Source organism: Maylandia zebra, linkage group LG13 (genome assembly GCF_041146795.1).
Source record: "Maylandia zebra isolate NMK-2024a linkage group LG13, Mzebra_GT3a, whole genome shotgun sequence".
NCBI classification, from domain to species: Eukaryota; Metazoa; Chordata; class Actinopteri; order Cichliformes; family Cichlidae; genus Maylandia; species Maylandia zebra.
Window position 1 is genome coordinate 14,716,311 of NC_135179.1, and position 72,089 is coordinate 14,788,399.

The 72,089-nt window shown below is 40.8% G+C and overlaps 1 protein-coding gene across 2 annotated transcripts; it reads left to right on the top strand.

Moving 5' to 3' along the window:
• The first annotated feature begins 3,715 nt into the window (after nucleotides 1-3,715).
• On the top strand, nucleotides 3,716-30,470 carry LOC101480295 (receptor-type tyrosine-protein phosphatase epsilon). 2 transcript variants are annotated; one of them, XM_004551530.4, is made up of 21 exons: nucleotides 3,716-4,089; nucleotides 9,973-10,204; nucleotides 18,851-18,922; nucleotides 20,174-20,270; nucleotides 20,683-20,756; nucleotides 21,176-21,312; nucleotides 21,465-21,555; nucleotides 21,713-21,789; nucleotides 21,875-21,911; nucleotides 21,995-22,092; nucleotides 22,668-22,787; nucleotides 24,179-24,342; nucleotides 25,035-25,170; nucleotides 25,356-25,505; nucleotides 25,969-26,062; nucleotides 26,434-26,510; nucleotides 26,649-26,783; nucleotides 27,008-27,133; nucleotides 27,312-27,463; nucleotides 28,380-28,515; nucleotides 28,613-30,470. In XM_004551530.4, the coding sequence occupies exons 3-21, from the start codon at nucleotides 18,856-18,858 to the stop codon at nucleotides 28,685-28,687; spliced, it is 2,043 nt and encodes a 680-aa protein (XP_004551587.1). In that variant the 5' UTR covers nucleotides 3,716-4,089; nucleotides 9,973-10,204; nucleotides 18,851-18,855; the 3' UTR covers nucleotides 28,688-30,470. The 2 variants fall into 2 exon arrangements, with proteins under 2 accessions (XP_004551587.1, XP_076747725.1); XM_076891610.1 differs by having other exon boundaries at nucleotides 9,973-10,147.
• The last annotated feature ends 41,619 nt before the right edge of the window (nucleotides 30,471-72,089 follow it).

Consider the following 72,089-nt stretch of genomic DNA (forward strand, 5'->3'; position numbering starts at 1 on the left):
TCACACTGTGCGACGAGCATCGTGAGGATACGTTAAATTACTGGCTATGATTGGCTGTAATGTAACAAATGACTCTGTGAGGAACTGTTCTTAAATCCTGTTTCGAAACAACTTATTCTCCCATGAAGTCCAGCAGCAGCAGCAGTACATCTGAGTAAGTATACCTCGGTGAGAACTCAGGAGCTATTAAAACAGCGTGTAGTGTTACACCTCAAGGTCGTGTGTAGCAGTGGGTGAGGAGGATTACAGGCCTAATGGACACTGCTCAAGTTTAATGAAGAGTCCTGATGAGGAAACAGATTGGTCTCTATCAACTGTTCAGGCGCTGCCATTTCCATTTTCATGGGTGCCCAGATGCTTCACGTGGGCGAGGGATGTTACAGCTGACTGCTGATCCCTGTGGACTAAATCTGTTGTTCAAACACATACACAGCGTGTGCATTTATGTGTTTGATTTTTACAGTAGTCGAGGCCAAAACTAATCCATTTCAGATACGTTGGCGAGTTTATCCTGAATTGTCTCGCTGACTTCTTTGATCCTGATCTGGGTTTCACAGCTCTATCATGTCTGGAAGTTGTGGATCATTCAGAAACACGATGTACTGAAAATAGGTTACAGACTTTACTGTATGTCAGGCAGCCATACACACATATGAAGCTTATATGAAGACTAATTTAAAAAAAAGAAAAAGAAACGGTTAGAACTTCTAGCCTGTGAAGAAGAAAAAAAATATCTGATGCAGCTTTTTTGCAGTCTGCAGAGCAGCTGGGAATGTGAATTGGATTGTGGTTGAGTCCATGATACTTAATCATTTTCTTATCAGTGGTTGCTGTCAGCGCCCAGCTAAGGAATGACCCCAAAAGAAAAAGGAGAAATGAAGGACGGAGGGCGCCTTATGTTAGCCTGTCTTCTTCCTTGAGCTCAGCAACACACCTGCCTGTTGACACTGGTGCTTTATTCCACCTGAAATCCCCTCCTGATATTCACTCTGTGAAGGTTAATGGGGGATAAAGCATTTTGTCATAAAGCTCACAGCAGCACCTTTTCTCTTGCTCTGGCATTAGACCCAACAGGCAGGACAGAAAGAAAAATTTATATCACTGCCAGCAGTCACTAGTGAACAACTTGTCACGATGGCCTATTTCAGAAAAATATGCCCGCTAGTGCCAAGCTGCAGATGTTTCAAGTACAAGGACACCGCTTAAGATGTGCAGCTTGGATTTGCCACGGACTGCAAGCAGCATTCCTGTGTTAGGCATGAATGAACGAAATCAACACTGTAACTGAACAATCTAAAGAAATAAAAAGAAACCGTGATGTTAAAGGCTTAAAGTCATGATGTGAAGAAATCGGTTCTTCCCATGGGATGAAAAGAAGTGATGAAGGTCAGGCTGAGGTGTTTTTCGGGACAGAAGTCTATTTGACATGCAGGCGGAAAACATTTTCCTCCCTAAAGGTCTCTTGAGCCTTGAGGAAGTAAATGTACATACAGCATAGTGTCTCATTGTCCACTGGCAAAATGACCTTCGCTAAAAGCCTCGGTCCTGTTCACTGTGAAGGTGCAAACTTTTAGTGATACACCAAACATTTGTCATTGGTTAAAACTTAATGAGAATGAGACAAATAAATTATTTTAAAGTAGCTATATTTAAAGGATCAGTCTTCCTTTTTTTACAAAAAGAAGTGGTTTAAGTGTTTCTTCTGTGGCAACTAACATCTGGGCGCACAATCCTCATATTTCACACACAGTTCAGCTTGGTTATTGAGCACAGAGCATGACAGCTGGTTCGCTTTCTTTTACTTTCTGTGGAGCGAACCAAAAATATATTATTGTGTGATTAAGTAAATCTGAGTGAATGGGTCATTGTTGCATACACACACAAGCCTTAATGACTCACTAAGCACGGCTCAGCATTAGCAGTGCTCGATGCAGAATTTATAGAGCAACACTGCCCCCAGCTGAATGTGTCATGTGCAACTGGTGTTCAACACATTTCAAAAGGATGGCTGTTGTTTAAATGACACACATATATTAAAAATGCCTTTAAGATGATAATGCATAAAGAACATGAAATGAGAGCTTCTTCAATTCTTTGCAACTTTTGAACTGTCATGATTATTTCAAAAACAGAGTTGCTACTTATTCTCAGTTCAGAAGCTACATTATGTTTGCAAATCCTTCAGAAGTAAATGAGTCAGAATTACACAGCAGTTGAATCTTTTTCATTATATGTAATATGTATGTATGAAGTGCATTATTATTAATTATAGATTTTGCCATCTGTGTTGCAAAATGCTTAGTTATAGATTTTTATGTAAACACTAAAGGGTCTTTTTTTATACTGTGCCCACTTTTATAAAGAGAAGTTGTATATTATATTACATATTTTTCTGCAGGCATCCACCCAGAACACTGTTAATTGTCTCAATCCAAGTGAACGTGTCTGTGGCCATTTCCACTTTGGAGGTATGAAGTATGACTGAGTCTAAATGCAGCGAGTGGAATCGTTTTCAGTGAAATGAACAAAACTAAAATTACGTTTATATAAAACTGGAAAGCACGAGCTAATTTTCTGGAGACACAGATTTTATAACAGGTCTGCAACATAGCTTTCATGTTTGTGAGCCAGTCTAAAGTGTTATTGTCAGCCCTCAGTTGACTGTCTACAAGTCTTATTAACACATCAAATGCAGCTTTAAAACCGACAGACAAAGCTCAAAACAAAGATACTCCATAATCATTTATTATTTATCCCACAGCATTAACACATTTATTGACAAAATTCATTTTCCATAGCTTAAGACTTATTATTGTATTAACTGATATACCTTCCACAAGAGGTCAGCAAAGCTGCCCATTTATATTAAATGTTTTCACGTTATGATGCCACGGAGGATTATTCCATTAGAATATCTTTAAGAGGCACATTTTTGTCACAACTAATTCTTATAATGTAGATTTTGTTGATCTTGTTTACACATGCGTATGTATGCGTATACATATTTATGTATACATGTATATGCACGTATGTGTGTATATATGTATGTCTACATATTGGTTTGTTTGTTTTATATGTACAAAAGGTCATTATCATCACCATAATATTCAACAGCCTCTGCATACTTAAAATTTACCTTCAAATCTACGGGTATGAAAGACACTTTACCCAGACGCCCTTCAAATTTTTACCTTGGAGCTCATGAGTCATAATGACTCCCATGCAAATGCCACTTGCTGTGCAGGACTTAATGTTAACGCAATGTGACTGCAAACATTTTCTGAGCAACAGTGGGCTGAAGACAAAGACATATACATTAGGGATGATTCATGCAATATTAATTTGTACACTAACATCTACTTGTAAATACCATGCCCAGTGTACACATAAACCCAATATGATGCATTATTCATGAGTGTTCCATTACTTTATACACAAAACTGAAATAAAGTGTTGGATGACTTGCTAATATGAGAGAAAAACTAAGATGTATAAACTTTTTGTCAGAAATTCGTCGTATCTATAGCATCATATAGCCGAGGTTAATATGTGAAAACATTATAAAGTTAAATAAGGTCACTTCTGAACTCCTAATGTAAAACCCTCAGAAGAATACTAAAGGAAGGCTTTTTGAGCATTCTTTTGAGCAAACATCAACCTAAGATGCCAGCCGTAAAACGTACCATAAGGAAGGAGACAAACTAAGGCCGGCTGAGCATTTATATGCAAAGGCCTGCCCTTTATCCCTCAGTGATGCAGGAATGTGAAGGATGCTGAGCGTCCACCTGATACTGCTCTGCGCCCGGGGGAGGGTCTCCAGTCTCCACTCTGGCTGCCATAATACGGCTCAGCGCATGTAGACAGGCAGGAGGGGGAAGCACATCCTCAGAGAGGTCTGCTGGAAACATGATCATCAGGGGAACCTAAACGCATTCTTCGGATCCTGTCAGATGATTCCACAACTGAGTGCGTTTTGTGCTTTTCTCCAAACGACATAAGCAGAGACCGGCGTCCGGACGAACCGTGCAGAACGACACAAGCCGATATCAGCCGCCGCTACGTGTGAGGCGAGGTCACCGCAGTACCGCGGTAAGATACGCTGAAAAACACAGCGAAACCAGACAGGCTTATTATTATTATTATTTTTAATTCCGTTTGCGTATTTATGCGTAAACACCGACTGTTTACCCTCGGTTATTAAGCAAAGCTTTCCAGCTGCTCCCGGTTGTCAGCGTAGCTTGCGTGCATCCCACTGCCCGTGTGTATCACACTGTCCATCAAGCAAAAATCATAAAAAGCATCTGCAAGAGCAGCAATCCAGAGAGTGGATTGCAGGTCACGGAGACTGGACATTATATTTCTTCGTCATTCCTGGACATTGGCAACATGGACTACAGTAAATGTGGGTTAGTGGAGCAATGCCATGCACCCTGCTACCACCAGGATGCCCCATGTGATTTATATATATTTATAAAATAATTGCTTTTATATTCATTATACGGCGATCTGCATTTTTTTAATCATTTATTTAGATATTTTACGTATAGGTAATTCTTCAGTCACAGTTTTTGTACTTGCAGCAGCTCCCTGCTCTAGACAGAAAATATATATATAAAGGGATGAGTACACATGCAGTAGTAGGCAGGCCTCTAAGCTCCTTTGCAGTTGCACATCATGCTGTAGCTTGATCTGTTTTTGCTATATCGTGTGAGAAGAGAGTAATGTGTCAATTAATTTGTATGTGGCTGTTTTGATGAAAGGACATGCTGTGCTCTGATTTTGAGTTTAAAAAATAACAGTTTAGAAATTAAATAGCTGGTTTTGCTAATTGTGAGCTAATATGAAAATGCTGCAGTAGGAATCAAGAACAAGTGAGCACAGTACGGGCAGGGAGCTTCTATGTAGCTGGTGAAGATGTTTGGATGGTACTATTTAAATGGGTGAATGAGAGAATGGGGTCTCTATAATTGCATTAAGGAACTCTGATTCAAACGCCTTGTGTTCAAACATGAATTATAAATGCCCCTCATTCACCATAACCTCATTCACAATAACCTAACCTCCTGTTCCATCCCTGATTAAATGGGCCAGTAAAAGCTAATGGGAATTTTGGTATTACCTCACATTCCCCATCTGTTGGGTGAGTATCAAGCTACTTAGCCCACATCTTTTTCACCTTGGGAATACACGAGCTATAGTTAGACACATGTTAATAAAAAAAAAGTTAATTTGCAGATGATGACTTTTCAGTATCCTAAGGTAAGAATGGTAGATTCTGGCCTTTTTAAAACAGGTTTGCATAGCTGAAAGTAATGGCCAATGTTAAGTGTTTTGCATGGATGGATGAAACGGATGCCTGGTTATAAAGCTGAACATTAACTGAAGTGGTGAACACTGATATGGCAACTGTATGTGTAGAAAACATGTTATTGTTGAGTGAATATTACAACATCATCCACTTTTCTGTTATTGTTTGCCCAAAGTGACATCCTTGAGGACCAATTCAGTGGTTGCCATATGCTCTCTCAGATGGAATTTGTAAAACCTAATTTGGGGTTTCGCTGGTGTCATGTGATGTGAGACAAGTGCTGAACACCATTGGTGAAGAAAAATAGAGAAAAAGTCTGGAGGGACATAAGGCTAATACATAACAATATATGCACTTTGTTTATTTTAAAATCCTACATACATATGCTATTTAAAGGTGGGCACATATGTCCCCTAAAGTTGATTGTACTTGGTTTGTATCCATAGTTTACAGACTGTCCCATTGTTACACCTTGAGCAGAACATTTTCACCATCTTGGTCATCAAGGGGTAGTCCTGACGACTAAGAAACTGAACAACACTACATGCTTGTATGTTAATGAGTTGGTTATCATACTGAAGAATGCCTTTCTTTAGTCACTTTTTTGGACTTTAGCAATTATAATTTACAAAAACAAACAAACAAAAAAACCCATCATGTTGGATACATTAAGACTTGAAACTAACAGCCAGTTCAAAAGTTCTCCCAGGAAAGCTTTAGCTGAGGTCATAGATTAAAGAAGCTGAGGTTGCTAACCATTGGAAATGATATCATATTTAAGGTACTGTATCAATCTATTATATACAATCTATTATATATTAATGTAGAGAAAACCTGTGATTCATGCAGATATATATATCTATAGTGAAACCAGTGAGGATTTGTGCAAAGCAACCCTTCTATGTTGCCTTACTTAAGTCCAACTTCGTTTTATCTGGCGCTTGTGCAGCTGCTTTATTGTTCTCTTATCGAAATGGGCTAACCTTGCTGTTGACATTATATTTTATACTGATAAAAGAAGCTTATATTTCATTCTATGGATTGCATGTGTGCACTTAGCACTATGAGATGCTTTTTGGACCAATTGGATGCAAGAGACCTCATAACCTCATAAACCATTACAGTTGTGTGTAGATGACCGCACCTTCTTCAGTCATGATTATGATGAAGTGTGTCGAATGACAGTGACTGTCATTCTTACATATGCACTTAAGGCACACCTATACACGTTTATTTATTAAGAAGTCTACATCTTGACAGACCATTTTTAAAACAAAGAAGCCTGCTCAAATTTATCTCATCACTCAAGTCTGTTTTTTGTTTATAGAATTGATATAATCACAGAGTCTGTTTCAAGCTCGGCTACTTGCCATGCTCACTCAGGGTTTCTTAAGTAAACCATGATTTGAGGTGCAGCTTGCTGTGAGAAGAGGAAGTGCTAGCCTTGTCAGTCTGTCTGTTAGTGGGGGAAGAAAGCCATTTTTCACTTTAATGAGACACTGCACTTAAACACAAAGATTCTTTCAGGCAACTCTCATGGTGACGGAGTCAGAGAATACACCTGCATCAAGCAAATCTAAAGAGAGCCATATTAATTAGATGAGCAGTTTGGTGGGTCAAAATGAAGCTGAAAACGAAATAAAACAATGTGTCTAGCAATATGTACCGCACGCTCTAAGTTGAGCTTTAAGTATATGATAGCCTAAAGCAGTTTTGCTCTCTTTGCTCACACTTTATGCCACTTGTAGTGGACTCCAGTAAAATAAGCTAACTCGTTATCCTTGGCTGAGCAGCAGAAGAACGAGTGGCGATGCTGTAATTGCAGTGATTATCATCGCTTGTCCCTGGTTTTACCTATAGTGTGCCCTAGAAGTGTCACTTTCAGTGTCCTCAAACTGCAGGCTGGAGATTACTCTGCTCATTCTCTCATATGGGTGTATAAAAATAACATTTAAAATAATATTAATTGCTAATTTCAAAGCACTGGTGTTTGAGGCTCAGGCCATACTGACATGCTCAATGAGCAAGTCGTTAAAGGTTTATGGTTAGTGTGAGCAGAGAGGTTATGAAAAGCCTCAAACTCGCTATGCTTTAAATAAACACATAGGAGGCATTCTAACATCCTTTTTCTCTTGCTGCAAAATCAGCGTTTTGTCTTGTCGTCCTGGCAGTTTTTCAGTGGGCAGCCCCACACACAAATGAAATCAAATTTGCAAACAGACAGGCCGTGTGATCTGCGTGAAATCAAATTTTCCAACCGACAACTAGCAAAATACAACCTCAGCTGGCTCTCCACACTAAGCATTATGAATGAAGGTGCCTGCAGACATTATATGCTCTCCGAAGACCTACTTTAAACATGAAATCAAGGAGTCATCATAACAGGGAACCGCATGAGCCTCAGATATCAAAGCCATCAATTTTGTATTAATGGCTTAGGAAAGCAGGATTTGAATAGCATGATCATTTAAAATCGAGAGCATGTGAAAAGCACCCATCATTTTTGAATGGGGATTATAAATATTTTCATCACAGTATAATACTACTACTAGTACTACTACTAATAATAATGATGATAATGATAATAATGAACAGATTATTTACTTCAAAACTGCTTAGCTACGGTTCCCAGGGTTGCCTGTTGTGGTATGAATTAATGATTGAATCACACAGTGCTGGGTGATGATGCACTCACATCAAATTTTAATGACGTGCATGTTTCCTCTGTTAGTCAATGGACAGGGCGGCACAGAAAGTGCTTTTGCCTGGAATAAACTGCATGCTCTGAGCATGTCTCGCTTTTCTTTGGACTGAATGTTCAGGGCTGAAAGGACCAAAATACTAAGGCTGAAAAGTTGAAAATGATTGTCTAACTATCTCCGAAGAGACCTTTAAACACATGAAATACAGTATGAATAACTTAGCACATTTCATACATTTTTTATACCTATTATAATTTAACTCAGCCTTTTTAACATTCATAATAATATATTACATTGTGAAAAACCCAACATAATTCTTTAGCGTGTATAACTTCAGTATAACACATTACCTATTTTTATCCATCATTAATATCTTTTTTTTTTTTTTTTTTTTTACCACTGCTTAATAACTACACTTTTCTTAAACCCTCTGAAACAGTATTTTTTATAGATAGACAGCTGGGATTTCTACCAGAAAGCCCCAAGGAGCTCAGCTTCGAGTGTGTTAACCAGGCAGGATAAAATCAAATCTACTAACTGGTTTAAAGTGGCAAAAACATATTACCTGAAATGATCTGTCAGTCTCATTTTAGCTGTATTGTCACCGAATGTCTCCAGAATTGAACTTCTTCTGGAAATGCCAGCCAACAAAATACAGATTTAGGAGTGCTATAAGGACACAGTCTTCTAATTGACATATTATTTACATTTGCCAGTTCTTTCTTTTTAGTAATAAAAATCTTTTTAATTTGTCCCAGTGTTTATAGATTTAAAAGTCTGTCCATTTGGGACTTTAAAACAATATAGCACATAATTGTTTTAGTGGCATATATAAGGCCTATAGAGCCTTTAAGAAGCACACGCACAAATTTAATATCCTTGGTGGGAAATTAATAAGTTCACTGCAATGACAAACCTGTCAGCTAAAATACTGTTAAGTTACTTTGTGACACTATCTTGTTCGGGAAGTGGTTAATTTGGTATCTGTGTTCCTTGAAAAAACAGAAAAACTATGGTGTTTTTCTTGAAGATCTTCCATCTTTATAGACATGCAGTTCAAAACCATTACTGATTACCAAAGTCTCAGATACAAAGGCGTTGCAGTTCTCAGGTCAAAATGCCAGCAGCTGTAAAGCACTTGGAAAACTTGCTCCTACTTCAAGGGGTAAAAGAGGTGTTTTCCAAACCTTGTTCATTTATTTTCCTCACCGCAGCTCAGACGGACTGAGTGAGCTTATCCAGCTGGATAAGGTGACTAATTCATCTCTTCTCCTTGTGCTCTATTAAGCTGCGTTACAGTGGCAAGTGTTAACAATATGCCTTTGTGTCTCACACCTGTGGGCAGTGCAATACCGGTAAAGTAGGAGTGAGTGCGCAAAAAGGCCATGTTTTCTTTCTCTGACTTCAAGACAATAGAATATCATCACTTTTATATCTTTGTGAAAACAGTAAAGAAATAATTCCAACACATTTTGTGTGGTGGTTATTATTGTGTAGGCACATCTGTGGACGGGTACAAGGCCGTGTGTGGTGACAACTTTATTGGACAGTCCTGTTTGTAACCAACACCTTGTTGGAATTGAAGAAGATATGTTTGGTCAGAGATCATTAACGTCTTAACAGTTTTGGCTTGCAGTAGGATGTTATAGAAGAGAGGACTATACAGTATATGAATGCTGGGCATGCACAGTAAAGAGAGCTGCAGATACACGTACTCATTCAGCTGATTAAATGCAATGCATATTCATTTTCTCTGGCGTATTTTACAGATGCAAACCCTACTCATTAACCCTGCCTTTTATTTTGCACTCGTGCATTTCTCATGTGTTTGAGTCATCTGTAAAACATGAGTCATAGAAAAGCTACATTCATTATTGCTTCAGAATATAATACAGTACATACTGCATAACAGTAGGATGGTTAATACGTGTCTAACTATTGTATTTTTGCTTTTTTTTCCAGGTTTTCTCTTGTGATTTGATCCAAAGCTGAGAGTAACCTCAGGCACTGCCAACGACCTCTGTGATCTCTTGATTCAACACTATTATCGGTGTCTTAAATGATGTGTAGGAGAAGGACTGGGTAGAAAACCCCCATAAAGTCAACAGAGAAAAGGAAAAGGAACTAGGATCACATGGTTGGTATGGACTGACGAGTCAGCTGAAAGCAGATCAGTGTGGCTTTGCTTGGAAGTGTAAGTCTTTTATTGCATCTGACCACAGAGCAGGTCAATTATCTTTTAGAGGATCAATTACAATTCAATTCATTAATAGGAAATAATGAAATGATGACTGTGTCCTCTTTGTAGATGAGACTAATTTAATTTCAAATTGTTTCTCCAAATTGATTCTTTCAGTCATTACTATGCAACAGGCAGGGATTTGAGCTGTAAACATGGTTTAAACATTGAGATAAAGATACAATAGGATTCCCACTGTTAGGTTAAACGTCTTTCTGATAAAAAAAAAAAAAAGCTGTTGTAATATGATGTTTCATAAAATCTGTGACAGGTGTATTTTGAAAAGTTGCATTTAAAGATATGGCAGTGATTTCCCCAAACCTGTGAAGCATCATTCTTTTTACTACCTCTGTATAGTAAGGATGTCTTCCATTATGATTGTTATCTGTGAACCCAGAATCTTGACATTTATCTCCTGCAGCTCAACTCCTCTCCTCCCTCTTCTCATCTCATCTCTTCTTTCATGTCTCCTGCCTCTCTGCTGTCACACTTTACTGACATGTGTTTGTGCTCTCATTCCATCCTTTTCCTTGGCGCTTGACAACGGAAGTGGTGGCTGTTTCTGGTATTCGTTTCTTTCTTTTTTTTGCACTGCCTTTGTTCTTCTGTTCCCTGGAAACCAAAAAAATCTTTTTATCCTTTTTATCCTTTCATGCTGAGCACACAATGTGAATCTGTCTTGGAATCTTTATCGATCTGAGGAAACTGAGACACAATTGGATGTAGCTATCTATTTGGATTTTTTTGTTTTTGTTTATGAACAGTTTTTATATTTCTTTTTTTTTTAAAGTTAAGTTTGCAGTAAATACTATCCATATTCTTTAAATGCTGTGTTGGGCACATATATATAGTCATGCACTGCTCTTCTCTAGCACTGCATCTGGCAAACAGCCATAGATGCCCTCTACACAGTGTCATTGATGGAACATGTTGAATAATTTACAAATGCATGCATTTTTCAAAGCAGTAGTGTTTTCAGTAGCAGTAAGCTTTCAGCAGGGTCAGCTCGGTGTACCTGCTATTTGTTAACCAGACATACATACTGCGTAGTTGTAATATAGAGTGTCAACTGTAGTTAAAAAGTAAATAACCCCAATGAAATAGAAGAAAGTGCTATACTTTGTAAGTGTCCAGAGGCAATGTTGATCTGAATGTCATTTGGGGTGAATAATGCTTAAACGAACCATTTATGAGTGAAATGCCCCAACGTCCTTGACATCAAATACATTTTAGACATTCACATTTTCTTTCATAGTACTAATTACAAATGCCAGCATGCTAGCTATCCTCCAAATGGCAGACTATACATTACAGTTGGTTTTAATTGGATCAGTTGGAGGCATTTGGAGAGTGCATTGGGAGGCAATGTAAAGGCACTTGCTGTCATTGGTTATTATGTAGTTAACTATATTTGATTAAATACCTTGAAACCTGTCACAGTATAGCATGTGTAGAGCCCAAATGCAGGAAATGAAGTCAAATGGTATAAAAGAAAAGGGCGGCTTGTGTTGGCTGTTAAAGTGCCAAAACTAAACTAAGACAAAAGTGGGATCAAAGTAGGAAATGAGGGAGACCTCAGCGAAGATTAATGGATGTAAGGAAGGAGGAAATGCAGAGGTTTGCTGTGACTGATGAAGATGTTAGGGATAGGGTGAAATAGAGGGAGATGATCTGCTGTGGCGAGCCTGAAAGAGAGCTGCAGATATGTTAATGCTGTCATTTTGGTCATGTTATAGCATGCTGATGTAAGTACAGTCACAGAGGCTTTAGGCTGTTAGCCTTTAACCACACAGTGGCTAGGCAGGTGGTCATGGTAAACTACACAGTAAACTGCATTTACATGAAAAATCAGTTTATCTGCATGCATTTGACATCGACAGTGTGCTGCTGAAATGGACGGCACAGAAATCAAGTGAAAGGAAAGTCGAGTGTTGACTTTACTAAAGAAAAGAAAAGCTGTATGAGCAGAAACAGATGTGTTTGACTAACCGATTTATGCAGATACTGAATCAGGGTTGAGTAGCACATACTGCATGTGCAACAATAGACATGGTTGACGTCAGCAAATTTAAATAGTAGCATTGTATTAAAGACTGTCTGTTAAAACCTGCTGTAAATGCCAGCTCATGTTGAATAGATTACACAGAAATAAACAGCTGAAATCTATTGTTTGTTTCATACTAGTGTATATATGAGAGTATATATACTAAAGTAACAGAGCAAAAACAGTGACCACAGAGGAAGTGCATGAATGAAATGTTCAGTTTCCGTGTGAACACTCAGAAACTGACTTAAAAGATTTGAGAGATACAAGTGGCCTCACAAGTCAGTCTAATTTGTATGTATCTTTTCTCCTTTTCTCTCCTTTTTTCTGTAGACTCACTCTCCCATAATTATGAATAGCAGCACAGCATCACATTATGGAAACAGGATGACTCAAATAATCTAAAAATCATTATGCTTGCATGAATGGGCATTACAGTTGACAGATATTACAATTTGGGTCTGGGTCAGGACAAATCAATATATAATAATAAAAAAAAAAAATATATATATATATATATATATATATATACATATATATATATATATATATATATATATATATATGTATATGTATATGTGAGGACTTGGGGTGAAACCCTCCATGCATGGTAAGGAGCTTTCTTGTCTTTATGTCAGTGGCTTCTATCTCCTCCTTTGGCCAGCCTATTACCCCAGCAGGGTACCTGATCACGGGCAGGGCGTACGTGTTGATGGCCCGGATCTTGTTCTTACCATTCAGCTGACTCCTCAGGACTTGCCTGACCCTCTGCAGGTACTTGGTGGTTGCAGCCTTTCTAGCGGCCTCTTCATGGTTCCCATTTGCCTGCGGGATCCCCAGGTACTTGTAACTGTCCTCTATGTCTGCAATGTTGCCTTCTGGTAGTTCAATCCCCTCAGTTCTGACTACCTTCCCTCTCTTTGATACCATCCGACTACACTTCTCCAGTCCGAACGACATTACAATGTCATTGCTGTATAGCCTGGTAGTGTGGATCAGTGAATCGATGTCTCGTTCACTCTTGGCATACAGCTTGATGTCATCCATGTACAGGAGGTGGCTGACAACTGCTCCGTTCCGTAGTCGGTATCCGTAGCCAGTCTTGTTAATGATCTCACTGAGGGGGTTCAGGCCTATGCAGAACAGCAGTGGGGACAGAGCATCTCCTTGGTAGATCCCGCACTTGATGGTGACTTGTGCTATGGGCTTGGAGTTGGCCTCTAGTGTTGTACGCCACATCCCCATTGATAGATATATATATATATATATATATATATATATATATATATATATATATATATATATATATATATATATTAGGGGTGCAACGATACACAAAATTCACGGTTCGGTTCGGTTCGATACTTTGGTGTCACGGTTCGATATTTTTTCGATACAAAAAAATGTTCATGCATTTTTAATTTGTCACTTATTAAAATTATAAATATATATTTTAACTCAAAAGTACAGTTTTTAAATTTAACCCTAACCCTTGTGCGTGTTTTTTATTTTGACAGCGAATGCGCACCTGCGGACCACTTATGTGCAGCCCTGGTTATTTAGCTCGTCATATCGCAGCCACAGAAATTCTTTTGTCCATGAAACCATGAAGCTGCACTTTCTTTTTGCCTTATAGTCTGATTTGTCATAACTTCTCCGTTTTGTGGTAAGCTTTTCTTTGGCTGTCACTTCTTCACCCTGACCTGTCTTATTTGGCTCAGCAGAACTGAAATGCTTTTACACGCGCACTCACATAAGCTCAGCGATTCTCTGCGCGATCAACCTCTCACATGTTTAAGCTTGCTGCGGGAGATTTCACTTGTCATGTTTGCATAGTAAGCTAACGATTAATAAGACGATGTCAGAGGAATTGGTGCACAAATTATCATCACTCACAGATCAGTACTGTCGCTCTCTATACACAGTTCGCACGATTGCAAAGTGAAAGCAAAAAAACAAGGGCAAATTCAAACGCGACTTCAATATGTCACATATTGACAGTGGCTCACCGATGCCAATGACATAATTACCCAGCTACATTTCTGAAAGAATGCAAAAGCATTGACATATATTTTTCCTACAATAGCCCGACGGGCAGGGCAGAGATAGATTTTGGTAGCCCGACTGAAAAAATCGCTAGCTCCGGGACGTCGGGCTAGCGATATTGCAAGCCCTGTATCTGATTGAGGAATCACTCATCTTTGGAAAAGAGAGTTTATTACAGAGAAATGGCTCTTTCCAAAATAAAAGCTATACTATCCGCTTCTTCTGGGCTATATTCTCAGCAGCATAAGGAGAATCATGTGCTAACAGCTGTCTAAATGACTCGGCTAAAGTTAGTAGCATGCTTGCTTTTTTTTGTCTGCTTCCACTTGTCTTTGCACTAGGATGATGTCGGCGTAAATGTGCAGTCATATTCGTTGTGTTCCCACTAGTGCTTTCAGGTTAATCTCGTTGAAATGACCTTAACGCCACAACACGGCAAATCTCCGTTAACGAGCTACCGCCGATCGCTCTGTGCATGGGGCTAGACGGCCAACACGTTAACGAGCTAACTGCGCTAACAGACTAGTTCACACCAATGTAATTGAGCATTGCATGGCACATCCAACATACTGTTTTACTTTAGTCCATGACTCGCTTACCTTCAGGGTCATACGTCACATGAAAACCAAAATAATTCCAAACGCCAGATCTGAATGAGGGTGGGGGAGGTGCCCTGCGCTCTTCCTTCTGACTATGCTGTCTGTGTTGAGCGCTCAGTGGATCTGCGCTGGACAGTGCAGCCTAGGCGGAGTAGTCGAACACAGATTCACTGAGCGCTCAACACAGACAGCATCGTCAGAAGGAAAATTGATAAAATAAATTACAAATGTTGTATTGTTCGATACATATGCGTACCGAACCGAAAGCACTGTATCGAACGGTTCAATATCGATACGAATATCGTTGCACCCCTAATATATATATATATATCTATATATATATATATATAGATATATATAGATATATATATATAGATAGATAGATAGATAGATAGATAGATAGATAGATAGATAGATAGATCTTTGTCCTGCTTATCTGAGTCTGGGTCACAGACCCAGCAGTTTAAACAGAGAATCCCAGGCCTCCCTCTCCCAAGGCTACCTACTTCAGCTCATCTGGGTGCGATCCTGAGGCATTCCCAAGGTAACCGAGAGATATAATCTCACTTAGAAGGCACCTGGGAGACATTCTGGAGGAGGAGTACCACCTCCACTGTTAACCCGTTCAGAATGACCGAGCTCCTTATCCTATCACTAGAACTGAGCCCAGACGCCCTTCGGAGGTCGTTCATTTCTGGAACCTCAGTCCTATAGTCACAGCTTGTGGCCGTAGCTGAATCGCCACCTTGGGGAGGTTTTTTACCCTAGTGACCCCAGGAGCTGTGTCGCTTGGGGCAATTTGCTCCTGATAGGCTCTCCCACGGCAGATTGTTCCTGGGTGAGGGGCCAGAAGAAGACAAATTCAGTGAACCCCCATGTAAAGAAAGCAAATAAAGTGAGCAAGTTACCCTGTTCATGAGAGGACCACAAGAGCCCCACCCCAGAGCCATGCCTAGGAAATGTGGACTATCATAAATAATTTTGAAGTTGCTGTATCTATCTACAGAAATCGATAGAAATAAGAAAATCAGATTTTTGTAAAACCTTCATATTATTTTATTCTCTCTGATCTGTGAATATAATAAATTATTTACAAAAAGGTGTTTAACTGACGTCAGATGGTAAGCCTCGAGATGTGATGCTCTGCTTTATTTAAAATATGTTAAATTCTTCACCAGCATTTGCTCAAATAAACAGCAACAATAGGGAACATATTTGTGGTGGCTTCATACAGCTGTTGTTTTATTTAAGAAGACATTGCCTGGCCACATCTGTGAGGATAAATACAAAACTAATTAAGAGTGAAGACAATCATTTTGATAACAGAACTAGGAAATTCTCTTACCCAGGTTAGCAACATTTTTTCTTGCTTTATTTTGTGTTTTCTTTGTTTTATTGTTGGAAATAGATCTTTTAGGATATCATAACTCTAGGAGGGGAGTGATTTGAAGTTTATACTGCTGAAATCCAGCAGGGTCTGTTTCTGCAGCTGCCACACACATTTATTTTCATGTGCTGATCATTGTCTCCTCTGTGCTCACAAAGCAAAGTGGATCACTGATGAATAATGCATACGTGCGTTCTGAATCGTTGCATTACATCATGCATGGATGGGATGATTTGCGTCTGCACTCCCAACATAAGTGATGCAGTATAATTTTATTTCCTGGGAACATTTATGTCAAACAGGTGCTGCAGGTTGAAGTAATCGCACTGCTGCAAGTATTTCATTAAAGAGAAAAAGCAGGCATCTGGAGTGAACGATGCAATGCCTGCTAGGAATGACACAATCATCCATCCATGCTTCCGCTTATCCTTTTCAGGGTCGCGGGGGGTTCTGGAGCATATCCCAGCTGTCATAGGGCGAGAGGCAGGGTACACCCTGGACAGGTTCCCCTTTCTATGAGGGTTAAATGACTGGGTCTACTAATTATGATATATACCGCCAGCCGTAAGGTTAAAAAGTTATAAGCGTGTTTTTGTTATGCTACAGCGTGTCAGTACAGCATATAAGCTGTGCTGTTCCTCTGTTGGTCACACTAGAGTTGCTTATCTTATCTTAAAATTCATTCACACTGTTCTATTTTCCGCTTCTGCTTTTCCCTTTAGTGATACAAAAAGATATGACTTACTGTTTCTTCTTTTTACGATTTTGCTCAAGGTAACAGAGCATTTGACATCTTTTCACAATGAAACTCTTTTCTCCTATTTCCTGGCTATACGGTGTATATACAGGAGCTGCCAGAATATGACAGATATGCAATGACCTGTGCGGTGACCCCCATACGCGCAATATGCCTTACAACATCTAGTTGCGGGATGTACGATGTGAGCGAATGTGACTTGCCTCGTGGGGGAGAGCGGGGAACAGGTGCTGGCACTGTCAGCTTGTTAACACTGGGTAGAGAAGTGGCTCCTTCGGCAGAGTGCTGCACATATGCAACACATTGCCTTTGGCTGTGGGGCGTACATTATGTGCAGGCATGCGTACGTGTGAAAAGGCAGTGAGCGTATGTGCATTGCACACAGTCATGCTTCTGGGCCATTGATTGGGTGGATTTATTTGATTTGTCTTCCTGGGGATTATTCAGGTAAAAAAAATGCACAGTAGCCTCAACTTTCTGTGTAAATGTGTGTCTCGATCATAGGTGTTGTGTAGCGTGTTGCTGCAGAGAGAAATTGAAATACAAACAAAACACAGCCACTTATTTGTTGTCCAATAGTAATTTATAGGTTAGGCATACATTTTGTTTTGGGAACATTGTTAGAGGGTTATTATGTAGCTCAGTTTTCTACAAAAGCTTTGGGAGCCATAGTTATATGAAACCCCCCTTGGGTTATGTGCAAAAAATTCTCTCAAACATCACAAATTAGGCCCCTAGATGACCCATTTCTAGAAGAACTAAATTGACACAATGAATTATTCCATCTAGTCTTGTGGCCTCTATAACAAGTCGGGGAGGTAGAACAGAGGATAAATTAGGACACTCAATTCTTGCTTCTCCCATTTATTCCATCAAAGCCATTTAGACAGATTTGCCCCATTTGCTCAATTTATTCTGTGATTTTTATGCCCTCTCGTTTGGAGGATGGGAAAGAAAGAAGAAATGGATATGATTTTGGAGAAATTGGTACTTTGTAGATAAAAAAGACAGACATAATGTGTTGGAATTAATTTAATTCTGACGAAGTTGTAAGGAATTTGACATACTGTTTTCCTTTTTGCAAGGACACTCGTGGCACTCTGCCCCAAATACATCACTAAAAGCTTTCAGCTATAAAGCCAAAGGAAAGAGTTAGAATATAGTTTAGAGTAAAATTATGGTTCGGCGGAGAAAGAAACGGTGAAAGATGGAGAATATGGGAGAAGGTTCAGTGGGGCAGAGGTGTAACCTATTTAGATGTGCAACATGAACTTACTTTTGTAAAAAAACAAAGTACAGTGAGTACACACGTGTGTCTTGTTGCCGCTAAGCTTTGCATAGTGCTGTACATCAAACAGACCACAGCAAAACAAGATAGTCTCGAACAAATACTGCTTGAGCTCAGCTCCACTGCCAAATCCTCTAGGCCCATAGGGTATATGGTTACTGTCACCTGTGGGTTAAGGCCTCCTCTCTGGTTTGATGTCTGAATATTAGGTTATTTGATGCTGCTCTTTCAAGTCAGCCTGACAGGACAAGACAGCAAGCAGATTTCCCACAAGTACTTTAACTGCTCAGCAGAGAGACATCTTCAAAGCCCAGCTCCCCTTTGTGCCCTCTATGTTTTGTATCCAGCTGTAGGTGCATTTCATGTCGGTTTGGTGCCGTCTAGTGGAGTTTGTATAGAATTGCAGGATTTATTCTGTTATTTTTTGTTTTTTTCTGTTGAAGTGACTGCTTTGGGTTTTTTTTTTTCTTTTATCCACAGTGACAATGGTGTTGTTTCTGATTGGGATCTCAATTCCTGTGAATAATTCTTCTCATGAGAACCAAACTGCAGGTAACTGATGAAACAACTGAGCAATTATATTGTCTAAGAAATAAATGTTAAAGCCAGACTCTAGAAGGATACGATTTTTCTTTTCACATATAAAGGAAAACCAGATAAACTGACTTGAATTCAACGTTACTCGAACTTGTATATCTCGTACCTTATGATTTAATAAACAAACTTAAGACATATATGCTGATCTTTTCTGTTACCCTATATTTTACTCTATTTTATGCACCATTGTCATTTATGGCTTCAGTTACAATTTTTCAAAAAATGTACAAAGTCATGCTGTAAAGAAGAGATTCACATTTCACATAATAATGCTCTTTCTTAAGTTAGATGGACTGAACATTTTCACGTCTGTCTGTCAAATCTTATACTAGCACCAGTTAGATTAGCACAACATTGCACTATTTCTAGACAGTGATTAGTGACTTCCAGTAAAAAATAGTCCAGGAAATGCCCTTAAAACCACTTTACAAATTAATTTGAATTAAATTTAAATAAAACAAGGAAAAAATAAATGGTCAATGAGTGCTCTTTAAAGGTTAAAAAAAACTGATTTCAACCGAAGCTCTGCTTCATGTGCAAATAATGTATTTGCAGTATATTTCTTTATTATAGTCCAAGGTTGTCAAACACACAGTAAGCCCCGGGGGCCAGAATCAGCTGAGCAAAGACTCCAATCTGGCCAGCTGGATGGCTTTGGAAAATGTCAAGGCAAGCATAGATTTTGGACTTTTGACTGTATTTTCATAAGTTTTATAGCTTTTCCTACTCATGAAGATCTCCCCATTGACAAGTAGTTAAGTAATAGATTAATAATAGATAAAAAAAAAAAAAAACAGACAAAATAAAAAACATAAAAAATCAACAATAAAAAAAAATCCATAAGTCACTTTTAGTTTTGAAATTACAGGAGAGTCTGGACAATGAGCTACCAGAACTTTTAAAATGTTTACACTTATATTTATTATTCTTGGTGACACATTTATTTCATTTACTACACCAACATTTATTTATCAAGTAGAAAAACTGAGATGTACTGTTGAAATTGCACTTTTTTTTGTATTAACAAATCTCAGTTATTTTAAATGTGTTGTTAAGTGTCTTCACACTGACAGAAAGGGATCAAAGTGGACTACATGTGGCTCTTGACATCCCAGATATAGTAAATTCCGTAATATGTGATATCTAGATTAAAAGCTTGTTTTGTTGTAAACTAATATATGTTGTTCACTTTGTTTTTTTATCTAGGAAACTCCACCCATCAGGGTGTGCATGTGTTGCCTTCAACACTGGTTTTATCCCTTCTTCTTATCATCGTTGTCCTGCTGACAATCTACTGCCTGCGGTGAATAAATCTGTACATACACATTAACACTTTCTCACTCATTCCAGCTCCCTTTTCACGTGTATGTGCGCGAGCATGAGGGTGAATACATCAGGTTGGGGCATCGGGGTGGGGTGGTTTTTAAATAGGCGGTCAGCAGTGGCTTATGGATAAACAGCTGCTCTTCCACTAAGACAATAAACAAAGACGGCTAGGTCAAGTCACGCCAGAGACACTCATTCACTGACCAGCCAGCTGACAACAACATGAGGAGAAACAGCTTTGGTTCTATGAGATGGTTGATATTGGTTTTGGTATTTGTTGTTTACTTATGTGCTTAGTGGCACCATTGTAGAGATCAAGCTTAGCTCTTTTTTTTCTCTTTAATAGATGGTTGTGCTTTTCTTCACCTCTCACCCTGTCTTTACCGTAGGTTCAAAAACCACAGGAAAGCTCTGGTTACCTCAGTGGATAAAAAAATTCCAAACGGCTTCTTGGAGGAGCAAGGTACGTTGGTGCTGTACTCAATATAACCACTGCATGAAAATATAAAGCAACCTTTTTGCTTTTTAAGCCTTTTTTTTATTTGGTTTATAAATTCAGTCTCTTTATGGACAAGAAAGATTTCACGATCTGGAGTCCAAAGTAGCTGTGAAGGCTCTTACCCTGTAGGGAACCATATGAAGTTTCACTTCAAGTAAAAAAAACGACATAAATAAACAGAAAGGCCAAATTCTGAGTTAAGACAGTTTTGTGCAGCAGGGGCATGTTTATGGCTTAAGAAATCATTTCTGTCATGATATACCCCCTGAAGTAGGAAATCTTAATAGCTATCAGGCTTGTTTTTGCAGGTGCTGTAAGAGCTTGTAATGTTCTCTACAGGGAGACATTAGCAGTCTGACCACCATATATTCTTTTAACCACAGGAGAGCAGACAGTGGTCCTCCTCCCCAGATCTCCTTCACCATCCAAGAGGTACTTCCCTATCCCTTTGGACTCATTGGAGGAGGAGTACCGGATACGCTCTGCAGATGATGGCAAGCTCTTCAGAGAAGAGTTCAATGTAAGCATGCATTTATTTGGTGTGGATTGAGATCTTTGTTCTGCAACCATACAGCAAAAAGTGTACAAAAACAGTACTAAGATTATATGTTAGCAGCCTTTGTACCCGTGGCTTTATTTTTATCTCATGAGGATTGGATTCTCTCTTTATAGTCACTGCCGTGTTACTACCACCATGGGTCCTTTGAGGAGGCGAGCAGAGAGCACAACAGAGAGAAAAACAGATATCCAAATATTTTACCATGTGAGTGAGGATCTATATTCTGCAGCTGGAGACAGTATTTCTGCAAAAGCCCTCTGGCTTGCAGACTTATTGATAGCCAACATAAGGAAACGTGCTGTGGGCTGAAATGAAAATTAAGAACCACTTTTATTTACCTTTTTTCCCCTCTGTTCCACAGACGATCATTCAAGGGTGGTGTTAAGTCATCTCGATGGACACTTGTGCTCAGACTACATAAATGCATCTTACATAGATGTGAGTAGTAATTAGGTTAAGCTATAAAGTGAATAAAATTCCTCATCAAAATGTTCATTCACTACTGTTTTTTTTTCACACATAGGGTTATAAAGAAAAGAACAAATTCATTGCAGCTCAAGGTAAATGCACATTTTCTTTCATCTTACCCAAGTCTATAACCATTTTCACTTTGGTTTTACTACATCTCTTGATTCTGTTTCAGGTCCAAAACCTGAGACAGTGGCTGACTTCTGGCGGATGATTTGGGAACAGAAAACAACAACTATAGTAATGCTGACGAATTTAAAAGAAAGGAAGGAGGTATTCTCTCTCTGCACTGCATTATTCTAAAGAAATCTAAAATCCCTGTGCCTCCGATGCACGTTTAGTGAAAACCCTTTTAAGTTCTCAAGACCCAAAGTCATGGACATAATTTATTCGACCCCCTCTCTTAACTGAGAATCCATGCAAAGTGTCACCCAGCAGATTACTTAGCATCGCATTAAATTTAGCCTCAAAGGGATGATCAATTGAGCGCTCAACAGCAGGTTTGATGGGGCAGAATAGAGGCAATGGGGATCAATGATGAAATAATTGTTGATAAGATCCTAGGAGGCTTCATGATAATTAGTCTGAGAATGTATTTAATGAGTTGAAACGTCATTGTGAAGATCTTATTGACTGAAAGAGTAGCACAAAGTCGCTGTGAGTGCCTTTGAATTTGTAAAAGGCACACATCAAATAGATAGTTTTATATGTAGCTATAGTATGTACAAAAGAGATGCATGTCTATAGCAACAATTGCAAGGACAGATGAGCTCCTATGCATTTTTAGTGGCATTCATTTTCCTTGCAGTACCACAAAAATAATTTGTATTGTTTTTCTCCATTACCAGGAAAAATGTTATCAGTACTGGCCAGAAAAAGGCTGCTGGATGTACGGGAACATCAGGGTGGCGTTAGAGGATGTCATTGTACTAGTGGACTACACCATTAGAAAATTCTGTGTTCAATATGTAAGTAAAATATGTGAATCTACACATACTACAAATGTACTGACAACCTACACGTTAGTCTTACAGGAGCTGCTCAGCCATGTAAACCATGGCATGAAGCACAGAGTGCACAGAGGTTTAGAAACTATTTGTTTTAAAGTCAGCACAGCGCTGGAGTCTTTTACACACTATGCACCTTAGCACTTGCCTTGTAGTAAAACTGTAGCACTTATACGTGATAGCGAAATATCTAGGAGGGAAGAAATTGTACAAAGATTCATGACGAGGTGCTTGATTTTATACAGCCGTGGCTATGGGACTGAAAACACCTGAATTCACAAATTAAGAGGTGTGACCCAATACTTTTGTGCATATAGTGCATAAACACCTGCAAAAGTACTGAAAAACATCTTTGTGGTAATTCCTGCTAGAGTAGGTGTTTCCAGGAGTATATTTCACACACTGGTGTGCGTGTGTGATATGGTTTTGCAGCTGTTAAACACTGTACTGTAAGGAAAGGAAAAATAAACGTACATTGCTGCTTTTATTTAAACATCTACACATGGTTTAAAAGTAATACTGTAATTTTACGAGTTATTCTTAATATTCTTCTTAATTACTGTAATAATGTAACAACCTATGTGTGTAGTTGCTAGATTCTTATTAAATATTGAAGATGAAACTAAGCCGCGGTGAGATGGTGCAAAAATGGTCCCCATGGGGAAATTGGAGCATTTTAGCAAACGTTAATAGGATCCAAAATATAATAAATAAATGAAAAACCAGTATGGAAACATATTAGAGAATATCAAAGGCTATAGATAACAGACACAGCATAAATTATAAATATGTAGGTGTATTTAAAATACAGCGAGAACTGTATTAATATGCAGTGTTTGGCTCCGTCATTTTATCTTTCGAAATTCATACACATACAGTATCTGTATTTTTTCTTGTCTTTTTGACTGTCGAGTTGGATGCCAACTCAGTGTACTGCGAAGCCTTCAGACTCCAAAATTCACTTTGTTCCCTCTCCATCTGAAGCTAGACGAGCACAGATATCCTCTCTGACTCTAAAAACTGTGACTGCTGTAGCTCTTCAGTACAAGCTGACAGACTGGGTGCTTTAACATTCAGCTCTCAGAACACAAAGCAACCAAGTGTTCAAGAGAATGGAATTCTGATCTCTAGAGTATCGAAGAGAAATGAAAGTGAGGCAAAGTGTTTAATAATTACATTCTACCCCAAAAAGCAAAATGACAAGAAAAACAATAAAACTGAAGTTCCTTTTCTAGTAGGTACCAGTTTGTGGTTGACTGGCTTTGTAAAAAATAAAAAGACAGATGACTTATTTGTGCCTTCAAAGCATTATTTATGCACCGATATGAACCTTGTGCGTCTTTGCTTCACAGCAGGGCAGCGATGGTCCCAGAGCTCCCCGGCTGGTCACCCAGCTTCACTTTACCAGCTGGCCAGACTTCGGAGTGCCATTCTCACCCATCGGCATGCTGAAATTCCTCAAGAAGGTCAAAGCTGTCAATCCATCCTACGCTGGACCTATTGTTGTGCACTGCAGGTAAAATGTGCAGTAAAAAGGAAGCCAGAAGAAGGCATCTGAGCACAGTTATATAAATCCGGTGTGAGTTGATGCATTTCATTGTTAGGATGCAGGAAAGACTTTTTCAGTGCTCATAGTTATGAGTAAAGGTAACAAATTTAATAAAAACTACAGTTAAGCCCATTGTGGATGAATAAAAATCCTTGCATAGGGTGTATATATGTTCCCTGACCAACCAGTGTTAAGCCCCACCAAAGAAATCTGCAGCCAACTGTAGCAACTGGTGCAACAGGTGCTCAGGGAGGTGGAACTGTTGTTCTTGAATGGGGCCCATTGAAAAGACCTCAACACCCCACCGTGGAATCCAAGCTCTGTGCTCCCAGAGGTGTCGTCTGCTGAAATGACCCCTGTAAATTTATTAGGGCTGTGCTTGGGCTTCAGAGGTGAAGTACTTCTACATATGGTTGTAGCTGTTCACAATTGACTTGTATGTTAAGAGAAATATAATAACTTGTGCCAAAAAAAAAAAGCGCTTAGAAAATGAAATGTTCAGGTGTTTGTGGTATGTATACATTCACTCCTGTGAAGGCTCTTGCACATGTAAATAGAATGTTACGTTCAACGCTTCCCAACCACATTTTTCGGTGTTCTGTACACTTTGCTGTTTGTTACAGAGAAGACCTTGAGGCTTCTTGTTTGTGTTTCCACAGTGCCGGGGTTGGGCGGACTGGGACATTCATTGTCATTGACAGCATGATCGACATGATGCACATAGAACAGAGAGTGGATGTCTTTGGGTTTGTGAGCAGAATACGAGAACAGCGCTGTCAACTGATCCAGACAGATGTAAGTATTGACCCTCTCCGACCTGTTGTACCTTGGACTGACAGCTCAACTCGCTGCTCTGGTCGTGGCATAAACAAGCGAGGGCATAGGAAACAACAATGTCTGTGATGCAAAAATAGTGGGAAATAGTTTGGCAAACCAAAGCAACTACTTCTATAACTTCGTCTCGTCTTCCTCTTTCTTAGATGCAGTACTCCTTTATCTACCAGGCTCTGCTGGAGTACTATCTGTATGGAGATACAGAGCTAGATGTGTGCTCTCTGGAGGGCCATCTGCAGAGGCTTCACAACACCAGGGCTCCCCACGACAGGCTGGGCCTGGAGGAGGAGTTCAGGGTATGAAGAAAGAAGCTCTCTCTTAAACATTTCAGACAGTAATGAATCGTGCCCATCACCCTGCGCCCTGCATGGGTATATTTTCATGGAAAACTTGCCCAGGGTGCAGCTCTTGGCAGTAGTAACATAAATAACAATGCTTTGGATCAACTAAACTTTATAAGGCACCACCATCTGCCTCATAGAATTTACTGTAGCTCTGTGAAAATTTCACATTTTTGCTACAAAGTATCTTCACAGTTCCCTACACACTAGAAGGAATTATTCCCCAATGCCTCTTCTTCACCTCTTCTTCGTCTCTACCTTAATGTTTTTTGTCCAGCTTCTTGGCTTTTACTTGTTACAAGTATGGAAATGTTCCAGCATCATCTGTTTTTAAAAAGACTCACCAGCTTTATTAGCATTGTACTTTTCTATATGTACTTTTTCATCATTTCCGTCTGTGCGTGTTTTCTCCCATCAGAAGCTGACCAACGTTCGCATAATGAAGGAGAACATGAGAACTGGGAACCTTCCTGCCAACATGAAGAAGAACCGTGTGCTTCAGATCATTCCGTGTAAGGACTCACTCATACTCGGAACAGTTTCATAATACATCACATCTAAGTAACATCAAAGTATCACCCTGCTGGTGATTTTATAGATGCCGTACACAGATATCTGGATAATCAGCTCATGTCTCTGTGATCAGTGACATTTAAATTGGGCTTCTATCTTTACTTTATGTTGCAGTTGGAGTAGGAAAAGTAAGCCTGGGTACAACTTTTTACACTGAAAACAGATATAGACTGCAGCGCGTTTGGCCTTAATAACACAGCTAAAGTTTTAGCTCGGCTAGGATTTTTTTTTTTTTCGTCAGCCCTTTCAAAGTTTTATTTTATTAGGAATCACTTGTGAAAAGTTTCATTTTCCTTTTTTCTGTTTGCAGATGATTTCAACCGAGTAATACTCTCAGTGAAAAGAGGACAGGAGTTCACTGACTACATCAATGCCTCCTTTATTGATGTAAGCACTCCCTCACGACCTCCTGTATAGATTTCCCATAGAAGTATATATAAAGCTCATTGTTTCCTTTACAAACAATGCAAAATATTATGTTTGCTGCACTCTCAAGTGTTGTTTACCAGATGATCTGCCCTCCAGGGCTACAGGCAGAAGGACTATTTTATCGCAACCCAGGGCCCACTGTCTCACACAGTGGAGGACTTCTGGAGGATGGTGTGGGAGTGGAGATGCCATTCAATCGTTATGCTCACCGAACTCAAAGAGAGGGAGCAGGTACAGTATGGTGTTCTTGCAAAAGTACAGGTTGAAAAGCAGAGTTGAACATTTAAACCATGTTTTATTATTCAATTTTTCATATTTATTTTCCATACAGTTTGCATAATTGTCAATGTGTGTTGTGGTTTTGTCTTTATTAATTTTCATGTTACAATAACCAAACACTATATAAACCAGTTAACTGTAGCCTGTTTGCGTTTCCATTTGAACTCTTCAACCAGGAAAAGTGTTACCGGTATTGGCCATCAGAGGGCAGTGTAACATTTGGAGATTATACGGTGGAGCTGACTGGAGATACACAGTGTGAAACCTTCACTCTCAAAGACATGGTTCTCACCTACAGACCAGTGCGTAAGGTTTAATTAAAACACTTAACAATATTAAAATTGACATTTCACTTGAACAAATTTCCCAACCTGTTTTCTTTGTGCTGTTATCATCAAAGCAAATTAAAGTTCATGTCATTTCATTCCATTTACATTTTTTAATTAGATGAAAATAACAATCAGATTTGCCCAACACCAGGAAAAGCAGTCACAACATGTCCGACACTTCCACTTCCACGGATGGCCTGAGATCGGAATACCAGCCGAGGGAAGAGGGATGATTGACATTATTGCCGCTGTGCAGAGGCAGCAGCAGCAGTCTGGAAACCGTCCCATAATTGTGCACTGCAGGTGAGGAACTTCAATTTGAGAATTCTGCAGCGTGGTGCACATCATCAGATGGAAATTATATACACTATATTACACTTTGTGGCTGTCCGCTCATGCTTTTTAATATAACCCGTTTCATTTTCCCTACTTTTTGGTCCTACAAATGTCTGTTACAATAAATTGTACATTTTTCCTCTCCTCGGTAGGCTTGGTGTTCTATGCCTAAACCACTTATGTGATCCCTTATAAAGACTTAGCTGTGAAAGCTTTGATCAGAACCTAGCTTCAGGTGAAGTGATTCTAAAGCAGCATGCCCCTGTGGGATTGATCCAATCCACTGATTCACAGTCAATTAAAACCTCTCAAAGTGAAATCTCCTCTGACTCCCACTATGATTAATCTGATAAGATGAGCTAACGACAGGAAATGGTGTCATCACTCTCTTCTATTCCTTCATCACCACTTGTCTAAGAGGGGCTTTTTAAAGCTTTTTCTCTGTCTCTTGGGAATGGGGCTAACCCGCTGCAATCCCTAACGTCTCTCTACACTTCTCTTCCAAATCGCACATCGCTCTCGCGCTCACTCCTTGTCTCTCTCTGTCTTTCTCCCTCCATCCCACCATCATTGTAAACATTGACTCAGTCAAACACTGAGCTTCTAGACTGATTAGTGTTAGCGTTTGGATTAGCCTCTCTTTAAGTGGGGATAATTATTAGCACCATTACACAGAGGTCACCTTTTTCTCCCGCTAACTTTTTTTAGTTAAATGGAAAAAGGATGTGGTGAGATTACAAGAGTTTCATTGCAGTTTTACTCTTAAAAAATGGTTCCTTTTCTTGTTATTCATCTTCTGCGGTGTGTTTCATAATTATCTGTAAAGTTTTAATGTTCACATTTTATGATGAGATTTCTAATATTTTTGTCCTAATGACCTCAGTGCCGGTGCAGGACGGACGGGCACCTTCATTGCCCTCAGTAACATTCTGGAAAGAGTGAAAGCTGAAGGCCTCCTGGACGTTTTTCAGACAGTCAAGAGTTTACGCATGCAGAGACCACACATGGTTCAGACCGTGGTAGGTGAAAAACTACATAACATCAAACCTGCTGTGCATAAACATGTTTGGAATCATTTCTGCACGGTGACACTTTTTCTTTCGCTTTTCTCTGCAGGAGCAATACGACTTCTGCTACAGAGTGGTCCAGGATTTTGTTGACATTTTCTCAGACTACGCCAATTTCAAATAGTGTAATAATGCTCTGTATGCTGTGTGTCAAATTAACATATGCAATTTTTTCTGAATGTTGTTTTCTAAAGCAAGCAATTGTAGTATTTTGCACATGAGTACAGATTTAAACTAAATGGTGTAATATACTTTAATATAACTGAAAACATGTGGTCTACAAAAAAGTCTGTCTCTTATGAGAATGTTTGATCTTCAAGTACCCCACTGTAAAATGTAGTAATTCAAATTTTACTTAATGGCTTGGATAAATTGTAAAAAAAAAAATTATAATGCAAATATACAACATTTTAGAATTGTTAAAGGGAGTATTAACTGAATTGCAACATTATCAACATTATATATGTGTACATATATATATATATATATATATATATATATATATATGTGTGTGTGTGTGTATGTATGTATATTTTCTTACCTACAAAAATACCCAGTGCATTGTACAGTGCAACAGTTTTCATTTTAGTTACTGAGCACAATGCCTTGAGTTTACATTGTACTTTATGTCGCACACTTAACATGTTTAATTGGTGTGAAAAGCAAAAAAGTGTGTTTCACAAATACAGTAGGATGCAATTAATAATGTTTTTTCTAAAATAACATTGACCAGTATGTGTAACTAGTATTTATGATCTACTTTTATTTCAAAGTAAAACATAAAATTTCAGACAAAATTCATTCTGTTAGACGCTGCAAATTACCTCACTTCTGTCTGGGAATAACTTAACAGCTGCTGCCTGCTGCAATATTATTCAACTTCACCAACTTTCTTTTTGCCTGTGGCAATATTACTTAGTGGATTCGTGCCTGACTCTGCAAAATGTAATTAGCCCACATTGGAACAGGCAGAAAATATTGTATTATTACATGAATTCAAATGTATCATTGCAGTCACATTTTACTTTAAAAAAAAAAATTTTTATACACCTTTTTGCATGTTTGCATAAAGCAGTGCCATACTGATTAGAAGTTCTAGTCGTGAAAGACTTGTCACCAAGTGACACAATTTTAATAAAGATAAGACAGATGTATACTGTATGTTTAATTTAGATATTATATATACATTTTTAAAAAAGCATTGTTTTTCAATGGTGGTCTCATGTATGGATCATCGGCTAACTGTTTGTAGAGACACTTCTCAGAATCTAAATTATATATGTAAGTGTGTAAGAAAAGAGAGGAAAAACACAGTAGAAACAGCTGATAATTGATGCAGCTAAACCTTTTTCATTCACAGGAAGCAAGAAGCGAGAAGAAAGCATTGATCTCAAATAACAATGCTCGGGCAAAATATGAATCATGCACACGCTGGCGTTTTTTGACTGTAATAGCTACAGTTGTCTTGGTTTCATATTTAAATGGCAAAAACAAAGCATATATTTTTGCAAGGCTTCTACTTAATTATTTTTCAACAGTATGCTCGGGAGTTTTGGTGAAGAGCTTTCTACTGTGTTTGTACTTTCATTATTGTAACTTTGTAAGATTGGTTCATTCATGACACACTGATCATTTTCTTCAGTTAATTTAGTATGTACATAAATACTAGTGGCCATTGATCATCACTAAGGTTTACTGCAATGTGGACTTTAATCTTTTGTCATGCAGAAGGAATATTATGAAGTAAGGGTATTGACAGTGAGACCTTGCTGCAGATGTTAGAAATGCACAAGCATCTTGTTTCAGTGATGTTTCTGCCTTTTCCATCTGTATGGATTTGAACATTGTTTTCTGAAAGCTGAATCCAATAAATATTTGATGGTAAGGAACATCGGAGTTCATCTTAATGTTGTCTTTTTGTCTGCCTCTTTACTGCAAGTGCAGTGATGTTTGTTGTTATATTTTTAATGCTGTGTGAACTGTCACGGTGATGTCAGCATATCTGAGCACTTAGCCAACTCCATTAGTAGTATTTTGTCCCATTAGTCAGTGAATGTGTCACACCTGCAGATGGGGATTATAATCCTGACAGCAGCCTTGTACAACACCTATAAAATCCCCCCACTGCCTAATGCGACACATGCTAACAAGGCAAATACAGAGGTGAGTCAGTAGTCACTTAAATTTGTTCAATGTTCATTAAGTTAAAAGTACTCCTCTCCTTAATTACTATCTAAAATGTTTACTAGTGTCTGGTGATGCTTTACAGTCCCTGCTCTGCAAGCCAAGGAGCTGTGAGTGAGGATACTGTGGCATTATTGTTTCTTTTTGGGGGTTTTTACTACAATTTTGGCTTCCCCTGCAGTTCTAATGGAAGCAGGCAGCAGAGTTATAATGCAGGTGTTGTTGCTGGCGTTGGTGGTTCAGGTCACCCTGTCCCAGCACTGGTCCTATGGATGGCTACCAGGTGGAAAGAGAAGTGTGGGAGAGCTTGAGGCAACCATTAGGGTGAGTAATTATTATATGTGGAACTGAATGAAATGTTAAATAAGGGCAAAATATAACAGGAACGACCAAAACACTTCAAACCTGCTGTTAATGGGATCAGATGGGAACATCTTCTAAATTCTCTTTTACTCTACATAGATGATGGGCACAGGAGGGGTGGTGTCTCTTCCCGATGAGGCAAATGCCCAAATCCAAGAGAGACTTAGACCATACAATATAGTAAGTGCCTATTATGCATAATTTATCACCAATGTCTAGTTCAATTGTACAATATTAATGTACACTACACCACTGTGTGCCAGTGTGTTCCAAAGCGGCAATGACAATATACAAACTGCTCAGTGACTGTTTTTATTTTTCCCTCTTCGCATGAAAGAATATGGGTGTGACTCCTTTTAGTTTTGGGAGTGGTGATAGATGTACTGCAAATTTTTCTCTCTTGTTTGGTATCTACTGAGCCTACATATCAATTCAAATTGAAATATTTTTAGATTAAATATTTAAAGAAGCAGCTCGAATGACTGATTAAAATGTTTAATTTTAATCTCTTCAGATTAATGATGATTCCAGTCACTTTGACCGAAAAAAAAGGTTCCCTAATAATTGAAGAGCTACATCATTATCAGCAGCACATGGGAAAGATCGCCCGGCAACAAGATGGTGACTTCAGCAAATCATTTGTTACGCAGATGTTAATTATTTGTTATCGGTGGTTAAAGCCTTGTAAAACTGTAATAAACTTTAAAATCCAGATTAGCTAATTGTGTATTGCTCAGTGTGTTTTTTATAGATCTTGTTGATCTTGTTATTGGAGATTAAACGATATAAAATGCTCTTTTAAAGTCTTTAAACAGATTCAGCCGCCTTTGTAAAGCAGACACGACCGACAAGCATGACAAACTTGTGACACAACAATCTTAGCATGACAACAGCTGGTGATTAAGCCAATTTATTAGAAATCAATGACTTAATTGAATTTGTTACAGTTTTGGTAATTCCATTTTCTGCCACACCAGTCACTTGCATATGCAATATGGAAAATCTCACCAGCTGATTTTCCTGCTCACACTTGAATATTGATTAGACACCTATCTAAATATTTTCTGCTTTTAATGTCCGCAACTGCTTTCTGCTAATTTAGGATAACTGCAGTCATCCAAAACAGACCAAGAGTAGAACTTTATTTCCCCCCTCACTGTACAGGAAATTGGTGTTCATTAAAAAAATTGGAATTTCATATCAGGAAAGGAAAAGAATCAGCAGGGGGCATATGTTTTAAAGAGAACTCATTTTCTGGCAAAGCCCCACAGACAGAGCACCATACTAATCGCCTGGTGCATAAGGGGCTAGGATTCATGAACTGTGCTGACACCGGGGAGGCCCGGCATTGTTAGAGCGTGGTTGTAATGCACACCAATGAACCCAAACCCGCTGGCACAATTGGGAAAAGGTGAACATTATAAAAGCACATAGAATTAAAGCGAAATTAAACCACATTCCATTGCACTTCCAGAACAATGCTTGTTCATTTGTGATACTTCACGTCATTGGTTTAATATTCATGGTTGTACTTTGCATAGCACAATCATTTCCTTTGATGAGGAAAGACTTAAGTATTTTTGAAAAGTGTTATATTATACTTTAGCTCCGTTGACAAAGTTACAGGGGAAACTATTATCCTGGGTATTTTCTTCTGAAAGTCACGATGAGACTTCCTTGAATTGATTTACTTGAGTTTATGCTTCGTGGCGTTTTCAGTAATTTTGCAACATCTTCATAAAAGATAATCGTGCTTTTATAACACATCCTAAAATACAGTTTTTATTCAATTTGGTACACTTTTGTGGGGATAATTAATGTTCACAGATAAAACATAAAATCCCATAAATTCCCTTTAAATAATCCCAAAGCATTTGCAGTGAAAGCCAACTTTCTCCCTCCCAGTGTCCTCATCAAGGACCTGCCTAATTGCACGTATATCAGGACAACAAAACCTGCTGGTATCTATGTTTCCAAATTTGATTTAACCTCACTTTCTCCTTCCCAGACCCCCTGGTGGATATTCACTTTGTTTACCTCAAATTAAACTTCATATTGTTTACAGCCTCCTGGTCCCTGAACATTTTATAGCATTTTAGAATTATTTCTTTATTTATTTTTTGTAATGATTGTAGAGTTGGGATTCATTTGAATGTTTCCCTCATCTGCATGAAAATTATATAATTAACTTTTGATTAACCAGCTCAGTTGAGTTGGTTCCCCCATGCACACTGGTGAATAGTACCCACCGCATTTTAATGACTGTTTTCCAATTGAGTGGCGACCTTTTCATCAAAGAGCCACAACTGGGGCTAAACAACGGATAGAAAATAATCACGGTGAAGACAATAGTAGAGGCCGACAGGCTAGGATGTCATCCTTAAATATAACAACAAAGATAAAAGCAGCTTTACCGCATGTAGAGGCTGCGGTGAGAGAAGCCAAGTGCTTATGCTGCTGGATGCCCCATTGTTAAAGCAGTGGAGGTCACGTCCATTGGCATAGAGAGGGAAAGCACAGGAAGCTGAGAATGGCCCATTGTTACATGTCCTTGCTCTGAGGGAATTCCATTATGAAGGGCAATACATTTTTGATACTTTGATTTTTGTGCCATTCATTTGTTTGAAAAACAGAACATATTTGGATAATGGCTTCAGGAAAAAGGGGGTCTCAGAGCATCTCCATCCAAGGCTACGGCGCAGCATTAACACACCTGCCAATCAAGCACATCCGAGCAGATGTGCATCCTTGCGCTGCCTACCATCAAATAAGCATTCTATCATATGCATAATATAGTTTTCATTTCATCACTATTATGCCCCTTGCACCATGTGTGTGTTTCTGATGGGTCATAGGAAACTTTTATTGAAGCGGAGTGTATAATAAAGTCATTTTCCAGGTGCTTGTTGTGGCTCTTATTATGAACAGAATGATAATTTCCCCTGGAGGAATCTGGCACTGCATATCAATTGAAGTTTAGTGTGGGTCTTACTATGTTCCCGCAGGCTATAGTAGAAGGCAAAGTCATCTTCAGAGAGAGTCTAAATGTCAGGGAGGTCTTCAAACACTTTTTTCCCAGAGCCTCACTGAAAAGGGTCTTTGGAACGGCTGTGTCTTGGAATTGATATGGTAGACGTCAGGTAAAGAGAGTGGCTGAAGGCTTAATGTAAAACAGGTGAAATTTAATTGGAGAAAATGTATTTTAAAGACTAAGGAAAGGTTAATAGAAGAAATGAAAATATTAATGCTTTTCTGGAGCCGTGTTCTGAGGTAAAGCATTTGTTCAGACAGCTGCTCAGGGACTTTTTTTTGCTATGTCGCCTCATCTCCACATGGTGACACTCTTGAGCTGTGTGTTTTGAATCAGCTTGTGGATGCCCATCTCTCAGCAATTCCATCACTTAAGTTGGAGAAACTGTTATTCCTCTAAATCTAACAAAGGCTTCATTCAATCATCCCAAACTCTTCGAAAATTGCTCATTTTTGATCCCACTGTCTGATGGAGTTTGTGTTTTATTTTGCACAGTTTTGCAGCAGGCCTGCACACGGCCGAGAATTAAGCTCTCTGTAAAATGTGGAAATTCGCATTTCATCAATGGAAAGTCATGAATTTCTCAAGCGTTCTTAGTTTTGCATTTGCAAGACATTCATTTATTTTATTCTACTTTTCTCCCCTTGTTTCGTTGAGTGAAGTCTTCAACTACAGCTAGCTATATGGTAACATGTACAGTAGTGAATTGGCCTTCCTTCTCCTTCTTGGCTGGCAGGGAACCTTCCTGTTGTGATCCGACTTCTCTCCTTTGATCAAAGAACAGTGTTAAAGCACTGGGAGAAGGAGGAGATATGAAATATGAATGAATACAGCTGTGTTTTGATGGATATGTCTCAAAGTATCCCAGTAAGAGACTGCTAAAGGCCAGGAAATCTGTTTGTGTTGTGGAAATAGGCTCTTCCTCGCTTGTTTCTTTACCAGCTTCATCTTGGGTAGCTTTTCACTTCATATTTTAGAGATCCTTTGTTAGGAGAGAGATCAACCCCTTATCCATGCATTTGTAGGAAACTGTTCTAAGAGGCCCTAGTTCATAATATATATCATTAATGACACCATTTCTTTTGTTTGGTCTTGAAAACACCTTTTGAACAAAAAGAGCGGCAGCCATGAGAGGGGGATATTTATTATTTTTCTAGGGTAGACCCAAAGTTCTCACAGATGGAATGAGATCTTATATGAGGTGATGGAGGCTTTGTCACTCGTTATGTCTGTGATTCCATTTCCTTTTCTAAAACCCCATCGGGGAGCTCTGACTCATTTTAAAGTTGGAAGCTGATACTGTGGTGTAAAACTAACATTCCCATATGAATTAGGAAACTGTCAGCGCTCAGAGAGATTTCAGATTTTTAGAGTTAGATGAACTCATCTTTTAAATTACTCTTCTTTAATAAACAACGATAATAAAAAGAGGTGCTCGTAAAAACAATTATTAAGAGAGACTGTAAATGAGAATGGGTGCCTATAGATGTGTTTTACTCCGCAGCACGGCTCGGCTGTCTAATTAACAGTCATTTAAAGACTCTCTTTAGTCATTTAGGTTTATATTAACTAAGATTCAGCCTTTGGACTCATGTCAGGACAATGTCTCTGGGCTACTGGAGGTTCAAAACTTTCTGCATGGGCTTTATTAGCCTCACTAATAGCTGGGTTCCCCAAATGCCAGGCTCCACCTCTGCTGGGAATAAGGTCTCAGATCCTGTCAGAGAGGGGTCGCACTAACCAACTGTAATCTTTAGGGTTCTCCACTCCTGCTGACCTACATCTAACACCAGCTCCATCCCCCCCCGCTTACCTCCAACTGCTATTCTTTCCCTCCCCAATCTGGTCTACCCATCCCACGTCAGTTATGCCACCCTTGGCTCTCCCTCCCACATCTTACCACCCTTGTGTGATAGTATCCCTCCACCCATCCCACCCCATGCTTGTTCCAGCCTTGTCCGGCTGGCCACAGCGAGGAGCACGCCTTATCCTGTGGTAACAGCAATTAGCAGAGTAAAGCAAGCTGTGGAGAAGACTGGATCCCTGTCCACGTTTCAACCCCAGATCATGAGTCTCCAGCCCGACTTCAAGGCAAACCATGCAATTAGCTACAATAATGATAATGTGTTGTAGGGGAACAAAGAGAGGGTAAAACAGACTACTGGTGTGAGGGAGAGAGGGGTGCTAATAGTAGGGGGGTTATTTGAATGCCCTAGTGCAGATAGGAGACCAAATCAGACTGATTATCAAACGTATGATGAATTACATTTTTCCTCTAATTATCCGTGCCTTTTATGTGTAAACCAACTGAGTGAATTTTGCATTCTAGACATCTACGGTCAGTGGTCTTTGGGCATCACACTGGGGTTACAGCTTTTATTTCCTCTAAGAAACATACAAGGAGTTACTCATGTGGCTAAGCTGATGGGAAGAGGGGAAAGATGTACTGACAATTTTCTTAGTTGACTTAATTAGATACTTTCAGAAATGTTTGGCAGCGGTACAGGAATGGAAAAAGGGAAAGTATGTGGTTTGATGTTTGACTATCGCAGATGTGTTGACACAGAATCAAAACATGCTGGAAACAAACCACAAAACCCAGACCACAAATAACAGCATTTCAAGTCAAGGTTGTGAGTAGATACAGTTGAGAAGCAGACGCGCTGCCTTGGTTGGAACACAAAAGTGCAGCACCTATTCTCTCCGCTGTGAGCAGAGACCATTCCTACAGTCTTACATCCAGAGGTTTATAGAGGATATTTTGCTGGGTGTTGTGCAAAACGAACCGTGTCCCCAGAGCAGCAGCAACTTCACCTTGGCGGAGTAATGCTGTGATATTCTGTTTATTCTTCACTCACTTCATTTTACTCAGAGGAAATCCTCTGGAGATGGCTTATCTTGGAGCTGGAACAGGTGCACTCTAATTTACTCCTATTGCTTGGGGAGCCCAGGGGCCCCTGTAGAGAAGAAAGTAGCGATGTAGCACACTCCACTGTAAAGCACAAACAGCCAGAGAAAGAGCATTTAATCGAAAAAGAAGAAAACTGTGAGCTTTGAGAGCAGCCGTATCATTTGGATGCAGAAAATCTCCCCTACTTTTTTTTTTCTTTTTTGAAGAAAATGGACCTGTCATTTAATTTAATTTTCATTTCACCAACAGTGTTTACTTTGTTTGAAACTGTCATGCTACATTCGGCAAAGCACCAGATGACATAAAGGACCTGTTGTGTTACCCCTGCATCATAATACATTTCCTCGGCATCCATTCCTGAAATATCTGCAGCATTTAAGGCTTAAAAAGGTTTTATAGTATCTCAGATATGTGCCTCTTAAGTTTAAGTGTACGCAAATGTGTATGCTATCACCTATTTGTTTTAGTAATACTGCACATTTTCAGCCAGGAGAAAAAGTTTGTTTCATCTTTTACCCTCATCCCTGCATTCACCACGAAAGAGCTAAGCTTTCAACTTTGAATTACTCTCCAATTCCTTTTCTTTAGAGAACTATGGTTTTGAAGAGTGGAGCTGGTATGTTATTTGTTCGGTATATTATAAGTCTGAATTCAGTCAGTATTTTTGTTTTGTGTTGTTCGTCTCTTGGGAATTATGCAATCAAAGCAGATGCCTCAAGCAGTCTAGAAAGCGCCCCTTGTGAATAAGAGAAAATCTTGTACACAGCATTTTTTGTATGTGTGTATGAGGAAGGGGGGCATGACAACAAAGCAAATATATGGCATTGTTCTCTGTATACTATACCCGTATGCTGCACCTTTTTTAAAAGTGAATATAACCATCACACCTGCATACATTTAAATGGTGAGGAGGGGGAGTGTCTGACCATTTGACTCTGCTCAAATGACAATTTTGAGCCCAGCTGATGAAGTGCATATCTACAATGTGTGCACCGCTTTGACTGATGCGATGGAGGTTCAACCGTCAATGCAGTGGATCCCTATGATGGAAAATAGGCTTGAAAACTGTGTTGCTACTGGAATTCCACATTGTACAAACAGACATTTCTCAGAAAACACATACTAACACCAGGGAGACAAACGCTTTGCCCCCCCTCATCCCTGCAACAAAAAGAAAAAAAGAGTGAACACAAACAAGAGACAGTAATACAAGGACAACAAGAGAAATATTATATACACTTTTAATGAGTGTGCCTGCTCCAAGCTTCTGTTTTTAATCACCTTTCCATGTGACATAATTTGCTGCAAGATTGTATATGCTTGAGGGACTTTCAGTTCTTGTCAACTCAAGAGCATTTGAACCAATCAATACCTGTCTATCCTGTGGCACACTCATAGTTGGCCATTAGGAAAGAGCTGCTTAAAGTAAGCTCAGCCAATACCATTAGCCCTAGCCTAAGGGCAGTTCCATGCCTTAGTCAGGGTAGGCACCTGCCCCCGTCACCCCCACCTCACCCCCTTAACCCCCCTCCACCCCTCCCCCTACCATTAAGAACCTCCCCTGAGACATCATTTGGACACATCGGCCAAAGAGCACTTCTTTATTCCCTCTCTTTTCTTTCCCTGGCTCCACCAAAAATCAATACATCTCCCCTTTTTCTTATTTTCACAATTTTGCCTCAATATTATTCTCTCCTACTGCCAGAAACCAACGGGTTATCCTCTTTTTTTTGTCTTTTCATCTACAATTTCCTGTGACTAATGTCTCCACACCTCGTGTTTCAAGGGAAAGAATGGGAAAATAATTAAATTATCTTGTCATGTTGATATCAAACAGAGCGTGTGTGGAGAAACATTTTGAAAGCACCCAGTCATCCTACATTTACTTGCTCCTCTTTTAACCCTTTATTTATATATATATATATATATATATATATATATACATATATGTGTGTGTGTGTGTGTGTGTGTGTGTGCCATTAAGAAAGTTGCTTTGCAAACTCAGCAGATTGTGTAGCCATGCTTAAACTGAATCCTTTATTTTTGACACTCAATAAGGGAGACATCAGAGCTCAGATATCTTTGCAGTAATGAGTGAACTTCTTCTGTGTCAGTGTTTTTCTGCTTCAACCATGTCATAATACCAGGCCCCAGAGAACAGTGCAGCGTACACTGTAATGATTCCTGACTGCTTCTAATTTTATAGCAAGGCAATGACTCCACACAGCACAAAGTTTGAGAACAAGTCATACAATATAATGTCCTTAGAAGGGCCTCGGTCACTCTGTTATGGTCCTCCCAACCCTCTATTTTCAATAGAAGCAGCAAAAGTGGGGTACTGCCCTAAATCTTGGCCAGAGCTGTTTACGATAATAACTCTGAAGAGTGATAGCTGGTTCCGCAGCGCTGGCGATTTCTGTGGCCGCCTATATCGATCGGGGGGTCCTAATGAGCAGCAGCGGAGCTGTGGCTAATGGTGTTGTGTCTGGTGTCCGTGGTAAACGCCCACGTTGAGATTATCATTCCCAGGGGGGAGTGAGAAAGGTTTTGCCAGCCCAAGCCCTCGGGGTGTGAGCGACACACTTCAGGGGTCAAGGTAAACTATCAAATGAACAGCCAGGCCTTTCCCTCCTTTGCTTTGAGTACTAGGCTATACCATACTACACTCCTACTGTTACACTTAAGTTTCCGTACAGACCTGTGTGATCCAAAGTCAAAACCACATGCATTCCTTGATATTTTTTTTACATATTTCAGTCCAAACACAAGAAGAGATTATAATCTCACCACCCTGTTGCAGCCATGCTTTATCGCTTCAGTTCTTTGTCTCATTTCTCTACAGTAGTTGTAAAAAGCAATTACTGGGGCATTGATAGAGACTTCACCAAACTGCCTAACTGTTATTAAGAGACCTGAAATGAGACCTGGCTTGACAGACTGATAATGGCTTATTTGACTTCAGAGATCGCCCTGGCACAAACACTCTAGCCCCTTCAGATACCCATGGCAGTCATTGTCCTTTGCTATGCATGGCCATTCTGGCGGTCTTGAGTGACGTCCAACAAGTTCAGCAGATTCAGAATGTAAGTGCACACCAGACAGTACGTAGTATCTTCAAAGAAGGAGCTGAAACAGTCCCATTGTAATGAAGGGAGGTGCTGCTCCCTTCATAAACCTGGCTTGGAAATGAAACCTGCTGTCTGCTCACATGTGGGAAGGGGAAACTCTTGAAGCTATGTGGACAATTAAGTTGCGATAAAAGCACAGCAAAAACGCATCTTTATTACCGCAACCACCTTGTTGATTCCACAGACATTCCTTTGTGGATTATGCTTGATGGTATTCAGCTCAGGGTGCGTGCAGAGCATTAGTAGGGCACATTCTAATGAAGTCAAACCAACACGCGGCACCTCTCAGAGTCATGCCCTGTTTGGAGCCACACTTCCATGTCCTGGCAAATGCTGAGCATGTAAAACAGAACTGTCAATTATTCAACACGAACACGAGGATGTATGGAGTGACACGGGGGGTGGACAGGGGCCGACTAAGCCTCGGGCAGATAGGGGGTACCACTTTGATGTGAGTGTGTGGGCCTGCAGAGTTGAGCAAGGTGCACTGGGTAATCTGCTAGAACACACCCATCCCACCTCGAGCCGCGGCGCTACTTCAGTTTTCTTTCTCCTCCCTCCCAATGCCGAGCCTCTCCACACCCTTTATGTCCTGCCCCGCTTTCCCCTCTGACACGCGCTCCCTCTCTCGCTTCATCCCTGCTTTGCACAGGCATAAACAAACCCATGTGCAGACGCACAAGCGCACACACACATGCAGCGCGCGCACATGTGCGTACACACATGTAGCGACATGAAAGCAAGCCCCCTTTGTTCATTAACCAAACAAGAGCAGGCAGCACTTGTTACAGATAATAAAGTTGTGAATGGCTGATTTTTGGGGAAACAGCGTTGTTGCAGTGTCACAGGAATGGCATTACTCATTTATACAATGAATACTAAAAGTTCCTCTCTCTAGAGTCTCCTCTCGTAGTCATACAATAGCAAGCTTAATTACATTAAGTTCTGAGAAGAGAGAAGTTAATGGATGACATTTTGCTACACCATGAGTGCTCCTTCCAATAACAATAGAAACCCAAATAAGACCTAATTAATATGCATAGCAGAGCCAATGAACTTAATTGTCAAGTTGCTTTTATCAACCTGTCAAAGGATTGACAATTAAAACAGCCTCCGTTAAAACTTTAATGAGAAGCAAGTAGGATAGAGGGATGATGAGGGAACAAAAAGACGCAAGCTTCATCCGTCATGAAAGACGCTACAAGACAACTACCCATTATTATTTCCTATCAGGATAAAACTATGCAAATCATATTATGCATTTTTAAATAATGAGTCAATGAGTAATATTTAATTTATTACCTATACTCTTAGAATGAATATTTAACGCTGTTTTTAAGTTGATGAATTCATTAGATTATTTAGTGTTGAGTTGTAACAGGAAGTCTTTTTTTTTTCTTTCTTTCCTTTTTTTTGCTGCTTAAAGTGTCCTTCAGCATGTGTCAGTTTTCAAGTTCAACAAGTAAACTTCTTGAAGTCTTCTCTCAAGGAGGCCAGAGAGCCTCCTCAATTTCAGCAGAGCCCGAGCAGAGGTAAGGTCTGTACCTGAGCTCAGGCTAAGGCAGCATTTTGACTTGAGTTTTTATCCCAACATTGACACCAGCATGTCTATGTTTCAGAGGGGAGTTAAAACTGCTGACTCACTCCCAGTGCGCTGGTTGTTGTTCTCCCTTACAGATGTGACCGTTAATAGGCCTGCATCCATAATCATTAGTGTGTCTCAGTGCACAGGTACCCGATGGGCCCCATGCGTCTGCCATTTGGTCTCGGTTCACTGTGCTTGCCTGCAGATGTGAGCGAGACACACACCTGCTCAGGGGCTCTCAAACAGACCGGCGCCATCCGTCACAGCTCACGCTACACTCGCTCTGTCGGAACAAGGCCTTGGTTCCGGTCCAATGGCCCTCAGACTGTAGGTCAGTGGCCGTCTCTCGTGATGAACCCACCCTACCATGAATCATATTCTCTCGTCCCTTTATACCCACTCCACTCCATCCAACCCAGCCCTCATCGCCCCTGTTCATGGTTCGCTCTTTTCTCAAACAAGCACTCAAGCGCACTGTGATCGCCCAGGTGAGCCAGGTAAAGACAGCACCTTAAAGAGAGACATAAACTAATGATCATGTTTTCCCACATCATGCGCTCTCTCTGCCCATAAGCCACTGTACACTCAATAAAAAAAATTAAAAAAAGAAAGATGGGGGGGGGAGGAAAAAAAAAACTTTCGTGTGGGTCTTTCACGGGCATCAGGCCACGCTTCACACTACATTTGTTGATGTGTGCATGCATGTGCACGTCTCATGCCAGCCCGCCTCCCATCAAGTCCTAATGAGGCCAGCTGGCTCTGTGCTTGGACCAAACCAAACTGGAGAGACGGCACAGTCCTGGCTCTCTCCGCCTTGTACACCCCTCCTCCCAGAAGCCTCACGCCTACCCTCCCTCTCCTCCAGATATCTTGGAGAACCATGGACGGCTGAGCACACAAGGCAGATTTGGAAATGGCCAGTGTGTTTGTTAAAATCGACGATGTCTCCCAGATCCCTTGGCCAGGGCCTGAATTAGAAAGTCCACGGCTGCAACCCCAGACCTGCCTCCCTGGTTGCTTACCACTACACAGTTTTCTGCATCTACAACAGCAGTGATGTTGAGGTCTGCTGTGGAAAAGCGGAAAGGAGGAGATACCCCGAGGCATAGTCAAGGGAATATTCTACCTGACTATGGAAACAGAAACAGCCAATGTTACATATACCTACAGTAACTACAATAAAAACCCAGACAGATAAAACAGATCCTAGACAACATGTCATAATGTACTTTTTTAAGAAGCTAAAAAAATAAAAATCCAACAGCCACAGTTAAAATTCCAAGTTTAGGGTTTGTAATTTCTTAGCTGCTTTCTTTTTAAATATTTTTTAATGTGCATTTTTATCTTATTATCGAGAAGAGTATTTGTTACTGGACTACAGCACTTAACTTCACTGCAGACTAATTAGAGCCATTTTACAACTATTATTGTTGATATGGGCCAAAGAGGTCTGCAGAGAGACTTGTATTGTCCAGGCTATTTCTTGGCATGCAGTTATGTCCATGTGGGTGAGTAATTCTAGCTCCCTTGCAATGTCTCCTTGACAACTAACAATAATACACCTCCTCTTAATAGCGCAAGAAATCACACACAAGATGTGTTGAGGCACACTTGGAATGTGTGTGTGTGTGTGTGTCTGCTGTGTATCTGTACACGCATGCATTGGTCACACATAAATAATGCACCTTTACGTTCACGCAAAAACACCTTTATGCAGTCAGACCTTAGATCGTGTTCACGACAGCAGCCTACATGTGAGTTTTTTTGCCCAGGAAGAGAGACTGGACCAGGGGGAACACCTTAACAGGTAGCCCTGGGGTGCTTAACAGAGTTCGGGCAGCCAGGGGGAGAGAGTGGCTCTGGGAAGCCGTACCACCACTATCCTCTCTGTCCACTGATTATGAAGCAGGTCCCAGACGGGTGCCTTTAGGAACCCCCCAGGCTACTCACAGCCTCCTTCTCCTCTGTTACAGGATCTGTCGCTGGGGGATTCGACTGAAGTGTGAAGAGGGGTGTATGCAGGAGACATGCTGAGAATTCTAAATAGGTACGTGCTGATTTCATTTATCTCTGTGTAAAGTTTTGTTCTGGTTACAAATTTGTTGGAAAAAAAATTACAGTGTTCACCTCCTGTGTGGGATTGATTTCAGATCATTTGTGAATTCACTTGTGTATTCCCCAGGTGTAACTCTGCATGTCTCAGCTGTTGATATAGTCAAACTCCAAACCAAAAAATGTCTCGTGTAAGTGCTACGAAAGCTGTGAGGAAAAGGTCTCAACACTTGGGCTCAGCTATAACCCTGTCTTGAGTTATGATGACGTCCCAAGTTTGCAAAAGCCCTCTGGCTTCAACTATCTCTGATGTGTGTGCATGTGCATGTATGTGTGTGTGTGTAAAACTCCTTGCAAAGTCCAAAAAAGAAAGAAAAAAAATCATAACTAATGAGCCCATTTAGCGCCCAGCACCTGACTTTGGCCCGTGATCTCCGGGAGACATTAGAGGCAATTTGCCATCGACTTCAGGGCTCTTGTCCCAAACGTTATCAATGAGCTTGTCAGGTAGAGACCTAACCTCCCTTTGTTTCCTCCCACACCCCCCTCTCTGCTCCAGTCCCCCAGCCAGCTCCCCGGGCCCCCGAAGAGGAACCAGCGGCATGATGTCACACACCTGTTTGGCTGGAGGCTGCGGCCCGGCGATGCTTGCAGCCGTGGGTGTCGCGCCGGCACCCCTCGGCCTCCCCCAACCCCACCTCACCCCACCCTTGTCGCTCCCTGCTACGCCCCGTGGATGTGTCAAAATGGCAGATGATGGTTGGGGTGTGTGCAGCTGCTTGGGAAGAGGAGTGCCAAGGGCGCTCATTTCCTGCGGTGAGTTTTAATTTGCTCTACCCGCGTCTTCTGAAGAACCCTACCCCCACCACACACACACACACACACACACACATGCACACACATTCATCTATTCCTATAAACTTACCTCATGTTACACACACTTGCAATAAACACACATACTGTATACAAGTCTGCCACCACCCAAGGGGGCAAAAGCCCCACATGCCCAAATAGAGGTGAGTGCAAAGGAGGGGGATAACAGGATGGTGCCAGACTATAGTTTTGGAGGCACACTTTTCTTGAAACTTGCTCAGATGATCAAACCGGTGCCTGTACAAATCACTTTTCAGAGGCGTTCAGCTGGGTAAAAAGAGACAAGTCACAAAACCTGCAGATAGAATATGCGGCTAGCATTGCTACGCTATGCGAAGGGTCTGTGTCTCTTGACATCTGCTGTGCAGTTGTCACTGGTAACTTAAATCCCCATTGATCAGACAGCTAGAGTGAATTTGTGTTGCTGTTTTTTTCTAACTCCCACTTTGCCAACAAACCCATTTTCACACGGGGCACACGCATATACCTGACAGTTACACCCAAACAAGCCTTGCTGTTTACTTGAGAACAAACACATAGACGCCAACCAGCAAATCTATTCTCAATACACACATCACCCTAGACGTAAAGAGATTCAATTTTCGCCTACCGGGAGTGTTTCCATTTTTTTTTACGCAACAATTTTTTTCTTTCTCTCCTGTGTCAAGACAGCTGCCTTTGATGTTAGCATCTAATATACAGGGCTAAAAAACTATAGTTTGCTGTGAGCTGACAGATAAAACAGTGCAAGACGCCATTACCCCGCAAAGCGGAATAATGAGGAGACCTGAACACACAGAAGACAGGAGCCCAGTTGAATTACCGTGGTCTCTCATCCAAGGTGGGAGCTTTTTGACAGCTTTCCAGGCAGCACAACACATTACCATACTGACGCTGCTCTGTAGTGCCAAAGAAAAGCTTTGATGAAAACATAACTGGGAAACTGGGAAATCTTTATATGTGTGTGAGTGCATTTGTGTGTGTAAAAGCACATGCGTGCGTGCGCGTGTCTGCGTTTGTGTGCGTGCGCACGCACGCGTGTTCTGCTCAGGCATGTCTATGCATTCATGTGCCATTCAGTGAGTGCGACAGTGCATGTCTGTGAGAGCCCGCGTGTGCGTAACAACAAAGACAGGACAACAATGGGAAACCAAGCAGTGTCAAGCTGCAACTTTATGTTCTCTAATTACTAAGTGGATACTGTATTCTTGAGTGTGTTCCTATTGGCTGAGATACAAGGGCCTCTTTTTTGATTTATATTCATGTTGATGATTCAGTTGAATTATCAAAGTATCAAACCCATCTGACAATATGTCTAAAAGAAATTCTTCAAGTGGAGCGTAATGCTGCCAAATTCATTCTGCCATTTCATTAATGTGGTTAGCTAGTTAGTTATCCATATTCTAACAGAGTAGGCTTGATGTTAGATCTTTGGCAAGGACACCCTGTACTGAGTTTTGGCACGGTACTGTGCCGCAGTATGCTGCTGACTCTGGGTCTTAACGACAGGCTAAACGAAGCGGGCGTTACGGCCCCCTGGATAGGTCATTACTCGTCCGTGGCCAAGAGCTAAACTGGAGCAGGGCTTTTTAAAGAGGGGAGCAGGTGTGTTTCACCATAGGGGCTGGAGCCGGCCCAAGACCAAACAGCCTTAACGGTCTTTATCTCCTTCATAATGAGGCCACGCTCTCCACACATCCGAACTCTGCCCACATGGGCTAATGCTGGAGGTATGGAGACCCAGCCCTCCCCCCAGTTAAATGGTGACACTTTCAAAATGACCCATGCCCCAAGCAATGGAGGAACAGTGGCATGTCATGAATGTCTATGGACAGAAAATGATAGGGGACTATGCCATTTTATATGAGCTTGTTTTTTTTTAAAGAATTTAACAAAGTAACAAAAAAACCTCTACAGTGGAAGAAATTAACTTTTAGTACACAAATGACATGCTGACCTTTTCCTGTTTAAAATGCTTAAATAACTGTACACTGGATAAGGGTTTCTCTGCATTCGTGTATGTGTGTGAGTCATCGGGTGTGTGTTTGTATGTGTGAGTAGCAGCGTACGTGAGTGTGTCTGAGTGGTATTGTCCCTCTCCTCTTTCACCTGTCTGAGTAGGTTCTCTAGTATGGTCCCTGTGCTCCCCACAGTCTTCTCAGCCCTGTCAGCCGAGTTGAACTTGATCAACATCAAACGGCATAGCATTCAAAAGTATTAGTGTTCTCTGTTGATGGGCCCACTTGCTATCACAAATCAGTCCCTGAGCTACTTCATTATTTATCTCTAATTCATCAGTGTTTTCTCCTTGCACACGGGCAGTAATGCACACACATACTCAGTGCGAGCGCACACATGCACACACACGCAGGACCCACACCGCACATCAGCACATTAATCTCTGCTTACCTTCAACTGTGCTTTTGTTTTTGTGATACACTATGTCATCATGATTTAGCTACAAAAAAATAATAATTTTTTTCTCTCTTTGTTTTTCCTTCTACCTTTTCCTCAGGTCAGTGCAAAGCCAAAATATTCCTGAGGAGTGATTAGTCTCATGCTTGTACTTTCAAAATGCTGATTATTGCAGGGACCCGACAGGCCTTGTGTTTTTCTCCAAGCATTCTGGGGATGTGAGTCCGAAAGTAGCCCCATGGTGCCGTGACCCCTGACCTAGCGTGGGCGATCCCACCAGATGTGGAGTGTGTGCTGGGACAGTGGCGAGGGGCAGCTCGGTCTCACGCGGGGAGGCCCTGTCTCCCCAAACTGCCACAGAGAGCATGGCCAGAGGGGTTCTGTCAGCACCGTTATCAATCATACTCCCTCCCTGTCTCTCTTTCTCTTTCTCTACCACTTTTCCTCTCTCCCACTCTCTCTTTCACACTGTTTCCTTTTTGCACTGTCTCTCACTTTACCCCATTCTCTGTATTTCCCTGTTCTACTCTCTGCTTTTGTTTTTCCTCTCACTTTTTCTCTTAGCTCTCTCAGATATCCTCTTTGCCACTTAGACAACCAGCTCTTTCGTTTTCAGTCACATTCTGTACGTGCCTTCAACTCCCCCCTCCCTCACATATACACACTTTAACCTTCCTAGTGAGACTTATTTTTTTCTTTCTTTGCTCTCTAATCTGTTTCACCCCTACCATGCTCCAGTCTTAGTACAAACTTTTAGTTAAATAAAAAAAATATTTTTTACTTGTCCTTTAAATTGACAAAGCAGATGCTCTGGAAGGACATGATACGTTGTTCCAACTTCAGCAGGAATAAATAGACCGTGATTTATCATGCCCAGGGAATAAAGTGAAGAAGAAATGGAGAAGTGGACAAAAGAGCAAATAAAAAGGACTAAAATGAGCATGAGAAAAAAAATATAAAGGGCACGTAGAGGAAATGTTCACTTAGCTTAAGTTTGGAAAAAACTTAATTTTTAAGATTCTTGATGCTGTGTAATGGGAGCTGGAGGCAGGGGTTAAGGTTTGAGGAATGGATGCCAGTTCTCCCTGCCATCCGGTGTGAGGTGTTCTCTGACACATGGCACTTTGAAGGCCTCAGTCCCTCCTATCGCTGCTATCCTTTACATCTGCAATCAGGGCAAATGGGTTACAGCCAGCACAACAGACAACAACTAAATAAACAACATACCTGGGGTGGATCCCCTCCAATTCCGGACTGCCAGTCTGGCTTTGGTGCATTTTTAAAACATCACTAGGTAATTGAACTCGAATGTTCACACTGACACATTTGCATGGGGTAAAGGGGGGTTGGTGTAAGCAATGGAGCAGCTGGTACGCACCAGTACGACTCCGGCTCAACCAGTCCTTCTGACTTCATATGTAGCACTTAATTGGTTCCCAAGGCAAGAATGAAATATTTAGCTCGCACGTCCTTTAAAATGCGATTGATTTTGATCTGACAGCTGTGCCTGTCCCGCGCAAGGGAGTGAGAGAGCGAGAGTAAGAAAGAGAGAGAGAGGAAAGGAGAGGGTGAAGGCTGTCTGGGCTCGTTGCCTGAGAATAACGCGACAACACCCACTCACCCGTACACAAACACCAGTATATGACCACTGAATGTAAAGGATCACTCACTCATGGATGCCATATGCTTTCAACTGAAGCCTCCTTTTAAACACCCCCCCCCCCCCTTTTCCGTTTAACCTTTAAGATACAACAACCTCCAAGCTTTGGACGATCATGAGGAGAAGCTGCTTTCTTTTTTCTTTTTGCATGTTCAAAGCACGGCTGCAGTATATAAAATGCATACTCTCTCTCTTCTGCATCATAAAAAATAATTAAATGAGGTTGGGTTTTGGATTCTTTTGCATGCTACACGAAAACTCAAAATTTTAAAAAGAGCTTTAACACACTAGATCACACTTAGTAGTAACCTTCTATGTGTAGGTACAGCTTTTACTCAGAAGTAATACTCTTACCAGACTGAGGCAGATATCCAATCAAATTGGATTAATGTCACTAATTATATGGCAGAACTGAACGATGCAAGGCGCTGGTGTGGTCACGCCATAACATGATAGAAATGCATTAAATGGAAACCTGCATGGGATCCATGGCTGGGAACCTCCCCCCTGTCAAATTGACTAAGCTGCAAATTACGTACAAACGGATATATCCTTTATATAACAGCAGTGATTTTCTCCACTTTATCCTACCTGTCAAGCTCAGAACATCACAGGCTAATTCTTTATTAAGTGAAAGGGCATCGGGGACCAGATGATCCAATTTAAGTACATTGGGCAGAATAGAAGACTAATTAAAACCCATATTTTTACATTATTAATTTTGGAACTTCACTTTTAATGAATGTGAAATGACAGGCCTTCCATTTATACACACATACTCTTTGGGCTGCTCAACAAGGGAATAAGAGTTACGGGTATACTGGAGGGGCTAAGAAGAATTTTTAAGCATCCATGACAGACTTAATATCAAAGTTTAGACAAAGGTGTGCATAGCTAACTTCTGCATCATAAACATGGCTTTTAATTGAGTGTATAGGTTTAGTGCCTTTGGTTTATTTGGGTCTGCTGTGAAGCTTGAGACAAAAAGTAATCAGGACGTCTGTTGCCGGGGGTGCAACCTTGTCATTTAGCCCTCATTCCTCCTCTCAGTACCTGGAGAAAGAGAGAAAGAAAGAAAGAAAGAAAGAAAGAGAGAGGCACCTACATCCCATTTAATAATGTGCCCCATTTCCAGTCACCTCTGCTCAAAAGCAGTCCACTTTTTTAGCAGCGTCACCCTTAATTGTCCATCATGCCCTCTAATCAGAACATGACCCTGTTTTAGTGTTCACTTAATTATTATAGGGACTAGTATTGCAAAGCTCCTTCCATCCGAGGTTTTTTGCATGGTCTCCATTAGATTCATGCTTAAACACTAAAGACATCTTGTTCCACACTAGATAAAAAAAATCATTTGCAATGCTTGTTACATGTTGGAAAAAGCAGCTAAGGTGAATGAGAAGCTGCTGTGTGAAAAAAAATATGAAAATAGGGAAGGTGGATCTTGTGTTTACCCTTCATAAAAACATTTCTTTCTATTCACATTTCATTCCCCACAGGCTAACACATCCTCACTTCCACAAATAGGCACAAGTCAAAGGGCAGTGAGTTTGTAAAATTGAGTCAAATATACAAAACAGCAGTATTTAATGGCGTTTCTTTTTTCACATCAAGTGACCCCTGCATGGAAACCGATCTTTTTTTTTTCCTCCGGTTTCAGGAAACTCTTGGAAGGCAAAAGCAACATCCTGAGTTGGTGAGGAGACAGGAGAGGTGCTGACATGCCGACAGGCAGGGGATCCTGGGAAAAGCCACAGACAGGAAGAGCCTGACTGACTTTGACCCCTGAGGTCAAGGCTGGGGGCTCGGCAACTGAAAGATGTTTCCAAGCCACACTCAGACTATCATAGAGTTTTACAGGAAATAGCTTAGAAATACTGTACGCTGTGAAATGTGGGAGATCTTTTTATTGCTTGCTCTTTTGTTTTGCTCTCTGTGATATAAAATGCATTTTGGCCCTGAGCTATATTTGACTTATTTGTTTGAGGGTTACCATATGTAATTGAGTTGAGCTCTAGTCTATTTGTTTTCTCTATAATGTGAAAAACTACATTCACACACACACATATATATATATATATATATATATATATATATATATATATATATATATATATATATATATATATATATATATATATATACGTAAAAATATGTAGGGTTTTTTTCGTCTGTGAATTTGCAGTGACTAATAGAATTACAGTTAATGGGGAACGAGGAGGTTTGTGTGACAGAATTCAGGCTGGGATAAAAGCTTAGTGTTACTACAATGCTCCAGTTTCTGACATGTGTTTTGAATATAGAGAAGTTTCTCTACTTTTTAGGCTTTGTGCCGTGGGTCCCCAAAGACCCTTTACAGTTAAATCAAATTGGGTGAAAGAAGATTGTCCTTTTCTCAGTTTCACAGAAGCACCCATAAATCAAGGCATCCATCGTTTGTCACACCTCTGTCTCCCAGCTCGTTGCTCAGGCCCACCGCGTTCAACTCTGAGTTTTTACGGCACAAATGTATCCATCAACCCCACCGAGTGGCCGCCAGCCGCCAAGCCGCCTCAGCGATCGATGGGTGCGATGTACCCTCCCTCTCGGCCTATGTGGAGCTCTCGCTGCGTGGGAAGGGGTAAGAGGAACCTCATTTTAGCTGGTTTTAGCCTCGGGCCACTACTGTGATTTTACCCCATGCTCCTGGCCTGACGTCATTAAAGATGCATGATGATGGATACCGTGAAGTCAACCTCTCCGAGGGGGTTTTGAGGTGGAAGCAAAAAAAACCTTGCTTGTTTTTCAGATCACACTAAGAATAAATCAAGACTGTTTAAATGTAGAGGTTGCAACTGGATGCATGTGACTAATCTTTCAATGCACATCAGAGGAAAGAGTAGTAAGGTATTTAATGGTGAGGCATGTTTTGACCAGTTGGTGGTGCTCCTGTCACAGTAAATTCACAAGCTTGGATATCTCTGTGACTCGCATAAATACACTCTCGGCAGTTTCCAAACCGCGTTGGAAACACAAAACACAATGATGCAAATTTAGATTTTTAGAGCAAGACATGTTTGAGAAATTGTTTTTCCTTTCTTCTCTTTTGCAATAGAAACTTGTATTTGCTGTTGCTAATTTTAGAAGTCTTTCACACCCACTTTTCATTAGCCGATACACGTCTTCCCCTCCCACTACATGTACATGTTTAAGATGATGGAAGATATTCATAAAGTCCCACTACAGCGTATTTTGCAAAATTAAGAAAAAGTGAATGTATGTATGCTCAGTATTCTCAGATTTAGAATTTCAGTACAGCATTAACATGTTTTTAATGGTTAATGTGTCTCCATATGCACTGTATGCCTAATCTTGATTTTGCTACTTGATTTATGTGAGCTTCCTAGTCCAACGCAGGAAGCTCCAACGAAAGAAATGTGGTAATATTGTGTGTGTGTTGTTGATTCATGGCAACAGAGTGTGTGTGTGTGTGTCATTTCTTGTGAAGAATCAGTGGGTCTCCAAAGGGAATGACAGGAGAGACATTTGACAGCTGTGCTCCTCAGGTTCAAAGGTCATGTCAAGTCCTGGATGAGTCTAAGGTAAAATGCTTCACAGGGCCCGTACCGGTCAATGGGTATCGTTTGCCTCAATAGCAAACAGGGTTGGAGGTAATGGGACCTCAGTCATGTGTCAGCGCCTGCAAGAAAAGTCAAATACCATGAGGCCGCGTTTACAGGCTCCCAAAACAAAAGAGAAAGTGAAAAGATTGAACTTTTAAACTCTCCAATTTATAGCTCAAAGGTGTCATATGCATGGCAAACTCTCCTGGTAGCCTCTATTATCAGTCAACACCTCTCTCTTTCACTCAGCCTCTTCCCTCAATCTCTTCTCCTGCTTTCCCCTTTTACTTTTCTGTCCCACCCTCCCCTCTCAGTGTTTCAGCTCTAACTGCAGTTTCTAGCATTTCCCTTAACCGGCACGGTCCATGCCGTCCCTGCTGGGGAGTAGAATCCAGCCCCTCACTGGAAGACCCTGAAATAAGGCCTTTATCAGCCAACCCCACACAGTATCAGGGGGCCCCCCGCTCCTCCAGCAGCCTCTGATGTGAAGGAGAGATGGACAGAGCTCTGTGGTCCTCTGGTCGAGCACCAGAACAGGATTCAGCCCATTGTACCATTCAAATTAAGCAGGCATCAAAAGGGAAGAGGAAGCTGTTGTTGATGTATTGTCTCGTGTTATTTTAACCGGCTTAACTCAAGCCTCTTCATGGTGGAGTGTTGTGGTGCTGGATGCCGATGATGATAAGTGGTGGATTCTCTGTTAAGACTGCTAAGCTGCTGTGCTGGCTGAACGGGGGGCTCTGGCTCCGTCGGCTGTCGTAGCCGATTTTGGCTGTGGTTGAACCATTTCAATAGGTTACCATGGATTTATCCACTCAAAACCGCTGACTTGGCTGTCCGTGTTCAGCCTCTTCATGTCACCAGTGGGACTTCTGTTTATTTCATAACGCTGACATTTTTTTTGAGAAGATTTGATGAAAAATTAAAGTTCAACACAACAACACACACAAAGAGAAACTTTTTCGTCAGTTGCACAGTTTTAAACAGCACAACCTAAAACCGCCGTTTTCATGTTAACTTTATTTTTTGAACAAAATTAATAGAAAAAAAACTCTGTTTACGTTTTAAAAGATTGCTCCACATCATTCAGAGTGCAATAAAAGCCAACAGCTGAATTCCTGGGCCTTCAAATTCCAAACAAACTCAGCCGTCTTTTTAATAATGACACCAATAACATGTAAATAGGTGCTATAAACATACATGTGAAAGGAAATATGTTTTCCATAGACTTAAATTGCGGCATTTTATTTGCTGGCCTGGTAAATAATCACCTTGTAACGACAGTTCAGTCAGCTCTGAGTACTTGTGAATAGCGCTCTCCATTCTCCACTGAAAGCTGTCTATTTAATTTCTCTCGTCTGTCCTCAGAGCAGTAGCTATTAAGTGCCTTCATATGTCAAGCCAGTGACACCTCCTCCATTCTCTTCAGCTTGTTTAAGCGTGCCCCTGTATTGTTGCCCGCCGTGCTTGACGTGTTAATAGCTTAATAACGTAATCTGGCAAATAATGACACCTCATCACAAAGACCGAGGCCAAATGTTTACAAGGGAAGCCGTAATGTATGATGACAGTAATCTGAATAAAAATGAATTTACTGGCATCGTCTCATTTGCAGTAAATTTTCACTTCTTCTGTGCACAACTGATGCTCCGCGGACACCTTCCTTTGCTCTCTAGCTGTCTCATTACCCTGCCTTTCAAGTGGTGGGAGAAAGGGAGAGACGGAGAGAAAAGAGATGGGAGAAAGGGTGAGAGTGTGTGAGAGGGAGAAGAGGGAGGGAGGAGAAAGGGGTAAAGGAAGAAAGACGGAGAGGGCAAGGAGGAGATAGGCACTGATAGAGCTTGTTATTTTCAAAGCTATTTCCCTCTCTATTGTTTGCTGTGGAACAGGAATAAGGAAAAAAGGAGAAGTTCACACCGATTTCAAAAAAGTCTCACTTCCTTTTTGACAGATGTGGTGTCAGCTTTGCTGTTTAATTAAAAGGAAATGGAGGTGATGATTGCAACACAGACGTGATCTGATATGATAATGTATTTACAATCATCAAGATGATCGTCATTAAGGATGTGTCAAGGACGAATTCATTGTGGGATTTGGGGTCCTGAGCTGTCAAGTGTATTTTTCTGAGGCAGTTGTGTGATTGTCGGGAGGATGCTGTGACTATGACAGTCACAATTAATAATTTGCTAAAAGAATGTGATTGAGTTTTATACACAGTTTTGTCGTGGCGATTTTCAGAGCCCAGAACATTTATAGCAGCAGCGTGCGGGAGGAGAGAAAATAAAGGCCCAGGAAAGACCGTAACAACAGATATATATATTTTTTAAAAAACACCATGATGTAAACACTATATGGAAATCTGTTATTCTATACCTTTGAATTATTTTATGCACACCGTGTTAAATTCTTCAAAAGAGGTGCATATGGAAGGTTCATCAAAACAAATTGTTTGATTTTGACAATTACTACAACAATCACACCCTCCTTTCACTGCACCTGTTTGAAAATGAATAATTTGAAGTCATTTTAATTGCTTATGTGACAGCTAATCATCAAGGCATTAATTTATTTATCGAGCTTCATTTGAACTTCCTCCTTAGTGATAACATATCCAGCCTTACTCTCTAGAGTAACAAGATACTGATTAAACTGTAGCAACCTCCTTCAGTATTATGCAGATGCAGAGCAGTAAGCCCAGAGTGCCTGTAATAATAAGATGCATGATCCACACTGAGTCAAAATTAACCATGTATTGGTCATAGGAACGAAAGGCAGAGAAAATACAACTTGTTGATTTTGTCATTAAACTTTAAACTCCGGGGAGGTCGGTCGGTATCGCTGTGGTTAGCAAAAACATACGGGGTATAAAGATTTCAAATGTTCTTTTAATCACGATGCTATTTTTACTAGATCAACCAAAAAAAGAGAAAAAAATCTGCGAACACTCTAAATGAAAAGACAAACTTGACAGTGTTAAGTTATGTGACAAAACACAAAAAGTGTGGAACATCTGCCCCGAACTCTCAGAGAAGCGGAGCATTAGCCTGAATGTTTCTAGCTGCTGGTGGCTCATCTGCAGTTGGTGGTGTGCCGGGATTGGTGCGATGGCAATGGGGAAATCAGCCACTGTTCTCTCTCTCTGGGTCCCAAGCATGGCCATTAACTGACTGCCAGCAGCTCTGGGAAGAGGAACAACAGATGCCAGCAACTGAAAAGCCTCCAGCTCTTCAGCTAAACCAATCCCAACTGAGTCGGGACGGGCCTCTGTAGATTTTTGGACATACAGCGAACAAATGTGGACATGAAAGGGGGAAGAGGAGGGCTGTTCTGGAGGTAAAGATTTGTTAACCCTCTTGAACTTGACAAGAGACAGGACCGAGGCACAGATTAGCCTCTCAAAGCTGGCTTTTGCAAAAGGTTGCTGTGAATATGCGAACATTGGTGTGAAGTGGCGCGTGTGTGAGTGTGTGCGCGCATATGTTGGTGTGTTTGTGTGTGCCTGTGCATTTGCGTTTAAACAAGTTTGCCTGTTTGCACATACTATATGCAGACATGTACAGTCATAATGACAGCCGCACATTAAACGGTATGTAATTACAGCGATGAAACCATTTAATTATGTTGTAATTACATTTTACTTCTCTGCCATTACCATATGTGTCGACAGCAAAGATTTCTTTTTCATTTGATGTCATTAGATTTCATTGCAACTATTTCGCAGGGCTGCACCACAGCTTAACTTTCATCAATTCAACGAAAGAAGGAAAACACATCGACCCAAAAAAGTCCCCACATGTTTAAATGATTCAAAAGCTTCTAAATGGAAATATCTAACGGGGCTAAACTATTGAGGCGCTAATACTACCTTCATGCACGGGGGTCACGGGCTTGAACATCACATTACTTTTTAAGAACAAAAAAAAAACATGTAGGAAAAGTCCAATGATTTTGACCACATCAAGCAACAAAGCAACAAGGGAATGAGGAAATGACAGGACAGTGAAGTAGGAAGAGGAGGTGGAGAGTGGGGTGGGGGAGCAAGAAAGCACAAAGCCTGGGTAAACACAGCTAGGTCTGCATCTGGAACCAACTAAAAAGATGCTTAATAATGCAGAGCCGTGCAGGCGGGCCCTGTGCAGCTGTTGTGTGCGCAGGACCATGAAAGACTCTCCATCTGACAGCTGGCTCCATCTAGCTGGCTCCATCACCCTCTCCGTCTCTTTCTCTCTCGCTCTCTCTCTCTCACTTGCTTCCCTCTCTCCTCTGTGGTCCAGAATGGCAAGGAGACAGCAGATTAGGGATTAGCCAATCCCTGCCATCCTCATCTGTCCCATCTGCTTGCCAAGCAGCCAAGCTTCTGATTCCAGGGAGAGACGGGACATTACTGGGAGAAGTGGGGAGAAGGGGATGTGAGACAACAGAGGAGACAGCAGGAGCGAACGGGGGAAAGTGTGGAGAACTGAGACGAGGCAGAACGACACAGGTTGATGCTGGAGTGGGAGCAAAGCCGGACCGAAGAATGGGTGGGTGTCAGGCACGGGACGGCAAGACGAGAGTGGGATAGACAGAGATTCCCCTGCTAGGTGGACCACAGCTGGGGAATAAAAAATTAGAGATTTGACCATTTCAATGATCTTCAGGTTACTTTAACAATTTAAGTCAATGCCACGATACGTGACGTGGCTCTGTAATCTCATAAAACATTCAAAGAACCTGCCACTCTGAATATTCAACAACTTTTCAATCACCCTATCTCAATCTGCGACTCTTTGCTACAAGCGGCACATGAACGTATATTACATTCTGTGAAGAGATTTCACCTGAACAAAGCTGGCAACCTTTTATAGTTGCTAAAAATACACTCTTGTATTTTGTCTCAGTATCAAAGAGACCACTTGTCTTTTTAATAATCTGCCAGCTCACATTTGGCAGACACCAGAAAGCACACTCAGAGAAATAATTGCTGTTATCTGTTAGAGTCAATAAAACCTCTACAATTGCACTATTTGAGATAAGAGTGCACTCCTCGCCATGTGTTCCCCCCTAAACGAAGTCCTGCTAAATGATTTAGATATACGCTCACTAAGTATCTGCTTATACATTATGAGTGTAATAAGCTCCAGGCAATTGCAGGCTATTGGAAACATCAGTCATTGAACTAAATTGCAAGGAAATAGACACACATGCAAATGCAGTTTTGGCCCCAAATCATTTAGATATCAATATTATGGTTTCTTTTCATTTTGTGAACGTTTCATGGTATTTCACATATTTATCTTTGGCAACAAGTTAATGTACTGTAAACGTATATCCTGTAAGTATTACACTGTCAGATGCACATTAACGTAAATAGCAGAAGCATTACAGTTTTTGTTTAATATCATGTGAATGGTTTGGATTTAAGGGACCAAGGTCTGCTCAGCAGCTGGGGAATTTTTTTTTTTTTTAAGTTTGCTTTTTTTCTCTAGAAAGGCACCCGGTAGCTTAACAGGCCCTCAGCTCCAGTACCTGGTTCCCTCTGTGCACACCTTTAAATCACACCCAGGATAGTTGCCTTGTCAAAGCTCTCTCAGTAAGCCAGGCATCTGAGAAACATTAAAACACTTCCTCATGCAAGCCCGAGCCTCCCACAGGGCAACGAACAGGAGCAGAGCCTTTCTCTCAGGCCCAGTATCCGGGGAGGATACTGCTCAGTACCGTTTGCAAAGTCCCAGCTCGGACAGCGGTGGTTAATATTTTAATAGCCTACGGCTGAGGTAGTTATCATCCAAGTGTATTCTTGTTGGTGGATTTAAAAAACCCACTCTCGCTCCCTCTCTCTCTCTCTTTCTCACAGTTAAGAACCCGATTTGAGTTTTTAATTATTCTTTTTTGAATTCCCCAACCAGCTCTCCTCTGTTCTTTTTCATTTGTGCTGTGCAGTTTTTCCAAGACTCGTGCCCAGGGAATCCCTGACAGTGTCCTACTTAACTTTTCACTTTCTTTCCTGTGATTTGTTCTTTTTTTCAGTTTGAGGGACTATTACTGATCAATCCCCATCTCTCTAAACACCTGCATTTATATTGATCAGTCATCTGTTTTAGCTTCTTTTGAACTGAAGGGAAGACTTGTCAGTACAGGTAAAAGTGATCAAATCCCCTTATGAAGCCACAGCTCTGTACCGTGAAATGCTTTACTTGGGAACAATGTTTGCCCGCAAGTGCTACGCTTTGGAGTTAAATGAGCACCACAACAATTTCCACCATTGAACTGGTCTCCTAGCACAACTTTGGAATGACTTTGGTGTCTCCACAGTGTACGATAGTGTAGGTCTTTCATTTAAAACCAGAGGAAGGGAATCAAGACATGTGCGCGCTTGTGTGTTACTGCCTTCACTGGCATGTACATGAGCGTATTTGCATATGTTTGCATGCGAACATTTGTGTCCATGCAAATGTGGGTCTACAAGTCTTTTTCCATATACGTGTGTGCGTGTGTGGCTGCTCCGAGCCAGCCGTCAGCACAGCCTGCAGGGAAGGGGCCAGGGTTACGGCATCAGCTGCAAGCAGGAATGAGAATGGCTGAGAGTCAGACAGACACTGCCGTGGGTTATTATGTTTGAGTCAGACCAAGCACTCCTGGGAGTACCGAAAATATTGCTGTTACAGTTGTAACATTATCACAACAGAATAAATAAGAGCGGACCCGGGACACCCAAGGAAAGATTTAAAAAGGAATATATGCATGGGCCAAAACAGAAGTGGAATAATTAATTAAATAAATCTCATCACAGCACTCCTCTGCACACTTAATTGAAGTGCGCTAAACGCAGCGAGTGCTTTCAAAATTGAGAGGATGGGTCAATCCGAACCTCTGCACCTCCATAATGAAAGAGAAAAAGGAAGATAATAGCACACATAACCTCAAGCAATTAAAGGGCTCTAGAATGTGGTGAACAAGCTTTGCCCTCTTGGACACTGTTGACCCATGGTGCCCAACAAGGCCCCCTGGGAAATAAGCACTTATTAAAAATGGAGGAACAGCCACAATCCCACTGTGGCTGTAATATACTATAGAGTAATTTAATTCTACTTACATGTATCACTTCAGCTTCCGTGTAGAGAATGAAGCAATTCAGCATTTCATTTGACAAAATATGACCTGTCAAGAGACTGAATAATAACACTGTTAGATCAGATGTGCGGACTTGCAATCCAGTCTTGTGCGTGGTTCCAGAAAAAGGTCCTGCCATTCAGGAACATAGCATCTCGACATAATTGTCATTTCCTTTGCTATCTCGAAACATGCATCATCGTACAATAAAAAGCAATACATAAGAAAAAAAAAACCTCATCTACTTAAGGGATTATTTTGAAAGTCTCTCTTTACCCTCCAACAGACTGATGAAACACACTTCCATGCTTGATTTGATCATTCTTCATAAAGGAGAGAGGGGGGGGGGGGAAAGTATACGGCGAAATCACAAGTCCTGGCATGGTTTTGGGAATATTGGTTGTACCCTTCTCAAGAGTCAGGAAAATCCCTTGGTATGGATGCTCTTTCTTTGTGCTGTGTAGCTTCATCGCAAATAAACATACTGTCTGTTATTGTTTTCCCATAAGAACTTCAGAGTTTTAAAAGTATATTTTTTTCTTTTGCTCTTCAAAATGAAATACAGGTCAGTGTCCTACATAAGTTTGCTGGAGTTTCAAAAACATTTCTGCATCATATTTTAAACGTGAGTTTGTGTTTTTGCCAAATTTGTCAAATTCACTATAAGTATATCCATTTTTTAAATCGTTGCTTTATATAAATGATCATTATTGTAGATATATGTTTAAATGTGAGTGTGGAAAAACAGCTCTGAGACGCAACCATGAATAAAACAACTGCTTTAGGGGAACAATTTGGGATGTCTGATTTTCTCTGTGGGTGTTGAGATGAATAAAAAAGGGCCCTTCTTGAGCATGCATGTGTGGTTGTCTTTGGGAGAGCGGCCATGCCCTGTGGACAGATAAAGGAGTGATAGGACACCGGGGGATAGGGCAAGGACACGTGGCGGCCCGCCCCTGGTCATTGGTGACAAGAGCAGGGGGACGTTAAACACACACACTGGGCTGACTCCACACTTTGATTTAGCGTTTTTTGCCTAATGTTACAAAGGGGTTTACAGAGGCCCATTGGAGATGGGATCAGCAGATCTCACCGACTGTCGTCATAAAGAAGCCTGCGGAGGGCTCAAACCTCGGCTCACATGTGATGCACGAGCCAAGCGTGCGCGAGCGTGTGAGTGAGAGGAAGAGAGAGGAAAAGAGGGGTGGTCCGTAGACCATAGAGAACAATACACAAAGGGCATTTAATGATTCCATATTGATGCTCTGTAAATGGCTTAATTTGTCTGAAGATGCGCAGCAAAGGCAGTGTTGTGGTGAAAACTGTATTGACTCAAAACACATGATTTAATACATATTAATATTGGATGAATAACTCATTAATGGATGCATCAGACAAATCATAATACTGTGTCATAAATAGATTGAGGGCTTTTAAGAATTTATGGAATATTGGATTATTTTCCGGAAGACTACAGCGATACAGACCCAACTTGCACTGATAAAAGTCTTACACCGTAGATGCAGGTAAATAATCTCGCTGCCTTCTTCTTCTTCTTTTTTTCCAGCTAGTTACTCTCACTGTGGGCTGGGAGCTGATCTCTGCTCCAGACACTTTCAAGTCTACTTAATGTAGCCTACATGGGCTTCACAGGCTGTTTCATGCTCTTATGGAAAACAGGCCTTTGAAATCCCTCAGCAGCCCAATCTTAATCTCATTTGTGAATATGAGCCGAGCCACGACAGGACCAGGAACATCCTCGTCTTCCTAAAGCACCATTTCATTTGTCAGGAGATTTGGGGCGGTTGACACTAGAGGAGTGATTTAATTGATTTTAATCACACACCTGAGATAGGGAGAGCGAGGGGGCTGCCCTTAACGATTATTCAGAGGGCCCATCCCGTGCTGTATCTGTGCTTTCAGCCCTCTGTTTGTTTTGATACATCAGCATTTTGATGGATAGGGCTTAGATTATGAACTTACAAAGCGGTCTGGAATTTTAAACATGACCTTGGACTTAATATGCCAATATGAGGAATAAAACCATTGTTTGTCAGAGGGATGTGCATCCGAATCTCGCCCGCTTTTGTGAAAAAGCTTTTCACCAAGCAGCAGCATGCAATATGGATTTTCTATTTCCAAATGTTGCTGTCAGCTTCCTGACAATATTGACTTATTATCTGCAGTTGACTGTCTTCTCAATGTTTAACGGACACACACTGTGAAAATGTTCCACAGGCAATGCTCAACTTTGTACCACTTAAAGATGAATTTTTCCCTTATGCCTCCTCAGGAAGTTGGAGCATACTCCCTTCCCCTGGCGTACCACAGTAATTTGTTATGAAAATCTAGACCAAAAGCAGAGGGGGAAAGCAGGACCACGTTGTTGCAACCCATTAGTTGGGAAAGCTGTTTGGTGAACATTATAATGCAAACCAACCCAAGAAAAAAAGAGTGTAAGACAGCCTGGGGAGAGAGAGATTTAAATATGTAATAAACTAATATTTCATTTATTTCCCTCACATGGGAACCTGACCATTTAGCAGCAGCATAGTCAGATCAGAACCCTTCTCCTTTAATGAGTTAAGCCAGCAATTATACACATCTTGGAAAATATTTAAAAAATGGATTTGGAGTAGCCATTGAAGTGTTTCACTATACAGCTTTTAGTATTGTTTGTTGTTATTGTCTTGAACATATCTATATAACTGCAATGTCTTTTTTTTTTGGATTCTCAGTTGTGCTTTGACTTGAATTGAGAAAGTAAAAAAAGAGTTATAAGGGTGTATTTTGCTGTGCATTTTATGCCTTCTTTTGCCCTCATTCCTTCATTCACGGCATTTCTCTGAGCTTTGGTTTTCCCTGTTACAGAGGCACCGTGGAAGCCTGCATGTGTTATTATGTGATTTTGCCCTGTCTTTTCAGCTCCGCGTAGAATACAATGGCATTCATTCTTGATGAGGTTGCTGTCACTTTTAATTTCTGCTAGTTCGGGTAAAATGAATGACAGTCAGCCTTGTAATAAATATAACATGCGCTGCATAAATTTTTCAGAGAACAAGAATGGGAGGCTCCTGTTACTAATTCCTTTTCAAATGTTTAGATTTATGGCTTTCTCAATGAGTGAATCTTTTTCAAACTTTGTGGCAGAAATATATTTCCATCTCATTAATGAGCAATTAAGGAAAAGGGGAGTATACAGCCAGAATCTCCATACTAAAGGACACGTCTTTGATGAATCTTCATGGTCTTCGCTTCTTGTGTGTGTATGTGTGCATATTATTGCACGTGAATGACTCTACTAATTTTGTGTGTATATCAAGTATTTTTAGCTATTTTTTTTCTAATGCCAGCACGTACATTACAATGGTTCTTGAGGAAGGTCTGCATATGAGTAATGTTAAAATACATGAGCCCATATAAATGTAATCTGCAGTGTGTGTGTGTGTGTGTGTGTGTGTGTGTGTGTGTGTGTGTGTGTGTGTGTGTGTGTGTGTGTGTGTGCGCCCGCGCGTGCATGCATTTCCACCTCCCCAGATAGATTTTAATTACTGTTGACTCTTATCCCTGAGTTTGCACTGTTCCTGCTGTCTGGATATCATCATTGACAGGTCTGCTCAACTAACCCTCAGACAGTCGGGGAAAGCCTCAGCATCACCTCAGCTTATAGCCACATCAGCAAAAAAAAAAAAAAAAGAACAAAAAAAGGGAAAGATTTTCAGGACATAATGGTGCTTCTCAGTCAACGTTTTCAACCCAAAGTGAAAGTAATGATGGCTCTCTAATAAGCTCTTTATCAGCCATCTTTGTACTTTGTTAGGCAGGAAATTCACTCCAGCAGTTTTTTATCACCCTGAATAAGTTTGTGTTGAGTCCCTACTTTGTGGCAAAAATAGACTAGGAATAGAGAGGAAAACGTTTGGATATGCTCAAAAGAAGTCCTCTCTCAAAGGCAGAACATCCTCAAAGAAGTTGGGGGAATCTGATATTCTTTTTAATGTCTGGAAAGCTGTTGAAGACATGAACTACTGTATGTCCTTGTAGTGGCTCCACTGTGATGATATATTACAATGGTCCAGGTTAGCCACCGGGTATCCCCAAATATCAAATAAAAGTGACATATTGGACTAAATAAATGCTCATTCTCTTTGTTCAGGTGGGCAGTAAATAAAATATAAAATTACAGGTCGTAAGCAGCTAATCCGTAACATCATGTGGTGAGATTAGTCACAGATATTTTAACAGTTTCATTTTAGAAAGAACAAGGTGGCCTCAGTTCCATGTGTGCTTTACGCTGAGGTAATAAAACCCTTCTATACAGCTGCAATATGCAGGCCATAACACTGATATACTGCTCAATGAATGCCTTATTCATACTCTAGTAAATATAACTTAAGTCTAGGCAGTATGTAAGAGTAGTAGTAACTGTTATACCTTAATTACAAGCCTGCAGTAGCCACAGTAATTTCAAGAATGTTTTTGAAATTTACTAACATTAATTTTCATTATAATGGCTGTAAAAAAAGAAAAGAAAAAAAACCATTAAGCATAATTTAGAACCAGGGAAACTAATAAGAAATCAGTGGCAATTCCATTTCCATCCAGGATCTTCTCGGAGCAAATGTCATTCATATTTTAGCCCTTATTAGGAATGTCTGCTCCTGTGTCTCTGAATTATATTTTCAGGATTTCCACTCATCTTGAAAGACAAAAATCATTTGAATTCTGAAGATGGCAGGCATTGACAGAGGAGAGACAGAGTGAAAATATATATAAATGCAGAAATACTTTTTCTTCTGGGCTTTTTTTAATGAGCTAAAATCCCCACTTCTTGCCATTTCCCTGCTTTAATTGATGATTATGTTGTTACACAGTAGAAGCGCTTCCCTCTCTCCTCCCAGTCATTATGATATGGACAGGCAGCTCTTGAAGCTTCAAAGGCAGAATGGAGTGATTTAAGCTCAATTCAGCCATTGCCTGGCCCACAGGTAAAAACCCTTGTAAACAGTGAATGCTAATCGCTAATTAGCCCTGTGGCTGAATCACACAATTTTTGTTTGAGCTGACCGCTGTTACGGTCCTGCTTAAGGGCATGTTGTATCTCTTTTGACGGCCCAATTAGAAATTCAGCTGCAGAACCATAAGGCAAGCTCGTCATGAATATTTAAAATGACTGCCACAGACGAGCACGAAGGGGGCACTGAACCACATGTCATGGAGGGAATATTCGGCAAGTAACCACAATCAATAGTCTCTTGATGTTCTCTGTATTAACATGATGATTGCTGTTTTTCTTGGGCCTGTAATAGAGGAAGACTACAGGTCAGGGTGATGAGGGGGCTAAAGTAATAAGGGTTGGGTTCACACCACTGAATGTCCAAATTAAATCTCCAGTGGACATGATCCTATCTGACTCAAAACATAGCAGGCACTCAGGAATCAAACTCCAGCCTCGGTGGTTCAACTCAATCTGAAGGGACTGGCAGGTCTGTGCCACTGCCAGGGAATAATTAGGCTACTGTCCTTCACAATATGTCAGGCTAACTGACTGAGGAAATGCTGCGTGCTCTCACTGCACTTTCACTCTACCGCTGTATGGTGAGGTCTGAATATAGAGGCAGCTCATGTGCTGACTCAGTATTGTATCAGGCTATTGTGGAACATATACCGTGTCAAATGCAGACATGTCGCAAAGGGCAATAAAGCTATACCATTATCACCGCTGCACAGGTTCTGCACCACATATTGGCAGGTGTGATGTCAATCTGCTGCTTATGTGTGTTTTGTTAACTTCACTGATTTTTTCTTTTTTGTGATAATTTATTTTTGCATGCCTCAGGATTTTTTTCCTCCCCAAAACAGAAGATGTGTATTAGGAAATAATGGGCTCCTACTTCCTGCTTCAACAGTCATTACAATGCAAGTGTCAGGTAGAGGTTGGGTGTTATGTGGTTAATTGGTATTTTAATACACTGCATCTGCGACACCTAAAACGGATTCTTCATTTCCAATAACACTGTAAAACAGCATGCTGTAAAACAGCATGCTACCTTGCTTAATTATTTCAGTGAATATGAAAAGTGCCTGTTTAAACTTTATTCACCCTCACCTATTCTTTTGTGCATGGAGCCGTGAAACAGCATTCAGAGGAAAACAGGAATTGTGGCAAAGCATTAACAGGCTTGCATTGCCTGTCACTGAATTACAGAGGGTTCAAACACTTTCAAGGTAAACATGTTTTTTGAGCTTAGGGGCAATTGAATAAATTACCATTTCTCACCCTTTCTTTATAGTTATGCACTGTATGCAAGCTGTACATATATATGCAGGAAATATTCCGAATCCAGGCTTGTTTTTGCTCTAGAGGGGGGCATTTCCACATTATCCCAATAAATTCATCTTGTCTACATGATCACAGATAAGAGTCTGATTCTGCTCAGAACACGAGAGCATCATTTGGATGAGCAGAAAACAACAAGTGTAAACCTCTCACCCTCCACTCACTTATCCCGTATCACTCCAGGCAAATTGTTTTTACTCTGGACCCCACGACAGCAACTAAAGACCCACCTGCTCATCCAATAACAGCAAATCAAATCACATAGGCTTCCCTTTCTTGGTTTCAAAGGGACATTCTCTAAGTTGATTCTTTTCATTTAATTCCTGCAAAGGATAGAGGCCCCCCTCCCCACCCCACCCCACACTCACCCTTTATCTGCTCGTGAGAGTGGGGGAAGAAACAGAGGATTATCGATTTGCACTCAAACAGTGGGCCAACCTAAAAAGCCCCAATGAATTGTCACTCATTATTGAAATTATCAGGCACTAATTAAACTGGCAACCCTAAGCCCCCTGGGCTGTGCTCATCTCCAACTGAATTTCAGCTCCTCAGACAGTAATAGGGAGGCAGCATTAGCCGCTACTGGATGCTAATGAGACCTGGAAGCTGTCTCTCCCTCTTAGGGTTTCACAGAAGCAACTGCTGAATGTGAACCGCAACTACAGTGCAGCACTGTTTGTGAGCACTTGATTGGCAGAATGAGCAAGAGAGAGAGCGAGTGTGTGAGAGGGAGATTTAGGCTGGCGACTGTATGAAACTGGATGGTCCTCCGAGTACAGCGTCAACAGTTACATTCAGCAATAATTTTAGTACATGGATTTGAAAGATTTGAGGCTTTTGCGCATAATACCTCCCCCTCAGTCTTTGCTCTGCATATTTCCACCTCGCGCTGTATCTCTTACAGCTGTACTGAAGTTGTTGACTTACTCCTCATGCGCTCTCTGCTTCTCTACGCGAATCAACAGACACAGTACCAGTGAGAGTCTGTCTGACTTTATCACATGGTACACAGCTTGTTAATAACTTCCTCTGACAATTCCTCCTCATCTTTGCTGATGACCAGAGGGACAACTGTGATTGTCATGTTTGTAGGGAAGAAAGAATCTAAACAATGATGTCACGTCAGCCTCTCTATTAAAAGACTTCATATTTTGAGCGGCATAATTAATACTCTTGGGCACGTCGCTTCCAAGTTGGCACTCCAGGCAAAGGGCTGCCACTCACCTGATAATTATTTTTGGAAATGGAGCCCAAATTACAGTGATTGACAAATGCAACAAAGCAGAGACAGCCTCGAGCATTCATGAAGAAAGAAATGAGAAAATACTTAAGTGGTTAATGCACTTTCACAGTGGATTTAAAGTTTAAATCAGTTGTCCTTTTATGTCTCAAATGTAACTTTGGCTCGGGTCAAACTATTTAGCTTCTGTATCCTCATGAAGGAACTGACAAAAAAAGGCCTCTGCAGGAGTAATTAACACTTTTATCATTTCGATTTGCGAGCAAGTGAATTACTTTATTGCTATTTTTGATAGTAGCCTTATGCTCGCATATTTTCAGTGCAGCATTAACCAACTGTTATGTGTCACAGACCTCTTCACAAATCACAGTCAGCAATTCGTATGAATCCAAGTGTGTCCTCACTTCGCAGCTCTCTGCAAAAAAGGCAAACAGTTGTTAGCCTGTCGGGTTGCATCCATTAGATGGTAGATAGAGAAAAGCGGCATGCCTCTATGCTTTTTACACCTCTCGCCATGCGTAAATCAGCCACTCTGTCATTCTACTCGGAGGAGAGGGGGAGGAATTATGTCAAGTTATTTGTTTTGTACCAAAATGAAATATTTATTGGGAGTGAACACCTACCAGGAACAGACGATAGGCCAGGGTGCTTCATCTTCTCAGACTCATATTTGGCTTCCACCTCCGCAAAGGCCAAACCACGTCCTGAGGGTTTTCAGTGATTCAGGGAAGTCCGCTAGCTTTGAATCCACATTTCAAAGCCCGTGCTGAACCGGAGGACTGTGCTGGAACTGGAGGGAGACATGTGTACACACACTCTAACCAATTATATGGTGATCTCCTTGATTTCTCTTTGTGTTTGATGGTTACAAGATACATAACTTCATGCTTCTTTATTTTTCCATGTTTTCATAAAGGCTCTGAAAGATAATCTAACAATTCTAGATTGAAGCGTACACGAGAGGCTGGTTGATTTATGCCTTCGTGGTTGGGAAGTTTTCCACTTAAACATTAGGCTGTGAGGGAGACGTTAAGTTGCACTAAAGTCATCAGGGGTTATTTTGTTTTCCTTCACAACACATTGAACACACATCATTTCCCATAATTTAAGCTTGAAATACTGGTTTAAGGGAGGAAAACGGAGCACTTTCTGGAAAGAAATGCCAAAAAAAACATGAAGGTGGAAACCTTAAATCCTCCAAGTAAAATCAAATTTTAGGTCTATTTAAGAGAAATAAAGTCTGACAGGAAAACCATGACAAGGCGGTGCGGTTTTCAGAATGAGCACTCAAAACAAATTCCTGCACATCAAATCTTATTGGAGAAAATACTTTTCACAGTGAGAGGCAGAACGGTGGTAGAAGGGGAAGTATTATTTTCCTACAGTCCAAGTAGACCACTTAAAGAGTTGTATTATTGATAGTGGCAATAATGTGGACCTCTGCTCCATGTCCTTCGGTACGTCATTAAACCTGTTTTAACAACAGCTTCCACTCTCCCTCCTCACTGGTAAACCCATTACAGACGCCGAATGCTAAACGCATTAACAGAAAAGGATCGGAAAGCAAAAAGAGAGAATCATTGTACCTTTGTCCAAACCCATTACAACACTGACCCCTCTGACTTCAAAGTAACAATGATTGAGTTGGTGTCATCACGAGCCCAGACTTCCCTGCCAGTAGGCCTACCTGGAAAACTCCTTTTCGGAGAGGGCTCTCGTTTGATCATGCATGCGGGCGACGCATGTCAAGCCGGGTTATTCCCACAGTTAATATTCTTTCATAACCTGCCATGCGAGCTGAACTTGATTATTTTGGCACCTGGGCAAACAGCCACAGCTTTCAGGTGGTTCATACAGTATCAGAGACCCTGGTCACAAGGGTGATCTATTCGCTGAAAAGGCAGGGTTCTGGCAAAAGACTCAGCACCTTGGAGTAATGAAGCCAGCCCTACTCTGCGAGCATGGGCAGAACAGGTTACATTAGAAATGCATGAAGGCCAATAGGTGGTTACCTTAGGTCTGCTCCAACCCATTTATATTCCATCAACTGATATCAAAGCAGGAAAATGTTTTTGGAGAGGAGGAAAAGCGGTGAGCGAGGAGGTATATTGAAATGTCCGTGTATCGACAAAACATGCAAAAATGACTGTCAAATAGCACTGGGCATGTGAAAACGTGCAGTGGTGTCCAAGTCGATGGTTACCACAGAAGGCAAGAGGCGTTTCTTTGGAAGCCTCAACTATGGCTTGGATAAAGGTTGGCTTGGATAATGAATCTTTCCTTTAACAACACTTAAAAAAAAGCTCCATGATTTTTACTTTGCTGTCTCATTACCAGTGTCCACTTGGCAGAAACTGGAGACTGCGCTGCCCAGAATTAAGGCCTGAACCTGGGCAACTTTCCTGCTGTCCACCCACCCTCTCTGCTTTTGCTTTCTCTCTTCGAGACTTGGTGCTTACTTAATCATGATTAATCGCTGCCTGGATAATCAGATACAACATCAAAAGGTTGGAGATGACAGTCCAAGGACGCTTGGGAGGAAACAAGGTATACCAGGCATTCATTAGCTTTGGCATGGCAGTCATACATTAGCCCATAACCCTTTATTGTCCTAATTAGGCTGGAGAGGAGCTGCTAGCATTAACACGACCAATATTATAAATACACTTGCGGCAATATAGTTCACTCGACTTCTGACCACACAGTGTAAGGCGCACACACATGAAAGACCTTTTATGTCTTGCGCTTTAGGTCCGTTGTTATTATTTTCTCTTCTTCCTCTTTCTGCCCAGGTAGCAGTTTGTCCATGCAGTGTATTATGTTAGCTCACATCCAGCCACTAAGCTGGGCAGTGTTTTTGATTTACAATCACCTGCTCAGGACAAACATAAGACAGGCTTCCCCTTCCTCCATTATTTTACTCATCTCACTTCACACTGTGAGGTGCAACCCATACTGTATATTTCATTTCTTTTTTTTCCTCCTCCCTCCCCTGTTTTAAGTCTCCCCGGATGGAGCCTGGCTTGCAGTGCACCATTTTCCCAGCTACAGTAGCAGTGGTGCTGGGCCCTGTTCAACCCCATTATTTCTGGGAGCCAAATTCCCATGGTCCCAGGAACAGGCGTGCCAGCTCTGCCTTCTTGGCTCTCTTCCCTGGTATTGTTTCCTTTGTTACATCCAGAGCTGCATTTCAGCCCGTTAATGTTTGCGCTGGGAGGTCCAAATTCCCAGTGTTCAGCTTTAGAAAAGGTAACTTGAAGTTCAGAATGCAACCACTTTTTTTTTTCTTCCACAAATTACGTCTTTTTCACTTTTATTTCTTCCATTTTTTTTTGTTCTTTGTTTTGATATAGCGTATATAGTAGTAACGGCACTACACTTGTTTTTTTTAAATCCTTACATGCTGGGTAATTTTAAAATCATGCCCTGCAAATGGTTTTGGGAGACCACACTTGTACTGCAATTAAAATGTAATTATTTTTCAGCCGTGTTTCAAAAATACCTCTCTGAAGCTAATTTAATTTTTATCTCTTCTACATTACTACACAATTAAACTAAAGTGTGAAACATCTCCACCTTTAATTCTAGCAACATCACACTAACTCCAGATTGTACAAGCGCGGTCGCCAAATGGCGAATCACTAATATTAACATTTTGAGTCTGACTTACTATTCAAGCATGATGGCATTTCCCCATCTGTAATCCATTTTATCACCCATCATTCCAGCCTTAGCACCCTAACTCCTTTTCTCTGATGTCAACTCATGTAGCCATCATGGCAGCTCACACATGGGATTAAATGCAGGGTTTGTTGGCTCAGCGCAGCATGGAGGGAGCATTTCCGACTGATGTTGGCTGTTCCACTCCGAGCCACAGCACTTGTCTCCCAGAGCGCAGACACGACGGTGTCAGGTAATTCTCTGAGGAAGAGCCACACGCCCCTGCAGAGAGCAGTGGGGGAGCCTGTATCACATCTCAGGAGTTGTAATAGCAGCTTTGAAGACTTCAGTCCACTAATCCCACATCATGTGATCATGTGTCTAATAGACCGGTTCCTAATTCACAGCATTGTGGGGGATTTTTAGCTGTCACTTGCACCGGCAGAGGTTTACACTGGGAGAGTGTTATGTTTAGTGAGAATAAATGTAGGAGACTTCAGCACACGGCTACACTTGGACACACATCCTTTAAAGCGCTCACACAAAGAAAAATACACTGTATATAAAGAACTATAAAAGTAAAGGCAGACATTTAGTTAAAATTTGAGCAGGAAAGTGCAAAAGTAAGAACAGAATTTCATTCATCTTTCTGAAGTCATAGGAATTACGGTCCGCAGTGAAATAAAATGATCAACAAAGAAAACTCTTTGTGCAGGACTAAAGCTCTTCCTTAATAAACAGTTAACAGAATTTATATTAGGTCAGCCTATGATCAATAATAGTATCTCTGGTGACTCTGCAGACAGTGTGATCACACATCACAGAAGATATTCCTTGTAAGAAATTTGAATCAAATACCTTGAAGACTAGTTTCATACAGTAGAAATTGTCTACTCCATAGTCATAAGCTGTCAAATCTTAGAAAAGAGAAAAATGCAACAAGACCCTCTGAGTATAGTGTGTGATCATTGCAGAAGCCCTGGTCTGTTGAGGTTTGTGTGACATTTTTAAGTCCTTTTTGAGTGATTATCTCTAAGGTACTATGCACATTAAATGGCTGAGTTAACCTTAACACATGTAAAACCATTACGCCTATTGACGACAGCAGTGTGTAATCCTGCTTTGCAGTTTGATATTGACACTCATGATCAAATGCTAAGCTCTGCTAGCGGATAGGTTGTCCCTCTCTGGGGGACTGAAAGACAGGCAAATGAAGCAGCACCAGATTGATGAGAAATGAGTGCTCTGTAAATTGTGGTGTGTGTGTGTGTGTGTGTGTGTGTGTGTGTGTGTGTGTGTGTGTGTGTGTGTGTGTGTGTGTGTGTGGGTGGGTGGTTGCATGTAGTGGATGTGTGTGCGTGCACGCTTCTCCTGTAAGGGATACTGCAAA

Excerpts from the sequence above, each read along its gene's own strand:
- LOC101480295 (XM_004551530.4), top strand. The coding sequence starts at position 18,856 with ATGGTGTTGTTTCTGATTGGGATCTCAATTCCTGTGAATAATTCTTCT. Across the intron at positions 20,271-20,682 it reads CTGACAATCTACTGCCTGCG|GTTCAAAAACCACAGGAAAG; the intron begins GTGAATAAATCT and ends TCTTTACCGTAG. Across the intron at positions 20,757-21,175 it reads CGGCTTCTTGGAGGAGCAAG|GAGAGCAGACAGTGGTCCTC; the intron begins GTACGTTGGTGC and ends TTTTAACCACAG.